This window comes from Rosa chinensis, chromosome 3 (assembly GCF_002994745.2).
Source record: "Rosa chinensis cultivar Old Blush chromosome 3, RchiOBHm-V2, whole genome shotgun sequence".
NCBI lineage: Eukaryota > Viridiplantae > Streptophyta > Magnoliopsida > Rosales > Rosaceae > Rosa > Rosa chinensis.
Genome location: NC_037090.1, coordinates 994,057 through 1,047,255, shown reverse-complemented (window position 1 = coordinate 1,047,255; position 53,199 = coordinate 994,057). Strand labels below are relative to the sequence as shown.

Sequence of the window (53,199 nt, the reverse complement as noted above, 5' to 3'; positions counted from 1 at the left end):
AGTAGTACCAAAGGAGGATTCCCATACGTCTATGTATTTGATGTCTAATAAGTGGACCCATTTCTATGTGTCAATGTGAGTACTACCACAACTTCTTGATTTGTCTGGAAAGAAGGCAGCAGAAGGTATGTAATGGCCACTTTGGCTTGTGATGAATGAAATAGAAACCCGTTTTGAGATTGATAAAAAAAATTATATAAAATTTTACTTACTTAAACTACCCTTCTTCCTTTATAAAGCATGGCTGATAATTTAAAACAAGGGCCCACCACACTAGCTATATCAAGTTGTATCAACAAAACACATTTTTACTAAATTTTGTCTCAAATCACCCTCGAGGTCTGGGCCTGGCCGGCCTGCTACATCAAGTTGTAACAAAGCTGTACTAAGTTGTATCAACAAAACAAATTTTCATTCAATTTTGTCCAAAATTACCCTCAGGGCCCAAGCCCACCACGTCAAGACGTATCAATTTGAATTTTGTCCCAAGTTACCCTTGGGGTCCAGGCCCGCCAACTGTTGTATTAACATAACACATTTTCACTTGATCTTTTTTCAAAACACATTTTTGAATTTGGTTATGGTTTTAATTTGGTGTGAAGCAATATGAACATGCTTGATAGAAATGAATGGATACACTTCACATTTGGTCCCCTAAAATTTCCCCCAAATGTTCAGATTTATATAGTTTTCTTCAATCAATTCTCAGTCTAAATTTCTTATCTTTAGCGAGAATGGTATTATTCGTAGGCATCGAGGACTAGTATGCTGGATATTCTTATCTATAAGCTTATATTCTTCCAAGTTAGCACTGTATGTAGCAGCCCAAGATCTGAAGTATGGCCGTTTTTTGTTTGGAGCTTCTTAAGATCCCTGTTAGTCGTATTAATTCCCTGTAAGGCTGAAGCATACCTGAAGATTAGATAATATCAAGAATCGGTACATAAAGAGAGACCATTACAGGGTTTTCGGCCATATTACTGTTTGATTTACTCATGGAAAGTTGTTAGAGAGATTTGTGTAACTGAAGATCCATGCAATCAAAACTGAACATAAACAGTAATATAGCTAAGGTAATTTGCTTAGCTCATATAGCTAAGGTAATTTGACTGTTATGCTAAGGTAAACAGTAATATAGCTAAGGTAAACTGAACATAAACAGTAATATAGCTAAGGTAAACTGAACATAAACAGTAATATAGCTACGGTAATTACCTTAGCTTATATAGTTAAGGTAATTTGACTGTTATGCTACTGTTACAATAAGTCATAAACAGTATTCAATGGTATAAAATACAAAGAATCAAAACTGATGTTCAGTTTTGATTGCATGGATCTTCAGTTACACAAATCTCTCTAACAAAAGTCCCAAGCTATGCAGTACTGTTGTTAATTATCCTTTTCCGCATTCATATGCCTAAACCGGGATTTATTGCTCAGACACCACTGTGGATATTGTAAATTAAGATAATTCATGTTTTTCACCATGTAGTTCAAAGAGCTGTTGTTCCAATTTGTTATCCTTGGTCTCTTGTTTAGTTTTTTGATGAAACTAAATACATACAGTCAAGTATTCTCTCTTACAGTGTCGTCAAGAGTTGGGAGAGACATGCATTGTTAAATATTCTATCTCGTGCATGGGAAGTAGCTTAATTACCGGTCAGCTTCGCATAGTTTAGCTAGCAAGCTCCCTCTTATGTACTCTTGATGCTTAGGTATGCTCTTCAGAAATTGATTCAAAGTCTGTATCTTGTTGTACTCTTGATTCAAAGTCAATCCATTAGTTGTAAATCGAAAAATCAATGACAGAAAACATTGCTCAGTAGCGATCTCAAGGAGTGTATAACCTCGATGACATATTAACTCTATTATGTCATTCCTCTGAATACTGTTCCAACTTGGGAGTTCTTCCGAGTTAATACTGTACCAACTCGGGAAACTGTAATATATGAACCTAGTCAACCTACAGTATTGGTCTATACTCTATACAGCTCCATGTAAAAGAACATCTTTTGTGCTAAAGCTAATTAAGCAATTATATATATGCAAAACAATGTCAGTTCGATCCAAATTGGCAGTTTCGATCCCTGTAAATTGTATTACCTGTTTCTTAGAGTCGCTAGGGTACCAACTCGGATTCCACTTCCTTCTACCATTAACTAGGCACGAAGCTTTGACCTTAATGAGCTCATCTGGCCACAGCTCATCTGTCCACAACAAGGGGTCATGCCTCTACTGGTGTGATCTTGCCTCAGGCCACTTCCCTACATCAAGGGTTGTGACAAGGTTCTTCTGAGGTTTGTATTCAAGATTACTCTCAAATCAGGTTCGGTCAGTCCAGGGGCAAAGCAGTAGACTGTGCTGCTTGTCTCCTCTGACTCCCCACGTACAAATTTTACACAACGAAGAGAATATAAGCTTTCTTCAGAAGAGTTTTCATGGTGTTGGCTGGAAGTTTGTAAGAGCAGGACATAGCAAAGTTAGATACTTGGATATTTTACTCGAGTTCGAGGTACCTCTGTTCAAAGATGATTAACTCGGAGAAAAATACGGGCCAAACTAGAGGACGCAAAAGATGATCGATTATGAACTAAACTTTTCTCTCTCATCGAAAAAACTAAGCTTCTCTTTCTGATAGTTCAGGTTACGGTTGTCACTTCGCCATCGCAATGTAGATCAATATTTCTGGTAGGCAGCTCAATCTACATAAACGATGTTAAGGTTTTAAAGTTAACTATTCTAATCCCACATCAGAAACATTATGAAATATGAATGATACACTCGTTTATAAGGTTTAGTATTTGTCTCTCACAATCCCTTAAAACTGTCCAAAATCGCCTATTCCCTTTCTCCTTAAAAAAAAAAAAAAAAAAAAAAAAAAAAAAAAATAAGGTTTAACATAAAATATTTTAATTGGTGAGCCTTAACATAAAATATTTTAATTGGTGAGCCTTGTAACGTGGGCTTGTAACTAAATAGGACATTAAAGTATCTTCCAGTTTCCCAATATTGAAAAAAAAAATCCTATACATACAATCACTTTTTTATTTTACATCTACATCTTTAACCGATATAATGTAAGTTATATCTTCCCAACTTCTGAATATTAAAAAAAAAAACTATACACACAATCAATTTTTTATTTTCCATTCTTTTTTATTTTACATCTTCACATTATATATTCCCAATTTCCAAATATTAAAAAAAAAATTTCCTATATACATACAGTCACTTTTTTTTTTTCCATTCTTTTTTATTAGGCTATACAAAATCATCTCCATGCTGCCATGCATCGAAATACCACTTCCCTCTGGTCTCTCTACAGTTAACTAGGCTAGAATCTTGACTTCCTCTCTTGAATAGAGATTTTTTTAAGACTGTAATGTGCTTGCGTTAAGGTGATGAGTGCCTGAGTGGTGATGATAGCAAAAGAAAGGCCCAGCAGGCTACACATACTTCACATATTCTCCAGGCCCAACCCTTGCAGACAATGCCTAGCGACGAGGCTAATGAGCTCAGCATGAATGCAAGTACAGATGCCTGCCTTCCATGAGATGCTAGCCAGCTCATTAGCAGCTTGTGCTACAGGAATGCTCTTGAGCCTCACCAATGTGTAGCAAATCAACTCCTCAAGCTCAGGTGTTCTGCATGACTTCACCGTGTGTAGCTAACTTGCATGAAGATCAAATCTGGACCGTCCTGTGGTGGCCACGTGGCATCATCTGCATGCTAATCTAGAATAATCCTCGAGCTTAATTAGCTTCAGTCAATTAGTATAAATAGCTTGTCCTTCTTTCATTTTGTAAGTTTCTACCATTCTGTAAAATTACTAAGCATCAATACCAATCTATTTTCTCTCTCTCTTGCTTCGTCGTCTTCATCAGGTTAGGATTTCTGCCATTGTAGCTTGATTCGTAAGTATATGAATGTGATTTCTAGCAGCTTGTTCATGTTCTAAACGCTCCAAAATTATTTAGTCTAAGTCATAATAATCGATGTCTAACGAATTTAAAGAACGGCGATTCTGACCTGCATCCTAAACATATTAAATGATACACTTGTTTATAAGTTTTACATTATTATTTTCAATTGATAGGATTAGTAACGTAGTTTATAACTGAATATGATTGTAGGAGACATGAATTTTCCTTAATCAAGAGATAGTTGTTTGATTTACATACACATTTGCAATATCTATAGTTATTCTTCATTGCCCAAAGTAACACCTTACCAAGGTTGTTGAATATAATGAGCTCACAACAAATATCAGCTTCACTGTTGCTAGATTGTGCCCTAAAAGTAAAAACTACCCTCAATTCTAAAAAGAGAGAGGACCAGCACGCCAAGATCGAAAAGTACCATCCTCCTATTTGCTAATAATAACAATAATCATGTGGAAGTGATCAATTTGATAAAATTATTTTAGTGCTAAAACAGTTAGGCAACGCGCGCTGATTATTTCTGAAAGTGATTCTCTATTAACTGGAATGAATCAGAAACTTTTGCGTAGAATAAGTCTACCCTGCAGCCTAGACAAAGTATACAGAATAGAATCACATAAAGCATTAGGGTTTGACTTCAAAACCATGTGCATCAGCAAATGAAACTACAAGAAACCTCCATTGTTTTTGTCACCTGTACTAAATAATAACAAGACCAATAATTATAGCATAGAATACAGATCGGTAGGCAAGCTTATTGATTATAGTTATAAAATGTTGCAGAGGGCGATCTAAAGTATATAAAGCTTCCTATAAGGAAACAGCTGAATTCTTTAGATTAATGTCAAAATGTGAAGCAAAAACTGATTCTAATTGATTATGCAAAGCTTGTTGCTCTATAAGCTTAACTCACGATCTTTAGGACCACTCGTAGATTTATTATGTCTAGTTCAAGAAATTAAGCAAGAAACAAATTGAACTATTTCTACTGCATATATCAATTTGCCAGTTCATTTGATACAATTTAGGCTAGTGATTAGAATCTTCTTGTGATACTGGTGGTGATACATCAACTTGGTTAGTTTCAAATTGAATCCAGTTATAGATTCGTTGAGTTTAGACTGTTTAGCTTAACCTAGCTAGTTTGTTGCAATTTTATTTCAACTTGGCTTTTAAAAATAAATAAATTAATAAATACGTGGGTGATTGCTCTGACAAACTAATGACAGGTGATTAAGACTTTTTTTTAATAACTTAATTAACTATTACAAACTGCCGAGTGCCTGGTAAGAGTCAACTCTCATCGAGGATGTGAGGTGAGTGTTCTACCACTACAATTACAATTAATCTCTGAAAAATGTCATCACTTTTCTTTTTCTTTTTTGATAAACTGAAAAATATCATTATCAATAAAAGGTTTTAAAAAGGAATAGGGACAGAACAAAAGTTTTGACAGAACTAGGTGCCACTTCTCATTTCTACATGCTTTAGGGTTCTTAATTAAGTCATTAGTTAATTAAAGTCTAAGCTAATTATATGAACATATTTATCAGTCATAATCCTGTATTTTTTATGGGATAATTATTTTAAAATTATTGTTCGTCACCATTTTAGAGCCTAGGTTTTGGATATTGCAATGTTAGTCATCCTTGTGGTTTGCCATTTATGTCATTTCTATGTTAAAAAACGAATCGAAAAGCTAGCTTTCCCAACCACATATGACTCTGCAAGTTAAGAATCCTAAAGTATATAAGAGTTAAAGGCTCTGACAAAATTAATCATTTACGCGAGTCTTTTAATTACATCAATTCGAAGAAAATGGTCTAACTCTCATGTTTTGTTAAACACATGACTAAGATTGTAAAATTCCAAATTAATATACCAAAATTATAATTTCTATTTTTGATTGAATCTTTCAACTATGTATTAGTGTTTATCATTACCAAATAATCACGTAAGGATTGAAGGACTTTTTATATAAAACAGGGAAACCAAAATGCGGAGACTTTTAAGACAAAGGTAATATAAATCATTCAAGTAGTCAATATCATGCATGATCGTCATGAAAATGACTACAATTTATAAGTTAGATCTATTTGACAATAATCAATGAGTGACGCACCAATTTACCAAATTGAAACAACTGGGACCAGTAATATATTGATCGACGACGTACCAAATTACCAAACATTTCTCTCTCTATATCACATGCATGGGCAAAATTATCTCAAACATGCATGGTTGGCTGGCTTTCCTTCGATAGTTTGTTTAAAGTAGTGGACATCATCTCAATGAGGTCCAAAAAAAGTGCACACCCTTCTTTTGGCAATGCAAAGAGAAAGCAAATTAGAACATTCACAAATGATTCTCATGCACATCGGACGATATAATCAGTAATATTACGTGGTTCAATACATGTGCCGGCCTATTTTAAATTCTTCCTTTAACACTAATTATGAATCAGAAATCATGTTACAATATTAGATTTATCTATTAAATTACATTAATATTTTAGTAGAACGATAACTGCAGTGTTGTATCAAGTCTAAAAATGTTATCTTTACTAACACAACTCTATTATTATTATTCCAATAATGCATACTCCTATTTTCTGTTCTTTTTTATGTCCACTAGAATTTCTTTGATTTGTTTTCTCTCCTCAGTCATTTTCATTTCATCTGGACCACACTGTATTTTATGTTTTCTTCTCATAATTTCAGCTTGATTCCCCAATCATACACTTGCTTATATCACTGCATATATGTCCACTTACCACCACTCCCCTCCCCTCTATAAAAAACAAACACAATCTGTTTTCCACTTCACTGACTTCACACATAGCGAGCCACATTACACACAAATATGGCGAGCTCTCTCAGCTGCTCAGCCTCCGACCTAACCCCCCTCCTCGGCTCCGCCTCCACCAACCTCAACACCACCCTCCTCGCCGAATTCCTCTGCTCCCGCTTCACCGCCATCTCCACCAGGTTCACCGAAACCACCTATGCCGTGGACAACACGTATCTCCTCTTCTCCGCCTACCTCGTCTTCGCCATGCAGCTCGGCTTCGCCATGCTCTGCGCCGGCTCCGTCCGCGCCAAGAACACCATGAACATCATGCTCACCAACGTCCTCGACGCAGCCGCCGGCGGCCTCTCCTACTACCTCTTCGGCTTTGCTTTCGCCTACGGCGCCCCCTCGAACGGCTTCATCGGCCGCCACTTCTTCGGCCTCAAGGACTACCCCTCCCCAGATTTCGCCGGAGACTACAGCTTCTTCCTCTACCAATGGGCCTTCGCCATCGCCGCCGCCGGAATCACCAGCGGCTCAATCGCCGAGAGAACCCAGTTTGTTGCGTACCTTATTTATTCTTCATTCTTAACCGGCTTTGTCTATCCGGTAGTTTCTCATTGGTTCTGGTCAGCCGACGGCTGGGCTAGTCCATTTCGGCCTGATGACTTACTTTTCGGCTCCGGCGCTATTGACTTTGCCGGATCCGGCGTCGTCCACATGGTCGGTGGGATCGCCGGTTTATGGGGTGCCCTAATTGAAGGACCGAGAATCGGCCGGTTCGACCGGGCCGGCCGGTCCGTGGCCTTACGTGGACACAACGCTTCTCTAGTTGTACTCGGCACATTCTTGCTTTGGTTCGGCTGGTACGGTTTCAATCCCGGCTCGTTTCTCACGATCGTTAAAGCATACGGCGACGGCGGCAGTTACTACGGGCAGTGGAGCGCCATCGGGAGGACAGCTGTCACCACCACACTGGCCGGGAGCACGGCCGCTCTAACCACCTTGTTCGGGAAGCGGTTGTTAGTTGGACACTGGAATGTTCTAGATGTTTGCAACGGTTTGTTAGGGGGGTTCGCTGCGATCACCTCCGGGTGCTCGGTGGTGGAACCGTGGGCGGCAATCGTGTGTGGGTTTGTTGCGGCATGGGTATTGATTGGTTGCAACAAGCTCGCGGAGAAGGTGAAATACGACGACCCTTTAGAGGCGGCGCAGCTGCACGGCGGGTGCGGCGCGTGGGGGTTGATATTTACGGGTTTGTTTGCGACGGAGGGGTATGTGAACGAGGTGTACTCTGGGAGGCCAGGGAGGCCGTACGGGCTGTTCATGGGCGGTGGAGGGAAGCTGCTGGCGGCACAAGTGGTGCAGATACTGGTGGTGCTGGGGTGGGTGACGGTGACTATGGGCCCGCTGTTTTATGGGCTTCATAAGCTGAAGCTGCTGAGGATCTCCGACGAGGATGAGACAGCGGGGATGGATTTGACCAGGCATGGAGGGTTTGCTTATGTGTACAACGATGAGGATGAGGCTTCTGGTAAGCCGGAGTTTATGATGAGGAGGGTGGGGCCCACGGATGATGCTAGTCCTTGCCCGTAGTAGTGTTGGTATATATTTTTACTATTTTTGTGGTGCTTGTTATTTTCAGTTGGTTTTCTGGAATGGTAGGATCATCAATTAGGATATGTTTCTTAGAGTTTATGATCAGTTGATTTGGAAAGCAAAAAAAAATGTGTCATCTACTTGGGTGCCTTGTATATTACTTGGAGCTGCCCAACATGTATTGCCAAATATGCCAGGTATAAAAGTCAAGTGTAGTCGATTAAAAATGCTTCTTTTTTTTAGTTCCAATTTGAGAGCCTGGACACTTTGAGCTGCAGAACCCTTTGACTTTAAACTGATAATATATTTAAAAAAAAAGAAGAAAAAATAAAAACTCTAAGCAACGTTAAATTCCTAGCGAGGCCATAAAAAGTGGCTATTGCAACAATGAGTTCCATATTGGTTTAATGAAACGCCAGATCGAGAATTTGGCTTTTCAATGTCTTCTTGCAAGGAGACGACATTTCACAATCAACAAACTTCTGGATCGATTTGCTTGAGTGATCGATGAGAACTTATAGCATTCTTATTATGAACTAGCTTTTCTTTATTGGTAATTTCTTGTGTGTGGGAAAATTCAAGTGTAGAATATATGTATACTAGCTAGGGTTATGGACAGTTCATAGGATCAGATTCAATGTGACCAGTGTCGACTATTCTACTGCTGCCCATGGTTGTTATTGAGTATGTATATGCATTATGTGCTTATCTCCTTAGAGGGATTGATTCCCATATTCTTGTTAGTGGGAGTTATGCTAAACAACTCTTTCCTGTAACGATTCCAACAATATGTCCAATTGGGAAATCTTATAAATCAGTGTAACAATTTAAATTGGATCGAGCTTGATTACTATAACTTCACAGCAAGTTGGCATTGCTTTTTTGGAAGCCAAACTGAACAAATTAAGTGACTTACTGAGTGAGGCTATTAGACGAACAAAAGACAACATTGTTAAGAAACAGACTTTGGCATATGAAGAAATTGCAGCAGCACGTGAGGATGAAGAGACACAGGCTGATACTGAAGTGATGACGATGAGCAGCAATGACGATTTATCAAATTGCCAATGGGTTGGAATGGGAACCCGTTCCTTACCGGCTGTATAAGCTCCATGTCTTGGTCAGGAATTCAAGTGTGAGATATGTGCCATCAGCATGGAATGCGTTGCCTTGGCATACCAAACACCAAGAACCTCAATGAGATCACATCAATTGAGGAAGAACAAGAATTGTGGAAGAGGATACAAGCACAGCAAGGTATGAACAAGTGGCGCCCAGACCTTGAAGAAGAGTATGAAGACAGAGAGGGCAACATCTATAATAAGAAGACATATACTGATCTGCAGCGAGAGGTACTAATTTAAGTATGCAATTATTGGGAGGAATGCTCAATGTTAGTTTCAGGTGACAACTGGGGGGGTCCGAATTGTAGGATTTATGTTTTGTATGAAAGATTTTGGGCCCTAGAACCCGCATACGTTGTTTTGAACCAGAAAACTAAAGCAGGCCCTTACTTCCTCGGCCTGGAACAATTTTTATTTCATTTTATTTATTTATTGAAAAATCCCAAAATCTAAAGTACAAACACACAAAACGATCTAAACATTTTTGTGGCAAGCTCTGATACCAATTGAAAGATTAAATACAGAATATAAACACAATCAAGTTTTACTGCAGATACATGCATAGTTATATTCAAACATCCAAGACCACCAACAAATAGTTTAGACACAGTTATGTTCAAGTGTTTGTAGTGGTTATGAAACATGTACGTATTGGAGTTAATGGTCACGTACCTGGAGCAGCCATGGATCAGGAATAGAGATGGTGCAAACAAGATCTTCTGCGAAGCTCTAAAGTCCAAGAGTCTCTCTATGGGGCAAGACGATGAAGACTTGTGTATTAGAGTTCACAGGGACCTCATTTATATAGAGGTGTCATTAACAGAGTTCTACCCATAAGAGAGATTCTGTTTTACTATGACTGATCCTCTATATCATCATCAGTATTTATCTCTTACTTGCCTAAGTAGATAAGCAAATAATTAATCAAGTACTTATCAATATAAGATCAGATATTAATCTCAATATCGACACAAAAGTGGAACTCATCACAAACTCTTATAACTTAATCATCTAGTCACTGAACTAATCACAATCACTTAGATAAATGTCATTGAGTCCATACGTAAGTGTCTTACATTGTAGCCAAGTATAAGGTCATATGTTATGTACCTTTCAAATTTAAGGACATCAATCACTCAAAAATTGTACCATGATCAGTCTTTCTTGCTCGAGAATTCATGTTGCTTACACCTCGAAAAAAAAAAAATTTACTACGATGTATTACCAAATATACATAAAGTGACACACACCTCTCCAAAAGAATAAAAGCATATGAGCTTATAGTTTGTATAATTTGACACCCAAATCCTTATAGTTTCCCATCCTCTTCTTTAATTTTGTCTCAAAAATTAAAGGTGCATCTATTGTCACCCTACCATTTTCTTAATTCACCATAAAAACATTTGAATTATTGAAAGACTATATTACCCAAGTGCAAAATGACTAATAAGTACACTAATTTTCTAAAATCTAAATATGTAAGAAAAAATAAATATATAATTAATTAATTAAATACAAAGAATACTTAATTTCTCATTGAAAAACATTAATCTTTATCTTCTCAACCCAAATTTGAATTTATTACTATTTTTTTGTCTTTTTGTTGCCTCCTCATCGTTAATTCGTTATTCAATTCACAAAACCATTACATTTTTGATGAAGTTAATCTTTGCAATATTTTTTGTGAACACCGAAAGTAAAAATTTAAAACACGAAGAAAAAAAAAATTAATCTCTTCTTCATTGATCATAGTTGTAAATTTACTAATTTTTTTACATAGATTGAAATAGAGAACATTGAAATAAAAAAGAAAAGAAAAAACATTGAAATTGAAATTGAAAGAAAATTTTTTAAAAATGGGAGTAAATCAGATTATGATTTTATTAGGAAAATTTAATAAATTTTAAATTTTTTATGAGTATAAATTAAATGAGAGATTTTCGTTAAAAATATTTATTTTCTAATTGGATATGTCATATAAGGATATTCTTGGAAAGAGAAATGGGTTAAATAAGAAAATTTAATAATCGAAATTAAAATGTAGGGTGTAATGAGCAAGTAGGGTGAATAAAGAAAATAGTAGGGTGGCAATAGCCGCACCCAAAATTAAAGGTCAAGTGTAAGAATTATATGGACTTATCCATGTTCACTATATGGACCACAACAAGTTAGCTACCTTATTTGCAGTATACGTAATTAGACAATGCTTTAAGTATTCAAGTCTGTGACCTATTTATCTATAATCAGTACTGAATACAGTATATATATATTTTTGATTACTTTTTTTTTTTAGGGAAAGAAATAAAATACATTCAATCAATCGAAAGCAAACATTTGGGGGGGGGGGGGGGGGGGCATAGACCGAAACCCCAAAAAACTGCGGTTACAGATACCATCAGGCCAATGGGCCCAAACTCTAACCACAATACACCTCTTACCAAGGCTACTTTGAACAGATGATCCTGAATATCCCAGTAGTACCTCGTAGTCGACAGCCAAATGACTGCGTCCTCTTCAACACCGTGTCTAAAAAGTACCAGACCATGTGTAAAGGATCGCTTGTCAGCAGATCGACCACCACAGTAAACCAAATTTGAACCAAATTGTCCTCAGGAATGACACCATTTACATGGCATAGCACCTAGACCTAATCCTAGCTCAAAAGAGTAGGAACACAACCCTAACTCAAAGGAATAGGGACTTATTAACCCTAACTGAAAAAGCAAAACCCTAACAAAAACCAAAAGGAAAACTTTGCAACCCACAATCCGCTGCCAAGTTACAGTCACTGGACCATAAATAACGATCGCCGTCGCTGGATTGGTGTTGGCATTATCGCTCCACCCCGCTGTATATCTGATCTGTGGTGGGCCCCAAACGTCAAACCCCAGCCATCGTAGCTATCCTCCCCGCCAATATAACAAAGCGGCCTAAAAAAAACCTCATCCTAGAACCCATATGCTCCTCCGCCTCCCGTCAACCCCTAACCCAGCGCCGACCGCTCCTATTTCGAACAAAGGTCTGCACAACTCGACCCAGTCGCAGCCACACCTCACCCTTGACCAGACTAGAACCACCATTAGGTAAGCCGCCGACATCAATCAAGGCAGAGGAAAGTCACCTGCAATACTTCCGCCTCCACCACCTCAAAGACACCAAATACCCTTCCGTCAACAGCCACCATGCATCAGCGAGACTAGAGGCCCACACCAGAGATGGGACGTCGCCAGACGAGACCGCGCAACCAACACCGAGAAAACCCAAAGTTTCAGAGGAAAACCCAGGACCTCCGATAATCCCAGTCAAAAAAATTGTGTTGATTACTTAATAATATAGTAATCCTAAATGTACATGAATTAGTTTGGCAAAGGCCTATATCTTAGGACGAATTTTCCTTTATGGGGTATACCTAGTCCTTGATGCCTATAAAAGTCTTAGATCCCTAACATACGCTATTCATAAACTTTGCCCCATAAAAATTTGCATACAGGATTGGATAGAGGAGAAGATCTATCATTACTAATTCAAGTTGGTATACGTACATAATTTATAGAGAAAAATTAGGCTACCGTCTCCAAACTATGCTGCCAAGGCCAATTTGATACCCAAACTCACATTTGTATCAATGTGATACCCAAAGACATATTTTGACACCAACGTGATACTTTCGTCCAAAATTTCTGACAACACCGTTTCTTTGCTGACATGGCAAGCACGTGGAGACAAATTTTATTATTATTAAGGGCAGAATAGTTTTTCACTACTAGCTAATTAAAAAAAAAAAAAAGGAACGAAACCTGACACTCAACCAGACATATTCAACCTTTTACAGCGATTCAAAAAACCACTCTCTCAAACAGGGATCAGACTCTAAATTTAGCTTTCTGAGACAAACCCGACCTCACCAAACAAGTATTTCAACCAAAACCTAATCAAATTACAAGGGAAAGAACAAAAATTTACAGCCATTCAACCAAACTGAGATTAAAGAAACAAAGTGGAGGAGATATCCAGATACCTGAAAGGTGTGAGTAGGCAATTGCCATCCATGCTTCCTCACCATAACTAATGAATCCAGACCAAAAACCCACAAACCCCAAAAACCCTAGCACACTCCCAAAGCTTGACTGAGCAAGACCAGAACTAGAATGTCAAAAAGGAAGAAACTTTAGGCAGAGTGTGGTACCCTATATGAAACCCAAAAGCCAAAAAAGAAAGTAGCAGTCACTTTTAACAGTTAATTGCTACAGCCCACAGAAAACCCACATCCCATGGATTAAAGCCAGAGCAGAAACGAAGAGAGACCCATTTCAGATAGAGGGAAATGGAGGGAGACCCAGTTGGGAGAAGTTGAGAGTGGTTAAGAAGAGAGAGCTTGAGTGAGAAAAGGAGTGAAATTTTGGGGAAGAAGAAGAAGAAAAAGAGAGGAGTTGGGGAAGCTTAGTATATGCGAGTGCGTATAATATACGGTGGACATGTGTATTAGGTGGAGAAAAAATGGTGTTCGGGGCCGAGGAGGGCTCTGATTGGGATTCGGGGAGGTAAGTGTCATCAGGCTGAGCTCATGTTCGATGCTGAAATCATAATCTCAAAGAGGACGCCGGATTGAAGGAGGCTGGGGCAGAAGATGGCGAGCTTGTGGAGGGAGGACCAGCAGCCGGGAGGCTCGGAGGAGGCAGCAGAGGTAAGATCGGAGATGACCGAGGTGGGCCCAGTTGCAAGGGTCGTCCTCCAATTCTTGCAATTTGAAGACTTTGATCAAGACTCTCTGGGAATTCCCCGACTCTGACGACAACCACCCCCACCCCAACTCTGACGACGACCACCCCCACCCCAACTCTGACTCCGAACCACGACAAAACTCCTAGCCCATTGGGACCAACACTTCATTCGACTCCCCAATTGCTTCGCCGGTCGCTGAACAAATCCGAGCCCACACCCGTCGTCAAACCTGTCTCGTTCGCCTTCTCGATCTGTCTTTCCAGACCCCCCTCAATTTCAACGATCGCCATGGCCCTAATGACCTCTAGATTTCAAGGTGTTTTCAAATCTACGCAGCCCCTTTAGGTCACCAAGACCACCTCTTCATGGGCATAAGCAGAGCTGGGGAGGCTTAAGCATCATCGACTCTCTTGATGATGATGATTCCAAGTTTTCTGGGAAAGTCCCCAGATCATCTGAGAAGAAGAAGAATAAGAAGATGAAGAAGAAGGAAAAAAAAAATTAACAAAAGAAAAAGGGCAAATTGGTCTTTTTATTTATTTTTGGTGTTCACGTGCTTGCCACATCAGCAAAGAAACGGGGCCGTCAGAAATTTTAGACGGAAGTATCACGTTGGTGTCAAAATATGTCTTTGGGTATTACATTGATACTTTTGAGAGTTCGGGTATCAAATTGGCCTTGGCAACATAGTTTGGGGACAGTAGCTGAATTTTTCTCTAATTTATATATTGTTCATCTTAATGTTATGCTTATGTTAATCTTAATTATGTTTTGTGTTCGAAGCAGCAGCTTTCTTTTTCCGACGTGACGACGAGTCTCAACCGTCTAGCAATAACAGGGAATCAAATGAAAGTTGAAAAGTTTCTTAATGAGCAAGAACTGGGGGTTATCAGTGCACAAGTAGGCGTCCCGGTGCGAGTGATAGGACCATTATTTGAGTCGAATTTAGAGTTGAGGAAGTGGAATCTCATGACTGAAGACAATTCAGCCTTATTCTATGTGTTAGTAAACGGTTGGGCAGAATTTGTTCAAAGGAACCATCTAAGGCGAAGTGATACAATTCAGCTGTGGTCGTTCCGTATTACGGCGATCTACGCTTCGCAATTGTTAAACTTGATTGATTAAAGGGATCGTAGGCTCGTAGCCTTTTTTTTTTTTTCCTCATGTACTTTCTTAGGATGCATTGTGGATTGTTTGTGATTTCTCAAGTTGGCTGTTAATTAAGGATTCACCCACATCTTCTATTGACAGAAGCATATGATAGCTTGAACTTTTGATTGCTCTGACTCGGTTGCTCATGCATGAACATAGAGTTTCAGGTTTTATGTGGTTTTAGTCGAAAAAAAAATTAATGTCAAAATTCAACAATGAGAACTTGATTGAAATCCATTTAAGTAGGAACTAGTAGGTAAACGTACTCTCTTCATCTTCTCTCTTCAGCTTTTCTCTCTGCTGGTTTGAGAGTCATCAGCGCTTCCACCCTATGTGGTGTGTCTCCGCCCTTCTTTGTGGTGAGTTTTCCCTAAGCTTTGTCTTAGATCTGAGGCTCTTTTTTCTTTGCTCTAGCCCAATTTCTCTCCAAATGCCCAGATTTATTTTCACTTCTCTCATCCTCATACAGCTCCCCTTCTCATCCTCTACCCCATTTTTTTCTTTTTCCACAATTCTACCACCACACTTGTGCTCAACCTGGGCTTATACACCTAATTCTACACCTGGAAATAGCTGCCGAACCGGCACTTCACCGACGTGTGTGGACGTCGCCGGACCAGTGGTGTTGTGTTGCTCGGTGGTCTCCACCACCACGACGGCCGTTTTTATGTCTTTGGGTACCTTTATCCTCTTTGTGCAGACTGTTTGGGTATGGAGAATGATGGTGGACAAATCTTTAGCATCTGGAACTAAAGCTTTGGTCGATGTTACTCTCTCTGCAGCTTGGTGGGCAGCAGCCATGGCGGCGGCTGGTCTATTGGAGGCAGTCCTTTGTGGTTGTAGATCTAGGGTTGTTTTGATTGTTGTTGGGCTTTTGGGCCTCAGTTTATTATTTTCTGTAAGATGTAGGTTAATTAAGCTTTTGTCTATTGGGCTTCTAGGCTTGGACTCTTGCTTGCTTATGCACATCTACATTTGTAGTAAGTTTTCTGGTAATGAATGAACTATTTGACCCAAAAAAAAGGATGAGCTATTTATTATGTAACATTTTCTATTTTTAATTGAGTGTCATTCTCTTAAAAAAAAAATTTAATACTTCTTGCTCAATTAACGGAAGTCAAAAATTATGAGTTTATGACTCAAACTAATCCATAAACGCACCTGGGAAACTAAAACCGTTCTTCTAAATTAAGGTAGATGTGAACGACTACCTCTTCCTCAACAAACAAAAAAAATAATAATAATAAACAGAGTAAACCGGGAAATTGTGCACCCTCTTTTTCCTGTAAACAAGAGGGAAAAAAGGGAGAGAGATTCGTGTTTAATAGGAAATCCGTTTCCCATATGGAGTGGGTTTACCATTTACCTATGACTAAGAGGAATACTCCACCGCTTGGAAATTGGAAACACCCAGTCACCCACCGTCCTATTTATGTTGGCTCCTATTAAGACCTCCATCAAGCATATCATTCCTGTTCTCTTGCTCGCTTAATTGCTATGGATCAAGAAGTCACTTCAGAGAACAATCGCTTCAAACATTCTGTTAATTTCGTCAAACACACCAAACGTCGCCGGAGTCTACCTTCACCGGCTCAACTTCAGGTCCACTTCGTATGCCATACGCTCCACCAATACTTCAATAAATTGTCATGTAGTAGTGAAAATTCTACCCGCATCCACTATCTTGAGGAGACCTCGGAAGAAACTTGCCAATTTGATCTGCGCGCAGTATTGAACCTCGACGATTTGCTCTCGAATTTCTCTCCAATTCTGTCAGAATTTGGAATCACAGAAGATAGTGACGACCACAGACAGATAGTGAGTAACATTAGATTTTCGGGTCAGAGATTTGGCCGAGACGTAATTCACAAAGAGGAGAGTCGAGGGTTATTCACCTTGGAAGTTTCTATTTCAAGAGAACATAATATGTATCGTTGCGAGAGTTGTCTGCTCGACAGGGTTGTAAGGGAGTCGATAATAATGGCAGAGGAGTCAGAAAGAGTAACAGTGCCCGCAAGCCAGTCATCGATCAAGAAGCTACTGAAGAAGAGGGTTAGGGTTGAAGAGGGAGAATTTTGTAGTGTTTGCTTGGAGGAGTTTAGGGTTGGGACTTATGAGACGAGCATGGACTGTTCACATGTGTTTCATAGGGAGTGCATAGAGAGATGGCTGAGACAGAGTCACTATTGTCCTGTCTGCAGGTATGAGATGCCTACTGATTATGATAGAGGAGAATTTCACGAGGATGATGAATACTGATCATTTGTTCTACGTAGAAACTGTCTTTCAATCAATGAGAAAAAAATTTATAATGAAAACAAGCAACACACAGATCAATTACCTTTGCCATCAAGAAGTGAGTTTAATTATATCTAGCTAGGCTGACTACATGTCTTGAAAGTTTATTGTTGAAGTTCATTTCTTTGTCCTGAGAGCTTTTGCGCATTTTGATCATCTCAATTTATCACACATGTAAATGCTCATCTGAGTATGTCATCTCTCCGTTATTCTTTGACGATAAACTCAATCAATAACACTACATATAATCTCACGATAAATTTAACTCTGAAAACTTAAGGAATTTGTTGGTCTCCTCTTACCTATAACTAACTTCTGACTAGAAACTACATATCTCGCAGTCCCCTCACAAAAACTCATGCAGTATAAGTATTATTGATAGAGTTCAATTCTACTTAAGAAGCAGAAAATTGCTTGGGAATACATACATTACTGGAGTTTACGACATGCTAAAATAAAAAATACTCAAGCAACACAGCAATCATAGATGAAAACCCCATTAATCTAAAGGAACATTGATATTTCCATGCCTGTTTGTGCAATTGTCTTGATTCATACACATTACTAGCTAGCTTGAGCTAGCTTGCTTGCAGAAACAAAAATTTGGAAACAGCAGAAACAAGTGTGGAAATAGCCTATTTCTATAATTACATAATTAAAGAATTAGACATTAATATGTAGCAATAATTTTGAAGTGCACTTGGATACTGATCGATCAATAATGACGAATATCACGGGCATTTTGGATTTCTTCCTGGCCCTCCATAGTAGAAGTAAGTGCCCCAATCGTTGTTATAGAAACTCTTGATGTTGTAACAATTGGTGTTCTCGGCCAAGGTTGAGACTTCTCGCACAGAACTGAGGCTATTGTCTGAGTCTACAACCTCTAGGTTTCGGAAATAGCTTGCTTTCCCAAACCCGTCTTCTGCAAAATGACCCGATCCCATTTGGGTGGAGGTGTGCTCACCGGTGGACCTTGTATTCACCACCTCACCACCCCATTCCACCATTGTTGCTCTGTCTGCCAAGTGTGTGAATAGCTCTGCTGGCCAGTACCCTACTAGACTATTCTCTCCGTATCCCATCCACCAATTTCCTAGCTTTGGATCCTACATATACAGAAGTTAACACTGAAATTAGTCACTCCAATACGTATGTATTTAGTTATCAATCAAGGAAAATGATCTCTTGCCAAATAGTCTGATCGAACATAAGCATTTGGACCATGCATATATAAATACTATTCTTTATGTTATCATACTGTTTAACAAGAAGTGATTGAAAATTTGTATGAACCTTCCATATGAGGATAGTAACGTCAAATTGGTCGCTTGCATACGATGAGACCGGGGAGATGGAAGCTCCAATGGCTATTCTACTGTTTGTTTGCACAAATCCAGAACACAGAAGGTTGTAGCATCCAGTTGCCTGATATGAATCAGTCTGTACATACATAAATGAATCAGTCTCTCATTGCCCATAATGCCCAATGAGAGCTATAATCTCTATCATTGTTGACTAAAACCATGCCTATACATATAAAATCCGAAGCCCATGCTCTAAATGTAGCTTCTAGCCTCTAGAGCTATTGAAAGCAAGCAATTTCTTCATTTCCAAGGATGTCCTAAATAGAGACTTCTATGATCAGTACCATACTACCACTGCATGTACTCATCATGATATACATAGTTTTCTGTGTAGATCATATATCTACAATATATTGTGTAAGAAATCATTAAGCGTTGCAGACAAATAAACATAAACCAGGAACTGGGATTTAGTGAAAACCCTAAATATACTGTTTGATTTCAACTCATTAACTAATCCAATAAGCCTTAAGGGGAGAATCATGCATGGTACCTCAGTATATATGAATTCAACAAATATTTACACTAAAATAAGAAAAATTAAATGAGAGAATGAGAGATCTGACCGTCCAATAGGTGAACAATCTAGGCCTGCTGTCACCATAGAGCTCCGGACTGACCTGACTAGTGGAATAATCAAGGCTTCAGAACGAAAACAATATTTGAAGAAAATAACATCATTTTTCCAACTTAGTGCACAAACTTTAATTCATATTTTAATTTGTTAATATTTAATTGACTACTACTAATCACTTCCATTAATTTCCCACATGTTTCATCTCTCTCTACAACATATATTACTCAACCCATACTACGAAAGTAATTTAGATAATCGAGTCGACAAAATTGAGTTTGGGTACTAATTTGTAATACTACCAACATTCACTTGATAAAATTGAAGTAGAAAAGTCTCAAACTCTCAATTGCTTAGTTTTTATTGCCCACGGGATAATTAGTTCACCCTAAATGCACGAGTTAATGATAAAGAAAATGTACCTGCCATCCAGCTTCTATGCTGTTGAGATCTGAACCATCGAATGATCCCGACAGAACCCAAACTTGCGAAAGACTAAACTCGTTCATTTGTTCGATTGCTGGGGTCCAAACATTGATCGTAGCTTTTGCACCGTATACTTCATTCGATGATCCGGTGTAAGCAATCGCATGCTACATATTTGCAAGAACAAAAATTCAAAGTTAAATGATCGTGCATTTGGAAAATTTGGAACCATTTCTTGCTATGATCTACTATTTGTTTAAGGTTAATGATTTAGCCACACGGTTGAGATATGTTTCTACCCTTTTTGTATCTGTAAAGAGGTAACAGCCATAAAGTTGGTATAAATTACTGTAAATAATAACAATACAAGTACCCAAAAAAAAAAAAACAAACAAACTATTCAGTAAAATCTACTTGCATAGTTGCATTGGCTTTTCCGGTACTTAAATTCTATGTCAGAGAAAAATTCTTTGGGCCGAAAAGCCATAAAAGAGGGATGTAAAGACTTAATTACCATTAAACTACTTTCAGGTAATTTAGCTCAATATAGTTGAAACCAGCACTTCAATGTTTGGTACTTATACCAATCAATTTAACAACGAATTCATACAAAAATTTTGTGAGCCCAGTATTTTTCTTATATTATAGTAATTATACCTAATATATTTCTTGTTTAATTTGATTAATTCAGCAACTACATAAAATGTGAAAGGAACCTGTTTTGAAGGAAATCAAATCATTTAAATAATTCTCCTTCATGTAACCAAAAAAAAATTCTCCTTCCACCTTCCAATGTCATGAAGTTGGGAGATGATGATGTACTAGGAAATAAATGATGGTGATGAAGATGATGTACATATATTTAGACTATACATACATACATGAAGCAAACATAAGGCGAAATATATGATGGTGATGATACATACCTCATGGCCATTCCCACTGACCACATCGGGTGCATCAGCTTGCCTATTCGTATTAATATTGGTGCGTCGTTGACTTTTCTTGCCATAGTCAAACAAAGACTTGGCTCGGAGAACATCACTCATTGTGGTCCGGCGTATCGGAACAGTCCCTCTCGGACATCTCGTCCCATTTGTATGCCACATTTGGTGCCCCCATGCAATCCCACCGGTCTTCGCTTTCACTGTATCATTCTCACTTCGAGAAGATGATGATGGCTTCATCGTCTTCATCACTTTTGGCCTTTCTGGTGCCACTTTCTGTTTACGAAACGTACATAAATATTAACACATGCGCTCAAAGCCCTCATCACCCCCACCAAACTCACATTTAAGATGGAGTTCTAAATATACCAACTACTTGTTTCAGGAAAAGTTAGAAAAGATTGAAGCCAACAACATCTAATAAATGGTTTGAAAAAGAGAAGGAGAAGGAGAAGGAGAAAGAGAAAGGGTATCTTTTAAGTCAAGCGCTTTTAAGTACCTGGATCTTGTGGTTTTTTAACAGAGGGTGATCCAAAGCTGGCTGCTTTCTTTTATGAACACAATCAATCATATCTCCATCTGGGCTCTGCACAGATCAAACAGAAAATAGAACCCAAATTATGAATATTAATGAGGATTCAAATTTAATCAATATCAAACTCGATGGAAAGTAATGTATACCTGTATAGTCATGACAGGAGGCTTGTTGATCTTGTCCAAGTGCTTCTCAATTCTCTCAAGTCTCAAGGTGCTGACTTGCTTATTGTACCTTGTGGTGTTTTTCAGGTCCAAGGCCACCACTACTGGAAGCGAAAATCTTTGGGAAAAGAGGGTGAGAAGGAAGCCTAAAAGTAGAAGAAGAAGACTATCCATTTTCATTACATTCAGTGCCAGAGAGAAGCAAAATCAAGGAAAGAGAACTACCAGACCATGACTATTACAAAGAGCAGAAGCAAATCTGACTTTTTTCTTGGATATTACTTGCACCAAACAACCATACACAGACCCAGAAAAGAACAAGGAAAATGACTTATATTGCAAACAACAAAGAGAGGGGACCCTTGACCCAGTGACCTTAATTCTTCTGTCTCTCTCTCTCTCTACTCTCTCTCTATCTCTCTCCCTTTCTTAATGGTGAGGAAGAGGAGGTGGGTGAAGGATAATTAAGCAGAAGAAGAGCAGAGGCCCTCTTAGTCTCTTAGACCCTTCAGCATCAAGATCATCATTGCTAGCTCTACATTGGTTTCATATATAAATCGGAAGCAATCACTGATATGCTTTTTTTTTTCTTTTTCTTTAAATATGTGTTTTAGGTTTTTGTAAATTGCACAAGTTGAGGCAAACAAATTTAAGGAGGGGCGAGGAGGGCAGAGGCCAGGCTAGAAATGAATAAGGAAATAAAAAAATAAAAGGCCGGAAAATTAAAAAGCCAGACCTAATTATACCCCGGCTAACTGAAACAGCTTGCTCTTAGCTCTCCCTCTTTTATTGCTCCAATTCAATGTGTATCTGCCACCAGACACTTCGCCATTAATATTTTTCTTCTTGAAACCGCACACGACACCTTCTAACTTCTTCTACTTCTACTCTTTACCTTCCTATGCTTTGCTTTCCTTCCCAGTCTCGTCTCCATATCTATATTTTACTTTTTATGACCCTCCACTAGTATGCTCTAGCTTTCTCTTCCTTCTGACTGCCACATGGCATTGCATCTCTCATCCTTTCATTTCCCACCTAAATTGTGGAGGTCTTTCAGAATGTGAATATGATATGTTACCGTCAACTTATATAGTTATAGTTCATCGGAAAAAGAAAAGTTTATACGTTATATACTTGCATTTTCCTCTTCATATATAAGATTGATTTTGTTTGGTTCCAGATTAGAGACTTGAGAATGAATCCGTCGAATTTTCTATGTGACATTGAGAAAAATGAATACATTATAAGAAAGAACTTAAGATCCTTCAACTATTTTAGAGTAATTTAATTGTTTTTTCTTCTTAAACTTTTTGCATACTAATCAGGATCTAGGCTTGTGATATTTTGTTTATTCCCTGATTAAAGACTTTAGAATGAGTTTTGTCAGACATTTGGATTCATGAAAAATCAATTTTGTAAAAGAAGGAAATTGATACTCTATCTTGTACCCTCTTTTGCAAACCAAATGGGATCTAAAATTGATTATTTTCCTCATTATGCATTCCTTACTATTATAAGATCGGGAAGACTAGTAACTTTACAACGTACGAGTTTGTGTTTCTTTCTCAAGGATATATACTACAAGAAAACAAAGCATCCTAGAGTAAGAAAATTGATACATTTCAAGTTTCAACAGGAATATAGGATGTAAAATTGATCACCTTCCTCATAGTAATGCTAATAAGGACATATAGCTAGAATGTACTAATCACTTGGCTTATATCTTTATCCAAGATATATATAATTGTTAAAATAGTGGTGAGTGCCTGGGGTTTGGACTTTGAGGGTGATGAAACCCAAGGAAGGAAGCAAATAGCTGTTGAAATTAATTTCAAACGTATGCTTTGCTTGGATTTTTCTTTATTTTTTCAACTGCAAAAGCATTGGGTCGCAAGCAAGTTCCTTGATCTGTGCTAGAACTGTACCCTTCTCCATGTGCTATACATTTTTTAAAAATGACAGAATATGAAATAATTAATGTGTTTGAACTAATAAATGGGTGTAAGCTTCTATTCTCGAATCTCGATCAAAATGCTTCTTTGCTAAGCTCAGAAAAATTTGGTTGTCAGCCTTCTCAGCTCAACCAGTCTGGGATTTGACTCAACCTCTCAACTTATAATCACAGAAATACCCTCCACAATATATATATATATATATATATATATATATATAAAATATATATATATATATATATATATTTCTCATTTAATTTTGTTAATGATAGTACTACTGGCTCTGCCTTCTGGGGCTCAAAATGGGTGGTCCATTTCCGGTCCATTGAGTTGGAAATTCAATTGAATTTGCCTTGGGGCATGGAGAAATCTGAGAAACGAATAGAAGATAAGAGGACCCTAGTGGCTTGTAATATATAACCATATATATGGTAGAGTACGGAGCAGTAACTGATCGTGTCAATTTCAGTGTTAGGAATTAGGTTCGATACATACAAATATGCAAACCAGATATGAAATGATGAACAGCAGGTTAATTAATATGTACGTATAACACTGTTCTGAACCGTACCTAACATTTTCGGATCGATCTCACTATTTTTACAATGTTATGCATGAAAGAAATCACTATCCTAAGTGCTAATCGATATGTAGTGGCCGGTAAATATCTTTGAGTGATGGATTTTATAGGTAGCAAGAATGTCCTTAGCATAATTGTGAATCTCTGAATATTTGAAGCTATAATCCAGAACTTCCATTATAAAAATATGAACGCCTCGACGCCTCGAACCAATACGCCTCACGAAGACAATATATCGCAAAATGTTTTGCCTCACGCCTTCACCTTTGAAAACATTGGCTTTGATTATCAATCATTTACCTATACAAGATCGTCGAAGGCCGATCTTATTTCATACACTGTGTTTTCATTTTAGAGCTTGATAAAACATGAATACCCCATGGAGGTCATGTTCCTGCTCAACTCTCAATCATGAGCACCGATAAATTCCCGAGTGTAAAATCATACTCATTTTTGTTAACACCAAAGTGAATAAATAGGACAATGACCGCACAATGTTATGGAGGGTCCAATGTCCTAAATGATAAATAGTGCTAGCTACCTCTAAATTAATAGCCTGTACATGCATTTGGTATCTGTCCACTCTACTGCGGTGGCTTGGCCACTCAAATCAGAAACCAACTTACCCGATATATTCAGAACCTCGCCTCCGTCGAAGGGCATTATAGTCTTTGTTCATTGTTCTCGCTTCCAAGGCAAGAAGGCTTGAACGGATATAGTTTTCTATTGTTTGTGTCACCTAACTGTCCAACTGTCTAATGATTTTACCAAAATGACCCGTCTCTCTCTCACCGTCTGTTGTGGCTTGCAATCACTAGCTCCTGAAATTTGACGGCTAAGGTAAGATAAAACATGAACCATGAAGGTGGCAATACCCTTTAGCAAAGCAAGAGAACACCAACTATGGAATAAGTAGGACCTTTTGCTTCCTTTTTTCCTCAGTAGGAGTACCAACCCATACCACAAAAAGATGAGAAGCCTAAAAAAGAAAGAGACCCAAAAATAAAAGTTGCCAAGACAAACCGTTATCATCATAATCCTAGCATGAAAACATGGGCCTTTTTGGGTTTCACTATTCCGAATAAAGTGAGTGTTGGGCAATGTATGGAGCACTTCGGGCAAAACTGTCCTAAACGACCCACGATAAACGACCAATATACTCCTGTCTCATGGTGTCCCATCGTCCTCTTCCTCCTCAACAATCTCACTCTGTACGTTCAGAGCAGCCAGTGGCCACCACTACAAAGCTCTGATCTATAAAATGTTGGGACCTCACATTGATCCCTCTCTGACTTATCTCAAATAGCATCCTTATCCTTTGTAGACGTGTTCAGGCATCAGACGAAGTGGGATGGGCTGATGGAGTAATGAAGCCGCCAAGCAAGAAGCTACAATTGGTATTGCATCTTTGAATTAAAACAAATTAGCATGGTGGTTTTAGACACAGTTTTAACTTCGAAGTTTAAAATAATATATTTCGGATAAGATCACTAATGCAAAGAATTTTGCAAAATTCAAAAATGGAACCCTTAATGGAATTAAAATCAAAGTGATCATTACACTTTGAACATATATGAAAGGTAATGTATACAAAAATAGGACTGGTGTCGCTGCGCCTTCATTCTATACATGATCCAAGATGTTATCCAACTGACAATTACATTGAATTTGTAACACCCAGGTGAGAAAAATTGGGTATCCAGGACTATATTATCTCTGTATAACCGCATTTGTCTCCGTATTTTCTATACTTCCACTCTTGAGAAGGACAAAAATCATTGGTCACAAAGCAACTCACTTTTCAGCCACTTGCCAAGTCATCCTCACCTCCACTATCATCACTGCATTTCAGATGCAACAAACAAGTGAAGCCAGTGAAGAAAAAAAAAAATCAAATGTCTAGTGGAATGGATAAAAGATGTATATTAATTTTACTGTTAACAAAAGTAAGAGAAATATGTCCTCAGAGTACCAATATATACCTATGTTCTGAAAACTTTGATATTCGTCTAGCTTCCAAGCCTGTGATGAACTTTTGTGCAGCTTGAACATTTTCAGGACCTGCAAATCATGAAACAGAAGCACCGTCACATCTGCATCTCATTACTCCAAAAACTGGATCATTGGAAAAGTTTACAAGTCCTTTCAGCATACAATAAAAATCAAGCAGAAAAGGTACCCTTTGTCAATTGGAAGGCATGCAGAGCACATCTTTCTGCTGCAAGTCTCACGGGTGTACTTCCATCCTTCAAACATTCAGCCAGTGCAGGTCCAATAATATTGATATGGGCCGTAATAGGTGAAGAACTTTCCTGCAAGGCAAATTACCATCAATAAAATCCTCATAATATGGAGAATACAGAAGTCCATATTTTCCAAACTCAAAAGCAAATACCTTCGAAACTGCCTTTAGAGCAGATAACGCCTTTCTTCTAACTTCGCTAGAATCATCATGCAATGCTGAGACTAAAGACGATATAATATCTAATTGTACTGAGGTATTAGAAGGATCACTTCGGACTTTATAAACAAGAAGTCTCCCAAATGCCTTGGTTGAAGTTTCACGAAGAGGGAACTGTCTCAAGGAAAGCGTGTTACTAGTTTGCAAAGCATAATAAGAATAAATAAGAAAAAAAATCCTTGATTAAACTACCTTCTCATCAGTCAAGGCAGCTTTAAGCTGGTCCAGGATAGACGGAAACACTGGAGAAGTACAGATGGTGGATGGGATGTGCCTGAGCATGGATGAAATTGTAAGTACAGAACCATGCCTAGCAGTCCAGCTGAGCGACGATGGAAAACTTGATAGTTCCTGAAGCAGCTCGATCAGCTGGGTATCTTCAATGTACTGCAAATTATCAGTAGAAAGTTAATAAAAGGAAACAACACAGAACCACATTAGAATTGAGCAGATACTAATGAGGGAAAGCCAAAGAATCATTTGGATATTCATAGAATCAATTAACTGTAGGTGACAGATCTCATGATGGTTTTACTGGTCGACTGTATTTTATTCGAACCAAAGAATCTTTATCTCGTCAGCTTTCTATATTTACTAACCATTTTTCATACTTGCCACAACTTTCTTTTCCTTTGCCAGATAAAAATAAGACACCACACTCAGCTAAGGAGTATGTATGTATAGAAGCAGTAATACAGCGTAGGAAGAATACCCTTTATTAACTAGTAATGAAAGCAAGTTCATGTGCCTATTATTCTGGTTAATTAGTATTCATGTAATTTCAGATACTCCACAAGTTAGTGAAGTTACCACATGGCTACTGTTGAACTTGCACACTTATGGTGCCTCTAAAGATTTTATACCTATAAAACTTTCAAAATGTCCAAATTTTTATCTTTGTTAGCTACTATTTGAATATATCTCGAGTCAATATATACATTCTTTAGCTTCCAAGACAATCTACAGTTTAACAACATTGTTTAAAACCATGTGTTAACAACACACAATCATGAACATCATGTTAAATACATGTTGAAGGAGCCGAACTTAACAGAATAGGAAAGAAATATTGGACAGTTCCTCGGTTATCCACCGCATACCTGGGACATGATACCCAAAATGCTTGCAGCAGATACTCGAACCTCATCATCATCATGATGAATCAAATCCTTAAGCTGCAAGTAGACACGAGTTCTAACAGCACTGCTCACGCTCTTTCCAGCATACTTTAGGACACCTTCTAAAGCAGACAAACTTGCCTCCCGAACCCCACTATCCATAGCCTGAACAGTGAAATCATGATCAATACTACAGTAGGTGCTGGAATTTAGGTCCATCAAAGATCCTAACTAACAATCACCTGCAGACTGGACAGGAGGTCTCCAACTAGAGGGTCCACCCGGGTACTTAAAGCACTAAGCTTTCCGAGAGCAAGGGCGGCACTTGAGCGAACAATTCTGCAGTTGCAAAAGATCTAATAAGCCAGATGAGCCTAAAAGCATACATGCTAAAATGACTATATAACTCCAACCTAACCTTGTGTTATCCTGTAGGCACTTGACAAATGTTGTTTGAAGCTGCGGAAGAAATGGTTTCAAGGCCATCCCACCTTTTCTGATTATGATTGTCAAGGTAGATAAAATAGCACTCTTCACCTGCCAAGGGAACCGGTCACCTATTATCCGGATAAGAGGCCTACAGTCATGTTTAAAAAATAGTCAGATAGTTGAATTTTATGCAGAAGCATGACTGCAGAAAAGAATATGAAAGACAAATAAAAGTTAAGTTATCTAGACAGTAATTGGATCTGCTAACTACTAGCTTGTAATGCAATAATCAAGAGTTTGGATCGCACATATTTCTCAGGTCTGACTCGAGTGTTATAATGATCTCACAAAAGCAGAAATACGATCATAACTCATAAGCAAATCACCTTCTTCACTTTACCATTTCTTTTATAAGTCAAAATTAAATTCATCAAAATTTAGGGTACAAAAAATTGTATATGGTTGAAAATCAGACATACCCTGTAATTGGAATGACAAACTCTTTGAGTGCCTTTTCACTAGTCACTTCGATCAGTTCCCCAAGACCCAGTGCCGCTTGCTCTCTCAGTTCAGCAGATCCACTTATTAAACCCTAAAGGTAAAGATATAGATCAAAAATTAGTTCCCAAAAAACAAATAGGCGAAGTAATAAATCATATCAACATGCAGAAAAAAGCAGGTACGAAATGCAATACAACTACTTAGGCCAACCTACAAATCTAAAGTTACATCTTCAGCAATCCCAGGAAACATCCAAGTTATAAGAGCGAAAAAACAAGTGATCATCTAAGCAAGAAAATCTTGCCCAGGTTTCCAGGATAAACAAATAAAGAGCACTACAAATGCAGCCATTACAAGGTTGAACTTTGATATCTTTAACTAATTGCCAACAGTAACCAATAGGTTAATGGATTCTTTTCTATCCCAATATAAGATTAAGGAACTGGTGAATTCGAAACAGCCAGTAGTTAGCTATATGCTCTACTTAAGAAACCCCTGCCTAGGAACTCCTAAAGGTAATCGGAAAAACAGAGAAGGTAAGAAAAAAAGGAAAAAGTTATGTGAAATTATAACTGTGGAGTAAATGCTTTGAAGTCATTCAGGTGCAAGAAGGGCTTTAGAGCATTTAACCCTACCTCCAAGGTCCCTAATTCGAATGTCGCCTCCCCCAAACCATTTGATACGGTAAAAAAATGATGTGAAGGTATAACCGCATGGCCTTTGTGTTCATGTAGAAAGCAAGCATGCAAATCGCCTAGGATTGATTGAGATAGGACAGATAGTTTAGGAAAATGGGATGTACTTGTCAGGCGAAGATGCCATGGCGCATAGAAGGATTTTTGATCTTATTCAAACTTTCAAAGAAAACAAACTGTTTGTGCATTATTTGAACTTAAATTTCATGCAGATTGGGTGGCTGCTGTTTCATTTATTTTTTCTGAAGCAAGTGTTCCTTTTATTTGGAAAAAAAAAAACCAAATCTTTTAAGGCCTTTGCAAATTTCAAACCTTAACTTACAGCTTCACCTTTAAAACATTGAGCCTGACAACTCCTTTGTTTTTATCAAATACAAAAACATGTCGCATCATGTATTCATGTAATATATAACTAGTAACTAGAGGAACCAATAAAAAGCAAAATAAAGACTGATATTGCTGCTTGTTTGAAATAGCATATCCAAGGATAAAGTAGAGCTAGCATACCTGGAGAAATATTGGAAGCAAAGGTTGAAGTGCTTTTGGTAAACAAAATCCAGGTATGACAATAGGTCCTCCCTGCAAAAACAAACACCATCAGATGAACAGACTTTTCAATAAAAGCATCTAGAATACAACCCATATGTAAGATGAACTAAAAACTACTTGCCCACCTTCTTCTTCCTGCGCTCCTTATCTCTGGAAGTCGACACAGCATCGCGTACTAATTTAATATATGAAGGAAGTACTTCCTTGGGGACTGAACTTACAACCCTTGACAAAGCTTCCCAAGATACCTGTTCAACAGAATTTTATATATTATATTCTGTATATATAACAACAGAACCTGAAATATGAATAACACATACCGCCACAGTAGCCGAATCAGAATCACTGAGCAAGACAATCAAGGTAGATATCATGTTTGGCGCTTCATCAACCAAATATAATTTACTGTTTTTGAAGAAATAGCCTATAAGATACGCGGCACTTCTTCTAATTGAAGCCTGAAACCATGTAAAACAGCAACAAAGTGAGTAAGAGTGAGAGAGAGTAGCAAGCATAAGAAAGCTAGAGACATTAAGACACACACACACAGGCAGATATATATATATATATATAGAGGCCTGATCAGGAGCGGACGTCCGCACTTTCGCTAAAGTGCGGACGTCGATGCAGCAGGCGGCTTCCAGGCAGCGGCGGCGGCGCGGGGCTGGCCGGAGGTGTCCCAGACCTCTTCTGGGCGGCGTTTGAGGTCGGGCTTGCCGGTTTCTGGGCAGCCACCTCACCTGCAGTTGCAGGTTTTGTGCAGCACCGCAGAACCGTCTCCGGCGACTCCACCGGACCGTAGACCCCTCCGCACGACCCCCAGCGTCCCTCCGGCAAGCCGCGCCGTGCCGTAGCGACGTCCGCACTCGAACGGCTCCGTATATATATATATATATATATATATATATATATATAGATATAGATAGATAGAGGGTGGGAGGGCCTACATTGAAATGACAATTTATTACATACATACCTGACTATCGCTGACAGCTCTAAGTAGCTCAGATGTAAGATATTCAACACCTTCCTCATCTATAACTAAGACCACAGTTTCAGCAGCCTCCTTTGCCAATGTTTGAACATCCTACCATTTCCAAATGGACAATTAGGTCTTAGTAACATCTAGCCACTTATTGTGTATAGCCAATACGATGCATTTAATAACTCACTAATCCAAACCTTCAAGAGATAAAAAAAAATAAAAAAAATTGTTTTCGTAAGTAAGCAAATATTTTAGTTGAATTGGGCATCCGAATGGCATACCTTTGCATCAACACCCATTGAAGTAAGTAAAGCAGGAAGAACGGTACCAAGATGAGTGTTAAGACCAGGCCCAGCAACCTCAGCTACAGCTCCAAGAGCATGTGCATTAAATGCACTGAATATGTAATGTAGTCAGTAAACATAAGGGGATGAATAAGGCATTTAACACAGTAAGTTCGAGAAAAGAAAACATACGTTAGTGGAAGCTGAACAAGCTTGGGCAAAATGTGGGGTAAAACTGCAGTAATCCTGACACTACAACAGAAAATGGAGCAACTTAGAACTCAAGAGTACAGAAAGTACAAGGCTAAAACGAGCAAGGAAGAGACATGTAAATGTAAAAGGGTTTTCACCTTAAGATTTGTTTGAGACCATCAAGTGCAGTATCAGAAGTTTGATCGTCCTCCAAAGCATGCAAAAGACTGGGAACAATTTCATCAATCGCTTGCATTCCAGCATTCTACATTGTGAAATAATAATATTAATAACTGTATCAATCAAGACATTTTAATATACTTCATATGAAACAACAAACAATAAGAAGCACCTTGTACAGAGTGCTGAATGCTATTCCAGCAGACTCACGAACTTCGGGCATGCTGTTGGCAAATAAAAACAATACTGTTAAGATTTACCAAAGGAACAAGATCAAGACAATTACAATTACTCGAAATTTAAAATAAAATAAAACAAACAAACTGATACCTATCTGAAAGAGCAGTTCGAATGGTTGGAATGAGCTCATCCATGAAACTCAACAAATGACTTTTAGCTGCAGATCCCATTACTTCACTCAGACCAATGCATACACCCTGTGACTCACGAGAATATTAGAAATCTGTTAACATAACTGTCAAACAGGTTAACTCTAACTTATCAAGGTGATAAAAATGTACTCAACTGTTTTTCCAAAACCAAGCGATGAAAGTATCTAAACTACAAAAAAGGAAAAACAGAATAGTTTTCTCACTTGTCGTCTACTGGTGTCAGAGTCCTTCAATCCTTGGGATAAAATTGGGATGATCAATGGCAGCACTCTTTCACCAAGCTTCCTGACAAGCTCACCCAGTGCACGTCCAGCGACCTGCCGCCTTTCAAAGGATGATGATGCAAGAGAGGTAATTAGAGTATTCATTAGAACTGGCATTATTTCCTTTAGAGTTTTTGGGGTATTTGCCACTATAGTTTTCCATACATGCAACGCAGCCTGAAATGAAACAGGAGAAAATGATTTAGAAGTCCCATATTGATGTAAATGAAAACACAAACACAGCAACTAAGTGTGGAAGTGAACACTTAGAGCTAGGTGAGATTACTCCAAACACCGTTGGAGCCTAGATTTCTAAGGGAAATCTGGGAAAAGCCTTGAAATATTTCAATATGGGAATACTTTGAATAAAACTTCAGAACTGACCCCTACAGGCCTGGGCTAAACCCTATTTAAAATACTACCAGGCATTCCCTAGATATTTCTAGACACTCCAAGCACCTTTCTAGAGCCCACAAACAACATTTAATGAAGACATTCTAGACATTCCATGCAGCTGCCTAGAGCCCACAAACAACATTTAATAAAGACCTTAAGTGGCAGACAACTACATATAAAATTACTTGCATCATTCTCCCCTTCCTCAAAAAAACTCGTCCTCGAGTTTACGGCTGGTCAAAGCTTCCTTAACATCCCCGCTGTTGAGTGGATATAGATCCGAAACATTGAATGTAGAGTGGATACCCAAATGCTTCGGTAAATCAACCACATAAGCATTGTCTCCAATCCTCTTGATAATCTTGTAAGGCCCAATCTTTTTTTTACTTAGCTTAGAGTAGGAACCAGCTGGGTGTCTTTCTCTACGCAGATGAACCATGACCATATCTCCTTCTTGGAAACTACAGGGACGTCGTTTCCTATCTGCATACTCTTTATACTGAGCATTTGACTCTTCAATTTTCAACCTTATCTCATCGTGTAACTCTTGCATTTTTGCAGCCACTGTTTCCCCCTTTATGCTGCCCTTTCCAACTTCTGGTATAGGGATTAAGTCATGAAAATGCATTGGCTGTTTCCCGTACACTATTTCAAAAGGGCTTCTACCTGTAGTGCGATTTCTTGAATAGTTGTAAGCAAATTCTGCTTGTGCAATAACTGCCTCCCATGTTTTCGGGTTTTCTCCAACTAAACTCCGCAGCAAACTACCCAAACTTCTATTAATAACTTCTGTTTGCCCATCAGTTTGAGGATGGTAGGCGCTGCTGTATTGTAACTTCGTTCCAAGTCTTTTCCATAAAGCTCTCCAGAAATGAGACAAAAACTTGGAATCTCGGTCAGAAGTTATTGATTTAGGCACTCCATGTAGACGGATGATTTCTCGGAAGTATAGATTAGCAATATTTGAGGCATCCATCGTCTTTTTACAGCTGATAAAATGCGCCATTTTTGAGAACCGATCAACCACCACAAAGATTGAATCCATCCCTCTTTGATTCCTGGGCAGCCCCACCACGAAGTCCATGCTTACATCCTCCCAAGGTGCTGATGGAACAGGTAATGGTGTATAAAGACCAGTGTTCTGCACGCCTCCTTTGGATTCCTGACAGATTTGGCATCTGTCAACAAATCTATAAACATCACGCCGCATTTTGGGCCAAAAGTACTTTTGCTCAATCATAGCGTATGTTTTGTCTCTTCCAAAATGACCACCCAAACCGCCACCATGCATATCTCCAATGATCAATTCCCGTAAGGAACAATCTGGAATACAAAGCTGATTACCCTTGAAGAGAAATCCGCTGTGCATCACAAATGCCCCTTGTTGGCCATCATTGCACTTGCTCCAAATCGACCCAAAGTATGGGTCAGCCGGGTACAATTCTTGGAAAGACTCGAACCCTTCAATAGTGGCTGACATGGTGTTCAATAGTAAGGTTTTCCTGCTAAGAGCATCAGCTACTTTGTTGCTTACTCCAGATTTGTGCTTTAATACAAAACTGAACTGCTGGAGGAAAGAGACCCACTTAGCATGTCTCTTGTTTAACTTTTTCTGGCTGTTGATGTGCTTCAAGGCCTCATGATCTGTGAATAAGACAAATTCACGCTGAATCAAGTAGTGCTGCCAATAGCGTAGAGCTTGAACGATGGCGTAGAATTCTTGATCATAAGTGCTGTAACGCCGTCTTGTTTCGTTCAGTTTCTCACTATAGAATGCTATTGGTCTTCCTTCTTGACTTAGCACAGCACCAATTCCAATTCCAGAGGCATCGCACTCTACTTCAAAAACCTTCTCAAAGTCTGGCAATGCAAGGACAGGAGCTGAGCATAGCTTGTCTTTAATTTCTTGGAAGCTCTTTTCAGCCCTTTCTGACCACTCAAATCTGCCTTTCTTCATACAATCTGTCACTGGAGCGATGATACTACTGAAATTGTTGATGAAGCGCCTATAGAATGTAGCTAGGCCATGGAAACTTCGTACTTCAGCAATTGTTGTGGGTGTTGGCCAGCTCTTGATCACGTTCACCTTACTTTCATCCACCTTTATGCCTGCTGCACTGATTACATACCCCAAGAACAGTAGGGAGTCCGTGATGAAGTGGCACTTCTTCATGTTAACATACAACTTCTCCCGCCGTAGAACATTAAACACTTCCTTTAGGTGCTGCCAGTGGTAATCTCTGGATGCACTGTATATCAGTATATCGTCAAAATATACTACAACAAACTTACCAATAAATGGTTTCAACACTTGATTCATCAAACGCATAAATGTGCTTGGTGCGTTTGATAAGCCAAAAGGCATTACCATCCATTCATAGAGCCCTTCCTTTGTCTTAAATGCCGTCTTCCATTCGTCCCCATCACGAATTCTGATCTGGTGATAACCACTCTTCAGGTCAATTTTGCTGAACACCTTGGCACCATGTAACATGTCCAGCATGTCATCCAATCTTGGGATTGGAAAACGATACTTGATTGTGATCTTGTTGATGGCTCTACTATCAACGCACATTCTCCACGTTCCATCTTTCTTCGGAGTCAAAAGTGCAGGAACAGCACATGGGCTCATGGATTCTCGAATAAACCCTTTCTGCAATAACTCTTCCACTTGCCTTTGAAGCTCTTCATGTTCTTTTGGACTCATCCGGTAGTGAGGCAAGCTTGGAAGGGTGGCTCCAGGGACAAGGTCAATATGATGCTGAATATCCCTTTGTGGTGGCAATCCTGCAGGCATGTCACTCGGGAAAATGTCTTCAAATTCATTCAGCAAATCATTCATCTCCACAGGCACAGCTTGCAGCTCTTCCTTTTTTTCATTAATCAATAGCGCGTAGGCAACACCATTCTCTTCAAATTCATTGATAAACTGCCGAGTTGTCAAGCAAGCATTTGTCTCCTTTTCGGTGGATTCGGGAAAGTGCTCATCTCTCATTGGAGCTAGGATTACCTTGACTCCATTTTTATAAAAGGCATAAACATTCTTTTCACCATGGTGGACAGTTTTGTTATCAAACTGCCACGGCCTTCCCAACAATATATGACACGCTTCCATATCCACCACATCACATAAAACATTATCGGAATAACTTTTCCCAATAGAAAAAGGAACAAGACATTGTTCTGTTACCTTCACTTCTCCTCCTTTCTTGAACCAAGCTATACGGTATGGTCTTGGGTGAGGTTGGATGTGGAGCTTCAATTTCGCCACCATTTCCTTGGAAACTAGATTCTCGCTGCTGCCCCCATCAATAATGACATTGCAAAGCCTACCATGAGAAGAACACCTTGTCTTAAAGATGTTGTTACGCCGCCAATCACCTTCAGGAACCTTTGGGGTTAACATGGTACGACGTATCACCAGATTAGGAAGATCTTGATCTTCATATGTGACATCGTCTTCTGTAAATTCCAGAAGGCTTTCATGGTATTGTCCATCTTCATTGTTGACCCCTCCGTCTTCACTAACAAGTAGGTTGCTGGATGTCTTCCTACATTCGGAAGATTTGTGCCCCTTTTGCCCACACTTGTAACAGATCACCTTCCCTCCTACGAATTGAGAGGTTATGTTGCTGCTTCCAGCTGCATCACTTCCCATTCCACGTCCACGAACTTGCCCCCCTTGAAAATTAGTTGCTGCCTTACTGTTCTGGAGACTGTTGGAGGCATCTCCAAGTTTTAGCTTTGCATTTCCTTGGACTGGTTCAGCTTCTAACTGCGTTTGTCTCTTCCCAAACTGATTTGACCGATGGTTAGCTGACTGTTGCTGGGCTTCCACCTTCATGGCGAGTTGAACAGCCGTTGCTAATGACCAGCAAGGTTGTAGCTCAACCATATTTCTAATACTCGACCTTAGACCCATCAAATAGCGGTGAGTGACTTGAATCTCTGTCTCTGGCAGCTGAACTCGAGTTCTCATTTTGTAGAACTCATTTGTATACTCTCGAACAGAGCGATTATCTTGCCGGATCGATTGATATTGTTGGAACAAGACACCTTCATAGTTCAAGGGAAGGAACTGACCACGAATTAGCTTCTGCATCTTTATCCAATTCTGGATTTTTTCTTTTCCAGATTGAATCCGTGACATCTGGACCTGTTCCCACCAAGAAGAAGCATAACCCTTCAATTTGACAGCTACAGCCTTGACCTTCTTGTGCTCCGGCATCTCCAGGTACTCAAAGACCCTTTCCACTTCATTCAACCAGTCCAAGACTTCCTCTGGTTGTTCCTCACCAGAAAAATGAGAAATTTCCACCTTCAACCTTGGATCTTGATCAACCTGCCTGTTGAGTACTGGTGGACGTCCCATTCGGAAATTACCAGCTTCTTCTTCATCTGAAGAATCACTCCCTAAAGGTTGCTGTGGGTACCTCTCAAATGCTGGTCGATTCCTCATGTTTCGCCTTTGGTATACATTCATTTGGGGACCTCTTTGCCTCTCCGGATTCTGGTCTTGAGGAGTCAGAACACCTGACTGCTCTAGCCTCGTACACAGCTGAGTAATCTGATCTTGCAGTTGCCTTTGTTGTTGTTGCAAGTTTTCCAGATCCTCCCTTGTTACCACATTACCAACAGCTACTTGATTGGTCTCCAAGGCGTTGTTGCCTCCTTGAGCAGCACCTCCTCGCCCAGCAGCCATTGATCCGCAATAATCACAGATCTAGAGCGGCTCTGATACCACTTGATGTAAATGAAAACACAAACACAGCAACTAAGTGTGGAAGTGAACACTTAGAGCTAGGTGAGATTACTCCAAACACCGTTGGAGCCTAGATTTCTAAGGGAAATCTGGGAAAAGCCTTGAAATATTTCAATATGGGAATACTTTGAATAAAACTTCAGAACTGACCCCTACAGGCCTGGGCTAAACCCTATTTAAAATACTACCAGGCATTCCCTAGATATTTCTAGACACTCCAAGCACCTTTCTAGAGCCCACAAACAACATTTAATGAAGACATTCTAGACATTCCATGCAGCTGCCTAGAGCCCACAAACAACATTTAATAAAGACCTTAAGTGGCAGACAACTACATATAAAATTACTTGCATCACATATGAACTCAAAATAAGACAAAACGAATTCTGAAACAAATTACTCTCACTACCTGACGCACTGATAGGCTGACATCAGTTCGAACCATATATAATGCAGCGAGAATTTCATCACGCTTATCCCTTCCAAGAACCTCAATGATAGCCCGCCCCTGTGCTTCAGTACTTGCACCTTCATCATCACTGCCACCCTCCAGTAAAGCTTTTCCAGAAGTACCCGCGACCTAGATAAATAACATGATGAATTACAGGATATCACAGAGATCAAAACTCCAAGGGAAATTATAAGAGGCTGACATGAAATTACCTTAAATAAGAGATCCCCCAATAATTCCACAGAGCTTTGTCGAATTCGCCAACTATCATTAAAGATACCGTCCTCAACAGCGGGTAGGAGCAAAGGTAATGACCTGAAAACAATACGCAACCTATCAGATGAAAACCGTTATGGTAACATATAGGGCAGGCAACCATCCCAACTCAATAAAAGGCTTCTCACTCAAATATGAGTAAGCCAAATCCCTACAACACTCATGACTCTTAAGTATTCGCAAAATGCTTGGATTTTCAAAGCCTTCCAGATTCTGATACTGGAAACAACAATTACAAATCCAATTTTAATAGCCTTCAAAACAACGGATACAAAAATCTTTCTTTGGGTAGAGATTGAAATCCGCATTCACCCAGATTATGTGGCTTAGGGGATGGGAGAGGGCCAAGTCCTCTTGGATAGCTCATTAGCCAATGATCGACTGATATAGATAAGTTTCTGAACACTAGAATCACTGTCCACAACTCATAGAAACAAACTCCAATAGAGTTCTCAACAGTGATCAACCAGAAGAGTGCTTACGTTATAGCATAATGCTCAACCAGAACATGTCCCGCACCTAATGCTGCTTCACGTACAGACTCATTTTCATCAGCAAGACCTATCGAGTATAACAGCAGAATGAGTTTGAATGGAGCACCAAAATCATATTCTGATGCATACTACCATATATTTGACACCAAACCAGAAATCCACATTAGGAAGTGTACTAACCATCTATAATAGCAGGCAGCACCTGCTGTAAATAATTCTGGAATTGGACGCCTAAGGACCTTGGTAAATACTACAAAGAGTTAAGGAAAATGTTAAACAGAGCCAGTGAATAAAACAGTGCAGAAAGTGATTAACATAGTTTACAACATATTGTCATCACCTTGAATAATGTCAAATGCCCATCACGCACAGATGCTTTTTGATGAGAACAATTTCGGATAACATCAGGAAGTACATGCTCAAAGTACTCAGTCCCAAGTGCAGCTAATACCTGGATTGGAATTGATTATATCTTAGCAAACCAAGACATTAAGAAAACCAGACTCCCAATGTATCGTTAATAGCACTGGATTGTGAAAAAAGAACAAAAACAAAACAAAACCCTTTTCCTGAAATTTCAAGGGCAAAATTATAACAGGTATAATCAACATTTGAGCAAGTATATAGGATCAAAATACATGTGCAGGAGGAAGCAACATGGTTAAACATTCCATCAGTTTGACTAGTGGATTATTAAATCCATAATATAAAAGTATTATATCAATCTTTAAAAGGATATTTCCTCCAAAATAGTTATAAAGTTCCCATCAAAACTAAATGCCTATTAAAGCAAAAAGGTGAAAAATAATTACTTCTGAGCGATCAAAAAACATCCTTATAATAAAAGGTGTCATCGAAGATAGAGGTTGCATTATACTTCATTGCCACCCATCAATTCACTTCTAGTTAAAACCAAAATTCTGCAATTCTATCACATCATTTACATGATGATAAGAAGGAATAAATTGACTATATCAACTATCACTGCAGACTATTCAATAAAGCTTTAGTTTACCATTGAATCTATCCCTTTTGCCCTCACCAAATAACAATTAATCTAGTTACAACACCCAACAAATGAGTGTTCATATTAGGACCAACTTAAACTTGTCTTATTCAGCAAGTTCCCAGTAAACGATACCAGTAGAAGTTTAAGCAAACAAAGAAAGGAGAACTATTCCTTTTTAGAGGTAATACTTACCTCACTTAACCCTTGAGCAGCTCCAGATCGCTCAACATTACTATTATCTGATTTAAGTGTATCCAACAACCAGGGAACAAGATCTGGGAAATGATCCTCGCCCATTCCCCTTATGAGGGATCCAAGCGCCCTTGCAGCAACAGACCTAACTTCTGGAATTGGATCCACAAGAACCTGTTTTTGTTGGAAGAAATAATCAGCAAAATAGTTATATACCACAAGTCAAATCTAACATTCTTACAAAATGATACCTTTTTCACTTCAGGAAGAAGCAGCCCTATGTACGGAATCATATCATTTGGATCTGTAACTAACGAACACATATTGCCAACTATTTGGGCTGCTTTCTTTTTAGTCTCTGCACCCCTCTCCCTTAGCCCTCTATGTACTATCGGCACCAAGAGTGCAAGTGAAGGAGCATCAATTGAATTGATGAATGTTGTCTGAAAAATTCATTAGCATTCAAATCAAAAAAATATTTAACTAAATAAATAAAATACAAACTCCAGACCAAAAAAAGAAACAATTTGTAATCCTTACTCCCAAGAGAACATCCAGAGAATATTTTGTATAGTCATTTGGATCTGTAAGACCCAGAAGAAGAGTAGGGACCAATGAAGCTATCTCAGGATTCTTTATTACGCTCCCAACCTAGGAATTGCACACATACACACAAAAAAAAGGAATTGAGAACAATAATTATATATAAAAAAAACAGAGGTAACAAATCACGACAAAAAATCTAAACACCTGTTGAAGTGCTGTTTGTCCTGCTGACTGAACTTTAGGGTGGGTGTCTGTTAAAACCTGCAATTATAAAATGGTCAAGAAGGCAATAAGCATATACTATAGTCTCATTTCTTTCCAAGAGAAAGTAATACAGACAGTCATGTTTAATAAAGACGAACCTCAGTCAGTTTCGGTACAATCTTAGGGAGACATTGAGACAGCTGCTTAGGAGCACAATAGGCCATAGCACCAAGCAGTTGAACACTACTTTGCTTTGTTCGCCAAGCTTTATCTTCAAGACCCTGTCCATATAAGGTATCCATACAGAAAATTCATCGCTAGAAACTGGGCAGGACTAAAGCATCAACATAAATTTTGTGAAAAACAAGAAATGCCTTCTTTGAAGAAGACTGAATAGATGATAATAAAAAATTGAGAAGCTGATACAGAACCAGCAGTCTACAGAAGATAAAACTCTCAAATTGTAGATAAAATATGTTTTGACTCTTTGAGGCATTGACAAAATACCAAAAGAAAAAAAGAATACAAATTATCATGATAATACATTTTACATTACAAAAGTTAGCAATCAGATGTTGTCCCATAGATCTACCTAGAGAGCGGTTTTATATATTAAGATGATCAAATTAAATGAACTTTATAAAAAGGCGAGATTTAAATAGCAACATTTTTAAGAAGCATTAAAACCAAAAAGGGAAAAAGAAAGGATAACTAGGGTTTGGACAGCAAATAAATACCTTCAAAAGAGATGGAAGGACCAGTTTCACTCCCTGAGCAGTAAGGTGAGACATCATTGCCCGAGCAGCACACTCAGCACCTTCACGAACTGCAACAACTTGATCAGAAAATGAAACCAACAGTAGTGGCAACATTTGTATTACATACCTGCACCAAAAAGAAATTGGAGAGAGAGAGGTAAGATGTATAACAAAAACCATCTGGAAAGATCACTTGTTGGTAACTAACAACTGTTCACTTACGGTTCAAATAATTTTCCAAGTGTTTCACATAGACACTCAAATCCAAGCAAACCCCCTTCACGACGTTTTGCAGAATTCCTGTAATAAAAAAAAAAAAAAACAAAGAAGAATAGTGAAAAATAGATTCACCCAAAATGAATAAGACTATTAAACCAAATAGCTTCTTCCCAATTCATACTCCGAACAAAAAAGCAGAAGAATCCGAAGTCAAAGCAACCCCAGAGACTAGCATTATCCTTAAGAATTCCACTACCTCCCAAAGTTTTGCTCTAAATTTTGTTATTTCTTTCGGACCAATCCACCCAAACATTTGCACCTTTGCACAACCTTAGGCTGATCCCCTCCGCAAAGAGCACAAAACTCTCAACAAATAAAGAGTCATCAGCAAGGACCCAACTCAACCAAGCTAGTTACCATTGTCACAAAGATAATTGACAATGAAGAGTTATCCAATATATATATATATATATATATATATATTTCCAGGAGGGTGAATAATGAATCCACAACCAAAGGACAAGAAGAGGAATCAAATATCCTTAAAAAAAACTACATGACATAGGACCACAACTCAGGAGGTTGAAACCACTTTGTAGAAGTTAAAAACTACATGCATAGAGAGGGGGGGGGGGGGGGGGGGGGGGGGGGGGGTCATTAAATTCTTTCTCAAACTTCAGCTGTCGAACTTCAATTGCTGAGAAAAGTATGGCTCCACATGATATCTCATGTTATGGAGAACTTTTAACATCATTTTGCATAATATCAGGGGAGATAGAATAATTTGTGGGTTTATGTCCTACCATCCACTATACACATACAGTAGTCAGAAGATTAGTTCTGCAGAGATACAGTTGCAACATATTTTCATTCAATGACCAGCAGTATATCTGACCCAACTTTTTTCGAATATAGCCTTCTAAAGCCAGTGATAAAACCAACCTATCAACAAGTCCTTCCTGTAGTATATTCACAATTCCATACTTCTTCAAGGAAGAAATACCAAATCCCTTGACTACTCCAGCAAGCCCAAAAGCAGCTCCACGGCGTTCCCCATACTTATCACTGTTCATCAATTGATCCAAAATCCTTGAAACAAGAGCTTGGGCATCATCCTTGTACAGGGAAAAGAATCAAATTAGCTTTCCTCTTGAATGATGAATATACGGTCTCTATCATCAAAATCTGATAGAATCATAACAAATGTGAAAAAAAACGAAAGGACAACATTAATCTAATAGGACAACTATCCTCCCATTTTAATGCTGTCAGTTTTACTCAAAATGGCCACTTGTTTACTAGTACTTTCACAAACTGCTTCAGAATACAGAGACAGATAATAATATTACTACTGGGCATGGCAATTTCTGTAGAGAATTTATACAATAATTACATAAATGTGTGTCCCATCCTAAACGAAAACTAAAATAAAAGTAAACTAGTGTACAATTGTTAAGGCTACAATCCAAACAATAGCTGTATTTGAAATTTGTACACTTTGTACGATTTCATCTTCTTTTTAATGAAATTTGTTTCTTTTCACATAAAAAAATAAAAAATAAGAAATGGTAAGGCTAAAATCCAAACAATAGCTGTATTTGAGTTGTTGTCATACTTGCTTTGATTGCATTAATGGTGATAGGCATGTTGAAACTGCCCGCTGAACAGCTTCTGATGGAGTGTTCAACACATCCAACAACTTCTCTATAACAGCATGTACTTTTGGATCATCCTGCAACAGTACAAAATGAATATGAATGTAAATTGTAAAATCCGGAATTGCAAAAGGGAAAAGGGTGAAGAAAGAAAGAAACAATAAACAGCACCTTTGCCAAATGCTTTGCCAACGCTCCAGTGAAAATAACAACACCCTCACGAACCAAATCATATGTCTCCTCATCCGATGCCTAGAAAAGTACAAATATTCTATCATTTAAACTGGCAGTAGCTTACAAGGGCTTTGCATGGAAACAAACATGAAAATAAAGCTCCATTAAGTGGTTTTTCACTGCCATCACAAGATAGAAAGGGAGAATAACCTTTTTGTTTAAGTAGTTCTCAAAGATGGGAAATAGCAAGGACACGTTATCTCTTCCGTGCTTATCAATAATCATAATGCCAGCATTAATCATTCTCCCCCGAACATCAGCATTAGGATCTGCCTGCAGATTAAGAAGCATTCACAAAAAAGTTAAGTACAATCAAATTTTCACGTCCCTTCTTAAAACTGAGGACTCAAATATCTCATGTCACGGATAGTATAGTTCATGTTTAGAAGAATGGCATCGCAAATCTTACCAATGCTCTTGAAATCAAAAAGGTCATAACAACAGGAAGGTCTTTTGTTCTCAGTACATCAGCAGAAGAATGCAATGCCAAAGCTACACCCTGCCGGCCCAGCCAACCAGCATCGACATTGTTCTCAGTCAAACCAGCATCACGGATATACAGGGAGAATAAAGTAGAAAGGGATTCCTGGGTTATAAGAACACTATTTTCAGGCACCTATTTGAAATAAAAGAAATAATAATAAAAAAATCAAACAGGTTAAGTTCAAATCTACAAACCTGTATAGAATCAGGATTTTCGTCCAAAGCAGCAGCTAATGCCTCTGCAGCAGCAAAACGGACAGTATAATGGATATGAGAAAGTGCTTTGAAAAGGCCTGAATAGTCAGTCCCAAAGTCATGTCCATAGCGATCCCACAAATCCTCTGCAGCTTCTGCAACTGACTGACAAAAGCATCAAGCAAACAAAGTGAATGAGCTATCTATGTAAGATAAATGGGTCCAAGCAGGAAAAGACTTCCTGGCAAGGTAATAAAATATAATGTCTTTTGTTGACAACTTGTATCACTTCCATTAGCTAAAAATGTAAACCATGTTTAAGGATCATCCTTGCTAAAATCAGCTAAATCAGAAAATGACTAGCCATTTGATTACCATTATCTAATTGTTTGTACAATTTAGATTACCAAACTGTTCCAATTTAGCTAGCTGATCTTGCAGGAATGATCCTTGACCTATATGTGCAACGTAAAAGAAAAAAATTTATGTGCAAACACCACACACTTTAGAAAAGTAATTAGTCAACCAAACCTTTTCTGGGTCATGTAAAGCAATCCAAATACTTGTAGCAACCTCAACATTCTGAATAAGAGACCGACTAGCAACAGTAGGAATGCATTTGACAGCAGTTAGACAAGCCATTCTAACATGAACATCTTTTGCATAAACCCCGTATAAAGCCTGAAGAAACACATCTTCGGATAAGTACCCTGAAAGCACATCAAAGAAGCATTTCAAGTACAATGGAAAGAGCATACCGGTGCAACTTCATCTGGCTGCAGACCAAGACACAACTCATTCAACGCAGGTCCAATAGAGGATTGATAAGCTTGTACAATACCAAGAACATGATAAAGAACCTGTTAAAAAAAGTGAAATAAATGAGACAAAGTCACAAAACAAATGACAATAACAATAAAAAAAAACTAATGGAAATAGACTAATGTCAACGAGCGTCGTAAGGAAGAAATAAGTAACTGAAATCATTCGAAGCCTAGGGAGGGGTAATAGGGGGTCCATGTGCAAGTAAATAATTTGAAGCACATTATCATGAAGCCCGGTCTTCTTAGAGCTTAAAAGAATTCGCTCCATTATCTGACAGAAAAAATCATATAGATATTAGCAAAAGAGAAGTGCCATTGAGCTGAATCTGTCTTGTGGGAAAGTAGGAAAACTTACAGGGAAGACAAAAGTGAAGGAATCAACAGGAAGAGGTCCCGATTTACAAGATGCAGAAATGGCGTTAATAATTCGCTCAAATAGACTCAAAGATGGTCTATCATCGGCTTCCCCTTGCCCAACCGATGAAATCATATCCAACAGAAGACCATCTTCTTCAGTCACAACTAAGCGCAAAGCAGTAGCAATGTCAAGGCCCCAATTACAAAGAGGGGGAGCAGTACATCTAGAGAGTTTCACCATAGTTTCATATGCAATATCGCTGACTATTGGTGACCTTAGTAACGGATTGACATAGTTAACCTGATACATATAAAAGGTTAACATTCAGTAAAAAAAAAACAATGCAGATAAAACGCACGATATTCAGAAAATATATTCTATATGCAGTAGTAAAATAACATATACTCCAAAAAGAGGCACGCTGCTAAACACATACCAGGGAAGGAAGTCGACTATGTGCAAAAACAGGATTTGCAATGGCCATTTCCCCAAGAGCTTTAAGCATTAAAGACAGGTTTTTCTGTATTTCTCGGACCTTCTCACGTCTGGATGCCTCCTCCTTAAGTTGCAACTCACGTGCCTCCTCTTTTGCAGTCTTTGTTTTCTCTACAAAAGTTAAAAATGATTGTAATTACACTACTGAATGAATAAATAAAACTAAAAGAAATAAAATCTAGTAGGAAAAAAAAAGCCAAAAATAAGTCACCAGGTTTCTTTGTCGACTTCCCAGTTTTACTGCTTGGATCGACTTTTGCAGAATGATTAGAACCACCATTATCCTGGGTATAAATCCAAATGCACGAATGTTATCAGAATAAATAGTTTCTATCTAGGTCCTCGTACTCTTCTATACTGAAGAGATATTTGTATACCATGTCATTTAGGTCCTCATACATCCGAAAACGGCCCTTAGCTTGTTTCATGTTCTTGGCAGCAACAGACTCAGCTATGTAGACGCCTTGCTCACTGGAAAGCAAGCCTTCAGGAGTATGAAAAATCTGGTACAGTATATGTGGAAGCAAATAGAAAATAAGTTGCAAGGTAAAACACAGTAGATATTTAAGACACAAATCAATTGTTTTAATGCTCGTTAGCACTTTAACTAACCCGAATATCATTTTCGGAAAGCATATCATGTGAATATCGGTAAGGAAGGTGTTTCAAGTGCTGCCACAGAGAAAAAGTTCCAGTAAGTATCAAGTAGGATCTCAGTGGTCCTAATAAATAAACATTCATTGAAACTGAGATATATAAAAGCATTTTACCTTTTCAAACTCCACATACGTTTCTCCAGGTGCAATGGACATCAGAGTGGCTAATGAGGATATTGCTGCTTGCTGCTCTGATTGAGTAGTACTGGACAACCACATTGTTTCCAGTAGGCCCTGAAATGATAATCACCAAGAATTCAGTCACAATAAATATAACAAAATGATTACCTTAGCAGGAGGTTTAAATTGGATACCTATCTATTTTTACACACCATTCTAGACTCAATGATTTACTTACACAGGCCTCTTAAAGACGAATCTTACAAAAGAAATTTCTAGAGTCGTACTTCGCCAAATTCAAGGAAGATAATATTACTTGAGAAAAGCCAACATAAATTAGCCTGTTTTCTGTTTGTCTAAAGGAAGAATTCTCTCCCTCTATCTACTGCATCTATCTATCTATGCAGAGACATATTATCCAGAACCATATCAAAACCCAAACTAATTCTACTTAACTGATAACTGTAATATAAAAAAACATATGACTTTTAAATTGGTTAGGAACTTGGCAACAATCCTTTTTAAGATATCAATACTTCGATAGAAGTCTACAGATCTCTCTTTGCATCCACAGAGAAGTTTTACAATTTAGCAATTTTTTTTACTTCAGTGCTTCTGAAGCATTAGATCTTCATAAAACATGTGACCAGACCACCAATTGAGAATGCCAAACGTAGGATGGCTTTTTTTTCAAGATAAAGTGAGCAACAAGAAAATATGTACAAATAGGAGATCACGTATCCACAACCAGAGCACTCCTTATGATTAATTATTTAACAACTATTAAATGAAACCATACCTTGCACAATTTCTCCATGTCAGCCAAAATATTGCTGTTTATGTCGAAACCACATTTATGCAAACATTTGTGTAGCCTCTGGGGAAAGAAAAAAAGAATGAATCGAGTCAGCTAAAAAATGCATTTCTGAAGTAATGTGACGAGTACTTAAAATTAGCACATATAAAGGCATGCAACTCTATTTGAACAGAGATTTTGTTATCTGTGACAATTAAAAACAACAATTATCAGGCAACTTCTCATCAAGATACAAAACTTGAATGCAGTAATCCCACTTTTTATTACAAACATGAACGCAGTTTCCACAACATAAGGACTTCTAAGAGGCTTCCCTGAAACAATCTTCGAGCACTTTGATGCTAATAATACAGTTTTAGAACCAATGCTCAAGACATATACATCACCAGCTAAGACCTATACAATGGCTTGAGACTTATAACTCACCACTCTTTTTATCTGATATTCAAGCATGTTCGTAAGCAAAATAATATGTTTTAACTTTCTGATTTCAGTATAAACACACACACACACTGTTTATAGATCAAAATAAGAGTACGGAAACAAATTAAAAGCTACAGAATCCTGCTAAACTAAGAAAGCAAATAAAATGCCAGTTGTTAATAACAAATAACACAGAAAAACTTACCCTCCAAACTGCATCTCTTTTTGCAGTTCCAACTAAGTATGGATGATGTCCGCATAATAAAACTCGCATTGATGCACTTGGAGCTGCAGGTAGAACTGCTGATGATATAACAAGTAAAGCCTTTACTGAAACCTCTACCGAGGGAAGGAACGGTACTTGGGAGTCCAATGAACTATCTGTATCACTACATACATGGAAAATTAAACACAACTAGGTCAGAGAGAATGATAATGATATGCAAAGATCAAAACCTTATATGCACCAACCACAACATACAATGGTATATAATATCATTAGATATGCAATAAATAACATAGGAACAGAAGTGAACTGATTTCTAACTTTTGCTCTACAATATATTGAAAAAAAAAAAAAGTATGAACATATGATTGAAACGGGGAACTAAAAACTAAAGTTAAGGAAACCTAACAAGAGAAAATAGTGCCTCCTCTTCAAAATGGAAGTGCATGTGCCTTTTATTTTAGAATAGATTTAAGCATTCAAAATAATAACACCCAAGGTTCAAGAAAGCTATTCTGGCCTTCTCATACAAAACGAGTGGAATGAAAAGGTAAAACAATGTACCAAAATAATATTTACCTTGACTTTGAAATACGATGTTTCTCCTCAACTACAGACATGAAAGTCGTGAATTCAATCAAAAGATGTTCAGCTAATTGTGGGGCAGCAGCAACTATCTTTTTGGTAGCATTATAAGCCATTCTTCGAATATCCCAACATGGGTGGCACATGAAAAATATTATCAACTGCAGCACAACAATAACTACTTAGAAACAATGATAAAAGTATTCACTGAGAAAGCAAATCAGAGTAATACTCTTGTTTATTTTACCTGTGACAGTGATCTGACAGAAAAGGAATCCAACGCCCTGCATGATGAAGAAAATAAAGTTATCAAAATGAATACCATTAAAACTACTCAGCACATGATGATAAACATCCATATTTCAAATATAACTTTATGTTTATGTGTATTAATAGTAACCTCTGCAAATGTTCCACCAGCATGACTTCAAGAAGATCGACACATGCCATGCAGTCCTCAGTCAACAATTTTGAAGCCTGTGGTGCAAGCCATACATGTTCTCTATCAGGGGCTATTAATAGAAAAAATTAAATTTTTTAACATAAACAATCCACACATTTTGACAACCACCAGAGCTTTGAATACCTACCAAGGATATTGGAAGAAGGGATGGCTCATTTTGAGATATCACAGACCAGATCTTTTCCTTCATCACGGTCTCCTCTGAGTATAAAGAGAGAGAGAGAGAGAGAGAAATGAGGAAGAGATCAAGTTGAACATATGCACTAGATGATGAGAACAAAATTCCAAAACTTTCTTAAAATTAAATGACTACTAGGGAGTCTAAACAAGATTGAGACCTGCTTTGATGTCAACTGCTGCAATTTTGCCAACTAATAGCAAGGCATATATACCATCCAAACGCTGAACTCCTTTAGTAAAACCAGTTTTGACAAGTTGAATGAGAGGTTCTAGTAATGATGATAACTGCAGTGAAGAAAACAATAAAACTGAAATGTCACCAAAACATGAAAGAAATAACCAGAACAAGGACAAGAGAACAAAGAACTGCCAAATAAAACTAAAACCACGAGCTGACCCGATAAACAGCATCTGTATTTCTGCATATGGCTCTTAGGCAACGAAGATGCCCTCTTCTTAGAGCTTCTTTCTCCTTAAGCCCAGAAGACAAAAAAGAAACTAAATCTGACTGAACAACATCAGCAGATCTTGCTGCCCACGAACCTAGAGCTGACAAAATTGCAAGCTTGACCTCCTCATTGCCTAAAAATTAGAACATCGGACAGAAATAAACGCCCAAAGCTTTTTGCAAAGAAAACAGAAAAGAAAGGAAGACACAAAGTCACACGTTACCATCCTCCTTGTAACAAGATCGAAGGTAATTGCATGAGGTCTGTGACAGTCTATTAAGGTGCTTCCCATCTGGAGCATTACACAATTCTTGCAGTGCATTGATCATGCCAATTCTCTGGTAAGGAAATGTAAGTCTTCCCTCTGAGCCTGTTAAAATTGAACCATTTAGTTAAAACTACTGCAACCAGATTTAAAAGACCAGTTTTAATTAAAATTTGGAAAATGCATCATCCTGCATGTTTGCAGAAAACCATAATAAACAAAATTTTCAAATTACTAGCTATGCGCCGTAAGATGGAGGAAATGGACAGTTAAAATTGGAGGCAGCTCTACGGAGTCCTTGTTTGGATGCTCAATCGAGTGATGGAATTGAAACAGGCAATACCTCCCAACCATTTTTCTGTTCCGAATGAGTGAGATGGGAAAGGATGGAAAGGAAAGAAATAATCTGTAGATTTCATAAATTTCCCACCTTACCCACTCATCGGCCTAAAGAAAAATCGAACACTAACAGGGATACAATGACAAAAGAGACTTTCATCCCTTCCATAGAAACTCTACACACCCAAACAAGGGAAAGATTGCATGTAACTCTTTCTTTCCCCATCCATTACCTTCAAAAAATACTTGCCTTTTCCATTCCATTATTTTTCAGACTCCCAAAAACATAAAATTATTAGGATAACAAGCCAACCTCCAAGGACAGATTTGACAGCATTGACCATTGCTTCTATAGCATCTGGATTACTAGAATTTTGGCTCAGACATCGTACAATTTCCAGTGCACCAACCCTCCGGCCTTCATCTGCATGCCGAGCCTGTGGCAAGACCAGTGAAAGGATTTCGACAGCATACTTGCTCAAATCAAGGTTGACTGACTTCAAGAGAATGCCAACTGATTCCAATACAATCTCAGGGTTGCGTTTCAGCATTTTAACAGAAGATGGAAGCACAACATTTTGAAAATCTTCATGCAACATATGCCGAAAAAGTGGACAAAAAGCTTCGCTAAGACCCTTTGCTGGCTTTTCTTTTGCGTTTAAAATTGCCTTGAGATATATATCAAGAAATATTGGCTGTAAAAAGGCAGAGGATCATGTAAAAGTTTGGCAGATAAATCCTACATATATCAACTTGAAGGAAAAAAAATAGATAGACCCTCACTACAGTCATACATGATTATCAATCACAGAATCACTCACCTTGCATTGTTCAAACAAAGAAGATGATTTTCTTGAGGTACTTGAGAATTCCATCAAGAACCATAATAATTCAGGACTATCTTTGTATGGGATGCGTGCTTCCTTCAACTCCTCTATATACAACTTGTAGATGTCCGGCGACTGGAAAGCATATAAGTAACATGTTATGTCAAAACAAAATAAGAAAGGCATCTGAAGGGAACTTCTTAAAAATAAAAAATAAAAAATAAAAAATAAAAATTGGAATACAATGGGCTAAACCTGAGAAAGTAAGTGATAAAATGTCTTCTTGCAAGCCCGTTGCTCACTGAGAGATGTTTGTACAACAATATGAAGTAATGATGCCTGCACTGTGCCAACTCTACAGAATGCATTCTTGGAAACTGTGGCGAATTTACTCTTGCTAAGAAGAAGACAAGACCACTGGAAAAGTCTGTGGCCTCCAACATGTGATTGCACCCTTACATTTTTTTCCATCATCTGAACAAGGGCTGCTGCAAAATTCTTCATGAAGGCAACTTCTTGAAAACATTTCGTGATAATGTCATCGACAGCTTTCTTGGACCCACGATCCTCATAAATGTACAATGTTTTAAATATTATATCTACCAACAGTGTTGCAGACTCCACACATATTTCTGCAGAATTCAGAATGACAAGAAATTGAGAAGAAGAGCATATGTGGCTCAAAGAAAAATCGCAAACGATTATGTTAAGTGCATCGTAAGTTAATTATAATCACAGTATTTACAAATCAAACTACCCAGTATCATCAAATGTTTTGCCTACATATTCATACAGAAGATCAGTAAAAGAAAAAATAGAAATTATGTCCTCTGTAAAAGTTTATTAAGATATAAAAAATTAAACAATAATAAAACACTACAAGAATTACTTCAGAATTAATACTATGAGTAGAATACACAGTTGATGCATGATTCCACCTGTATTTCTCTAGAAAGAAACACAATAGCATGCATTCGTAATTAGAACCTTTGATACCATTATCATACATAAACTTTCACGACTAAGGCTAGCACTGGCTTTGCTTTTTTTTTCTTTTAGGGAATACGATAGAAATCAATTTATTTAGGCCAAAGGGAGAATCCCTAAAGTGCTTAGACAAAGGCGTTTACAAGCCGACAAAATATCCCTCATAAAACTCAACTCCTCTCCTCCACTATCTTAAACTTCATGTCCCTCTCCAACAACACAATGCGAATAGAATTCACCATCTCCCAGCGCCAATGTGTAACACCATAGCCTCCAAGCTTTCATCTACTTCCACATAAGCAACAGCAAAACAGAATCGATCACCTGTAACAACGTCTCATCACTCCATCCTTCCTATACTAAACCTTACTTCACTCGAAATCCTCATTTCAATAATCGTCGAAAGCCTCATTCTAAACTCTACATAACTCTACAAAATTAACTTACTCTCTACACTCCTGAATTCAACTATCTAATCACCTCACCAGTTCTTCAAAATTCAACCTACTAAACTAAACTCACAACTTCACAGAGATCAAAATGAAATCAACATCCACATGCGCGTATGCATGAACAGAAACACATTCCATTCGCGAATTGAATCAACAGCGATCGAGTTACAGTGAATTGGAATCGAGAGGTGAGCTCAGAACTAACCGGAGCCGTCGATAATGGCCGGAATTTCATCTCGGAAGATCCGAACCCGCTTCTGAGTGGAGGCGGTGGAGACCGACCCGGCGACGGAGAGAAGAGACTCTGGCGGAGCCGCCATTGGGAGAAACGGGCGGGGCGGATCCGAATGGAGGATCCGATTGTGAAAAAGATGGAGGTTTGTGTTTTCAGCTGGTTTAGGGTTTTAGGAGCTGAAGAGAGTGTTACAGAGGATATGGTATACGATGAAATGGAAAGGTCTGCGTTCACTTTTTGGGTAGTGGGCTTTCGTGTTTGGGCTTTTCAGGGTTTGTGGTCCTGGGGTGATGGTTGGGCTGGGGTGTGTGATTTCATGAGGAGGCTCTATACGCACCCCGGTAATTCATCTGTACACGCACCCCAATTATGCATCTATACACCCATTATAAGGACAATTCTGG

The 53,199-nt window shown here is 38.4% G+C and overlaps 3 protein-coding genes across 4 annotated transcripts; 1 reads left to right on the top strand and 2 right to left on the bottom strand.

The window, feature by feature from the left end:
- The first annotated feature begins 6,710 nt into the window (after positions 1 to 6,710).
- LOC112192364 (ammonium transporter 1 member 2) lies at positions 6,711 to 8,557 on the top strand. Its single transcript, XM_024332049.2, has one exon. The coding sequence runs from the start codon at positions 6,804 to 6,806 to the stop codon at positions 8,325 to 8,327; it is 1,524 nt and encodes a 507-aa protein (XP_024187817.1). The 5' UTR covers positions 6,711 to 6,803; the 3' UTR covers positions 8,328 to 8,557.
- Positions 8,558 to 18,110: 9,553 nt separating this feature from the next.
- Positions 18,111 to 22,448, bottom strand: LOC112191349. Its single transcript, XM_024330664.2, has 7 exons — positions 21,622 to 22,448; positions 21,440 to 21,526; positions 20,920 to 21,216; positions 19,990 to 20,160; positions 19,560 to 19,613; positions 18,923 to 19,069; positions 18,111 to 18,735 (listed from the first exon to the last, which is right to left on the bottom strand). Exons 1-7 carry the CDS (start codon positions 21,817 to 21,819, stop codon positions 18,358 to 18,360), a joined length of 1,332 nt encoding a protein of 443 aa, XP_024186432.1. The 5' UTR covers positions 21,820 to 22,448; the 3' UTR covers positions 18,111 to 18,357.
- Positions 22,449 to 25,684: 3,236 nt separating this feature from the next.
- On the bottom strand, positions 25,685 to 52,995 carry LOC112193372 (protein ILITYHIA). 2 transcript variants are annotated; one of them, XM_024333495.2, is made up of 59 exons: positions 52,766 to 52,995; positions 51,377 to 51,753; positions 51,116 to 51,256; positions 50,608 to 50,989; positions 49,914 to 50,060; positions 49,639 to 49,823; positions 49,400 to 49,526; positions 49,189 to 49,262; positions 48,999 to 49,075; positions 48,846 to 48,882; positions 48,593 to 48,759; positions 47,993 to 48,176; positions 47,347 to 47,424; positions 46,542 to 46,661; positions 46,384 to 46,443; positions 46,149 to 46,274; positions 45,983 to 46,055; positions 45,713 to 45,882; positions 45,274 to 45,576; positions 45,073 to 45,189; positions 44,853 to 44,954; positions 44,626 to 44,775; positions 44,095 to 44,259; positions 43,826 to 44,002; positions 43,567 to 43,689; positions 43,354 to 43,434; positions 43,143 to 43,259; positions 42,470 to 42,642; positions 41,531 to 41,608; positions 41,288 to 41,435; positions 40,709 to 40,831; positions 40,551 to 40,607; positions 40,341 to 40,451; positions 40,052 to 40,243; positions 39,801 to 39,974; positions 38,940 to 39,050; positions 38,780 to 38,849; positions 38,588 to 38,666; positions 38,042 to 38,144; positions 37,788 to 37,958; positions 32,161 to 32,397; positions 31,896 to 32,002; positions 31,738 to 31,789; positions 31,544 to 31,650; positions 31,386 to 31,445; positions 31,191 to 31,305; positions 30,901 to 31,011; positions 30,245 to 30,382; positions 30,050 to 30,172; positions 29,883 to 29,954; positions 28,659 to 28,771; positions 28,169 to 28,327; positions 27,993 to 28,089; positions 27,733 to 27,915; positions 26,825 to 27,019; positions 26,567 to 26,746; positions 26,351 to 26,483; positions 26,154 to 26,232; positions 25,685 to 26,012 (listed from the first exon to the last, which is right to left on the bottom strand). In XM_024333495.2, exons 1-59 carry the CDS (start codon positions 52,878 to 52,880, stop codon positions 25,973 to 25,975), a joined length of 7,866 nt encoding a protein of 2,621 aa, XP_024189263.1. In that variant the 5' UTR covers positions 52,881 to 52,995; the 3' UTR covers positions 25,685 to 25,972. The 2 variants fall into 2 exon arrangements, with proteins under 2 accessions (XP_024189263.1, XP_040372199.1); XM_040516265.1 differs by lacking the exons at positions 50,608 to 50,989; positions 51,116 to 51,256; positions 51,377 to 51,753; positions 52,766 to 52,995 and adding an exon at positions 50,528 to 50,573.
- Between the last annotated feature and the right edge of the window lie 204 nt (positions 52,996 to 53,199).

Coding starts and splice junctions, on each gene's coding strand:
- LOC112193372 (XM_024333495.2), bottom strand. CDS start 52,880: ATGGCGGCTCCGCCAGAGTCTCTTCTCTCCGTCGCCGGGTCGGTCTCC. Junction 46,444..46,541: donor CGTATGTGGAGTTTGAAAAG/GTAAAATGCTTT, acceptor TCTCTGTGGCAG/CACTTGAAACACCTTCCTTA. Junction 26,747..26,824: donor CTGCCTTGACTGATGAGAAG/GTAGTTTAATCA, acceptor TCCTTGAGACAG/TTCCCTCTTCGTGAAACTTC.
- LOC112191349 (XM_024330664.2), bottom strand. CDS start 21,819: ATGAAAATGGATAGTCTTCTTCTTCTACTTTTAGGCTTCCTTCTCACC. Junction 21,217..21,439: donor TAAAAAACCACAAGATCCAG/GTACTTAAAAGC, acceptor TTTCGTAAACAG/AAAGTGGCACCAGAAAGGCC. Junction 18,736..18,922: donor TTACTATCCTCATATGGAAG/GTTCATACAAAT, acceptor CTGTATATGTAG/GATCCAAAGCTAGGAAATTG.
- LOC112192364 (XM_024332049.2), top strand. CDS start 6,804: ATGGCGAGCTCTCTCAGCTGCTCAGCCTCCGACCTAACCCCCCTCCTC.